This window comes from Telopea speciosissima, chromosome 7 (assembly GCF_018873765.1).
Source record: "Telopea speciosissima isolate NSW1024214 ecotype Mountain lineage chromosome 7, Tspe_v1, whole genome shotgun sequence".
Classification (NCBI taxonomy): domain Eukaryota; kingdom Viridiplantae; phylum Streptophyta; class Magnoliopsida; order Proteales; family Proteaceae; genus Telopea; species Telopea speciosissima.
Genome location: NC_057922.1, coordinates 66,566,325 through 66,621,858, shown reverse-complemented (window position 1 = coordinate 66,621,858; position 55,534 = coordinate 66,566,325). Strand labels below are relative to the sequence as shown.

The following is a 55,534-nucleotide window of genomic DNA, read 5'->3' as shown; positions in this document are numbered from 1 at the left end:
ACACATGACTAATCTAGATCATGTTTTCTCTATTCAACGATTGAAATCAATACCTCATCCATCCATATTGTAGAATACATTCCTTGTGACCATTCATTTTGATTTGAAACCAATGGACTCTTTATCCAATTCCGAGTTTTTGAACATCAGACGTGGTTGGGGTTTATATTTTGGGGTTGGACCTAACTAAGGTCTATGTAGACGAATTGGTGGGCAGCCCGCCCGAGGTGGGGGATGTGCATCAAGAATGCCTATCAGTACCAAAATATCATTTAGAGGACTCGATCAAGTGACCAGAACTCATAACACACTTTGACAAGATATGGTTTTTTTGTTTTTTGGGTAAAGACAAGATATGTCTAAATCAATTAAACAACTCAATTGTAAGCATCACGGTTTTAGTAATCAATATCAGGATCAGTCTCAGTTGATACCAATCTAGATCGGTCCGTATTGATCAGGTCAAAAATGGACGGATCATTTTAATTCGACCATTTCTTAGGCCGAACTTTTTTTAGTCTAATTGTTTTTTGGGGTCAGACTTTACTGGCCTTGCTCATTGATCGAAAATGGGGTGTAAATTAATTACTATTATTGCATAAGCAAACAAATTATTGGGTGGGGTGGTGGTGGTGGTGGTAAGCATTTACTTCATAAAATTTGGAGGACCCAACCATGATGCAAACGATCTCTTGACCTTTCTTAAGTATCATCCCATATTGGAGCAAGGTTATACTAAAAACTAATCCCTAGATCCAATGTTGTTAAATCCTCTCATAAAAAAAAAAAATGTTGTTAAATCCTTAAAAACCAAAATCTTAAAGGATTAAGTTTCCCTTCACCCATAGAGGATGGTTCACCCACCATCCTAGGGTTTTAGCATGTTTCAAAATACCCACCATATACCCTTTCCCACTCTCTCTCACCCAGCGCGGAATAGGATCTCATTCACCTTGGGTGGAGGGAAACTCGATACAACCTTAAACATTAAAGTCTTTAATTCTAAATACTAAGTAAACCTTGAATGGAATGGTACACTGAATTAGCAAGAAGATATTGGTTGTACGTTAACTGTTTCTGAATCTAGGTGTGTCATTAATTAGGACTACCATGCTTTAAATTTTTTTCAGGACAAGAGAATCCTAACCGGTCATGTAATCTGTCACCAACTAGTAAAAATGATAAAATGTACACCTAAATAAATCAATTCAATAGAGCTTTAACCCAACTAAATGGGACCTATATGGATAGTATTTCGGCATTTAATTTCATTCAAAACCAAATTTATTGTTAACCCTAGTTCATTATACTTTTCTCACCACTTCTCCCTAGTCACCTTGAGGTACTCTTCCATTTTTTCGTTAAAAACCATAGAAGAAAGTGCTTGAAGAGGATGGATGGTAATAAATCTCCCTCTATTATATTAAATCCAACATTGCCTTCTGGTAGAAAGTTTTCTTCTCCCTCAAGGTGAAATCCTCGCCCACGGATCTACTGTTGTGATTACATATCCCTCTCTTATTTGAAGGTCTAAAATGCCTTTTTATTGTTGAAAGAAAAATAGCGTTCTCTGATTGTGTGGCCATTGTGCTAGACAAATGAGTGTGCAAAATCCTACCCCAATCTCAATGAAATAAAATATCTCACCCATGTTAGTGTCCGCACGTATGTTCTAATTGGCCCTCACTTAGGTGTAGGAACTACATGATTTGGCAACAATCTCTTGATGTGTTGCGCCCTCGTGCTACGGAATAAGTATCACCTCCAATCTGCGGGCACTTCCAATTCCTCTAATAGGACGGAGTTGATCTCACCTTGGCAGTGTTTTCGAGCAGAGGGTAGGATGGTTATTTTCATTTCCATATGAGAAATTAAAAGAATTGAAAAGGACAGCGATTTGATGGGACAACGATTCCGTGCTATGAGGCTATGATGACTAATGGCTCAGGGGAATTTTTTTTTTTCGATCCTTGCCCTTCAAATCCCGTCCAACTGCAATAAAGACAGAATTATTGTGGCAAGATACACTCGTACAAAACCTTTAAAAGCTTTGACCATTGAAGGGAGCGGGATCTAGGATGATAGTCTAGGGAGGAATTTGCAAAGCAAACAAGTGATTGTCCTAAAAAATTGTATTCACATGGGACCCATATATTTAGAGTAAGAGAAAAAATAATAATAATTCCCGTGATAGAAAAAATGTACTATGATATCTCAAGAAAAAGATTTTTTTTTTTTTTTTGGGCAGAAGATATCTCAAGAAAAAGATAGATAATAAAAAATGGAGCATACGATTCAATTAATGCCTTGAATCTTCCCATCGGGTAATGGTCTCTCAGCCTAAGGCGCACATCGGCTTTGTTCATATTTATTATAATATTAATTGTTTGGGAGAAAGAACGTTAATTGGTGTTGTGCTTTGGTGTGTACTTGTGCTCAAACACAACATAATGTAAAAAGATCGGTACATCCCTAGTCCTATCCGCCTTTTCAAGAGGGTGTATCGGTCATTTTGTATTGAGCTGTGTTTGAGTGCAAGTATATGTCCCGCTAACCAGTGAGCTATGTTTGGGTGCAAGTACATGTCCCGCCAAGTAACCGGTTAGCGTTCCTATTCCCTAATTATGTTTAATGAAAGAGAAAAAAAGATTGTAAAAAAACTAATGTGATAGGGTTTAGTTTAGAATGCTTGCTTAGAGAACCCTCTCTACCTTATGCCCGACCAAGCCCATTCGATTAAAGATCAGATCCGGATCGACGACATGTTTAAGCCCAACACGTTTATAATTGGTCGTTTCTGGTATGGAGTTCTAGCCCGTCGAGCGCCTGACTGGACTTATCGATTATGAACCTAACCTATTCCGCCCGGTTAAAGTTGACTTATTTGCTATTTTGAAACATTATGAACTGAATATTTATATATACTGAAATAAATTAAAAAAGAGTAATGTCTCATCACTGTTAAAAAAGAGTAGTGCTAACACTTGTTGTGTTTTATCTCCTTCATTAACTTCTTGTACACCCCTTGAGGTTTGTTCTGTTGACTTGTACACCCTCTTCTTTTTTAAACCTTACTTTCAAACCCCTGGGACTTACGGTGTTAGTTTTACAATGTAAAAGACCAAAATAGCCTTTATACATCTTCTTCCAAAATAGCCAAAACTGAAATGACCATTGTACCCTTATTCCATCTCCAACCTTGAAATAACAATTTAGGGCTTAAAATTAGAAAGGAACGTTGGAAAGAAGAACATTGCAACTCAGGGGCGATGAAGCTCTTGCACCTCAGTGGCGATTGAAACTCCAACTTCTCTGGCATTAGTAAAGGGAAGGCATCTTCCTTTTCATCTAACCAAGAACCATCTACTTCTGTCATGTCCCCAAGTCTGCATTTCAGCTTCTCCTAAGAAATCTTCTTTTGTTCTTCGTTTCCCTTCTCGGAAACCCTTCCCAACCCTGCAATCTTTTTTAGATACGCTCTTCCATGGACAAAGGATCGTCCTTCAAGCTTCTTCTGAGTAGGTTTGTTAATCTCCTTCCATCTCTGCCCCTTTCTTTTCTGAAATCGATCTTTAATATCCTATACTAATTGGTAATTTTGGCTACATTGCAGACGAGTCGTTCCATTGGGATATCTCAAAAATGGTGGAAGAAAGGGATCCAACCATCGTGGATTCCTTATTAAACGCTGGAGATAAACTCGTTATTGTGGATTTTTTTTCTCCCCAGATTGTGGGGATGTAGAGCTATCCATCCCAAGATGCTGCTGTGGATTATTTTGGGTCTCTCCTCTTTTGTGTAAGATTAGGAAAGAAATCCCTAACTATTTTGTGTTCTTGATATGTTTGATCTTTTTATAGATATGTCAATTTGCGAAGATGAATCCAGATGTTCAATTCCTTCAAGTGAACAATGAGGAGCAAAATTCCATATGTTATAGCCTGAACATCCATGTCCTACCTTTCTTTAGGTTTTACAGGGGAGGCCACGGTCCTCTATTTAGCTATAGTTGCTAGATTATCCACTGCTGTTGTGGCGATTTACAGACCCTAGAGAAGAACATGGCAAATTGTAGACACTGGAGATGTTCCATATTTTTTAACACCTCATCTACAACCATCGTTCCAGACATCATAAACGTTCCACCGCTACCTTCACCACCAAGAATGCGCCCCATCGCCGTTGGCGTCAAGAACGTTTAGATTGAAGGCGTCGCTGCTCTCTTTTCCGGCGTCTCTACAACCATCCTCCACCAAACACTCTCAAACTCGATTTTTTCCTCCAATAGATTTTAATTTATCCAAAAGGGGATTATGGTAAACTCCTATCGCCATAAGGGTATTTTGACCTTTTACAAAATTATGGCCTGCTGACATCATCACTTAACAGGTTCACCCTAACAGAATGGGTATTCTGTTGGTCCTAAGGGATCTGTAAGTAAGGTTTTAAATACAAGGGGATGTACAAGCCTCAAAGGGTGTACAAGAAGTTTACTCTTTTTTCTTTTATGGATGTTAGCCCCTGATGAACCAAATTACTATCGACCAGTGAAAGGATGACATGTGTAAAACATCAGATTTGAGGCCGACCCGAGCTGATCATCCATCCAGCTCATCATACCTGTCTAATGTTGGGCCGACCCGATTTGACCTAAGTTGACCATCTAATCATCCACCCAAGTCATCATACCAGCCAAATGCCGGGCAGACCCGATTTGACCTGAGCCGATCTTCAAATCATCCATCTAGCTCATTACAACTATCAGATTCTAGGCCGACCCGATGCCAAACCGACCCGAGCCGACAATCAAGCTAAGGACAGAATCACTTCACCCACATCATGCATCTTTCATGACCCAAGGTCATGCCTTTCATATGATTCTTTGTGACAGGTGTCCGCACTAGAAGACCTCCACCTATACAAATGGAAGACCAAAACAACGGTCTAGCACCGATGAAAGGCCTACACCGATCTATCATCCAAACTCTATAAATAGCAACTCCAAGCCCAGGTAAGGGGGGACTTGACTTCTCATTTTCTCTACTTGAGATTATCTGTTGCAAGAGGTCTGACTTAGGCATCAGAGCTATTCCGTCGGCCCAGTCCGGCACTCCTTAACCTCTTATGTTCTTCTGTGCAGGTCAGCTCGGCCACATGAGAGTTTGGGTCAAATCTTGCCGCAACAGATTGGCACCGTCTGTGGGAAACCGTATCAGAAAAGCTATGGAGATGATCCGTCATGTCAGTAGTATAGCAATCAGAAACTTTTAGAAGAATCGACCCGGCCTACGGGTCGGCAAGGAAGACCTCAACTCTGAGGTGAGAAGAATCGACCTACGGGTCAGCAAGGAAGACCTCATCCGTGAGGTGTGAAGACCCGACCTTTGGGTTGGTAAAGGAAGACCTCATCTCTGAGGTGAGAAGAACCAACCCGACCTTCGGGTTGGTAAAGGAAGACCTCAACTCTGAGGTGAGAAGAACCGACCCGACCTACGATCGACAAGGACGACCTCATTCGTGAGGTGTGAAGACACGACCTCCGGGTTGGTAAAGGAAGACCTCATCCGTGAGGTGTGAAGACCCGACCTCCGGGTTGGTAAAGGAAGACCTCATCTCTGAGGTGAGACGAATCAACCCAACCTCCAAGTTGGTAAAGGAAGACCTCAACTCTAAGGTGAGAAGAACCGACCCGACCTACGGGTCGACAAGGAAGACCTCATCTCTGAGGTGAGAAGAACCAACTCGACCTCCGGGTTGGTAATGGAAAACCTCAACTCTGAGGTGAGAAGAACCAACCCGACCTACGGGTCGGCAAGGAAGACCTCATCTCTGAGGTGAGAAGAACCGACCCAACCTACGGGTCGGCAAGGAAGACCTCATCTCTGAGGTGAGAAGAACCGACCCAACCTACGGGTCGGCAAGGAAGACCTCAACTCTGAGGTGAGAAGAACCAACCTACGGGTCGGCAAGGAAGACCTCATTCGTGAGGTGTGAAGACACGACCTTCGGGTTGGTAAAGGAAGACCTCATCCGTGAGGTGTGAAAACCCGACCTCCGGGTTGGTAAAGGAAGACCTCAACTTTGAGGTGAGAAGAACCGACCCGACCTACGGGTCGGCAAGGAAGACCTCATCTCTGAGGTGAGAAGAACCAACTCGACCTCCGGGTTGGTAAAGGAAGACCTTAACTCTGAGGTGAGAAAAACCGACCCGACCTACAGGTCGGCAAGGAAGACCTCATCTCTGAGGTGAGAAGAATAGACTCAACCTACGGGTTGGCAAGGAAGACCTCATCCGTGAGGTGTGAAGACACGACCTCCGGTTTGGTAAAGGAAGACCTTATCCGTGAGGTGTGAAGACCCGACCTCCGGGTTGGTAAAGGAAGACCTCATCTCTGGGTTGGTAAAGGAAGACCTTAACTCTGAGGTGAGAAGAACCGATCCGACCTACGGGTCGGCAAGGAAGACCTCATCTCTGAGGTGAGAAGAATCGACCTATGGGTCGGCAAGGAAGACCTCATCCGTGAGGTGTGAAGACCCGACCTCCGGGTTGGTAAAGGAAGACCTCATCTCTGAGGTGAGAAGAACCAACCCGACCTCCGGGTTGGTAAAGGAAAACCTGAACTCCGAGGTGAGAAGAACCGACCCGACCTACGAGCCAACTTCTGGGATGGTAAAGACCTCATCTGTGAGGAGACGAAGCCAACCTCCGGGTTGACAACAGACGAAGCCGACCTCTAGGTTGGGAACAAACGAGGCCGACCTCCGGGTTGGCAACAGACGAAGCCGACCTCCGGGTTGGGAACAGATGAGGCCGACCTCTGGGTTGGCAACAGACGAAGTTGACCTCCGGGTTAGGAACAGATGAGGCCAATCTACGGGTTGGTAAAAACCTCACCCTTGAGGGATAAAAAGTCCTCAACCATGAGGCATAAAAAGTCCTCACCCGTGAGGTATAAAAGTCCTCACATGTGAGGCATGAAAGCCCTTACCTGTAAGGCATAAAATGCCCTCACCCGTGAGGCATAAAAGAGTCCTCATCCATGAGGCATAAAAATTCCTCACGTACCGACCTCAGAGTCGGAAAGGTTCTCATCTAAAGGAGGACAATACCAACTTTTGGGGTCGGGCAAAGAAGATATCAAGATCTAAATATCTACGATAAATCAGGTCAATCCAAAAACAACACACATTCGAAAGAAAGAGAGAAGTATGAGGAATATCCACAAGGCAAGCAAAGCGAAGAGAAAGTTCATAGATCATATACTTTAGAGGTCGACATCGGTAAAGTCTGACCGAGCCGTGGACTTGTGACTACTCACTCAGGGCGATCTCACCCTGAATGAGTGGGGGGCTTATGATGAACCAAATTACTATTGACCAGTGAAAGGATGACATGTGGAAAACATCAGATTTGAGGCCGACCCGAGCTGATCATCCATCCAGCTCATCATACCTGTCAAATGTTGGGCCGACCCGATTTGACCTAAGTTGACCTTCTAATCATCCATCCAAGTCAACTAGTCAAATGCCGGGCCGACCCGATCTGACTTGAGCCGACCTTCAGATCATCCATCTAGCTCATTACAACTATCAGATTCTAGACCGATCCGATGCCATGCCGACCCGATGCCAGACCTACCTGAGCCGACAATCAAGCTAAGGACAGAATCACTTCACCCACATCATGCATCTTGCATGACCCAAGGTCATGCCTTTCATATGACTCTCTGTGACAGGTGTCCGCACCAGAAGACCTCCACCTATACAAATGGGAGACCAAAACAACGGTCTAGCACCGATGAAAGGCCTACACCGATCTATCATCCAAACTCTATAAATAGCAACTCCAAGCCCAGGTAAGGGGGGACTTGACTTCTCATTTTCTCTACTTGAGATTATCTGTTGCAAGACGTCTGACTTAGGCATCGGAGCTATTCCGCCAGCCCAGGCCGGCACTCCTTGGCCTCTTATGTTCTTCTGTGCAGGTCAACTCGGCCACATGAGAGTTCGGGTCAAATCTTGCCGCAACAGCCCCCTTCGTTTATATAGTATTGTTAAGAGAGTTACACGATACAGTGTTTCAGAACATATTAGAAATCAGATTTCTAAATGGAAATCCAGTTTGCGACCAGGACACGAGAAGCCCCTTTTTTTTTAATGATAAAATCAAACTAAATATTACTGAGGAACGGATCGAGAAATATACAAACCTTTTAATCTGGGTATATGGGGCCATATTGACAGCTAAGGCTATACAAAAAGGGTTTCCTTTTTGGGCAATTTAAAACCCATAAGTGCTGCGAAATAGGAATTTATGGGCAATCATTTTTTATTTTTACCTCCAACTCACTTTGGAGATCAATTTTAGGGTTGCACAATTTAGATCCCGTTTAAAGACTATCGAGTTAAACAAGATCACAACCCGATTAAGGCCCGATTCTAGTACCTGATTATAGCCTGACACCAACTAAGCCAGTCCGAGCCCGACCCGATTAGCTAAACTAGTTAAGTCCACTCAGGCCCGACTGAGTCAAATCGGTTGACACCTCTAGTTATATGGGAAGGAGATCCTTTTCAGGTTGTGTAGTCCTGCACCAGCGCGGGGCCAATGAGAGAGCGCTAGGGCATCCAATTGGGTAGGATTTTTCATTTCATGGGGAGGGGGTCGGGTGGCCATTTCACCCATCCTGTGTCTGGGCATAGGTACCACGTAGCTTGATAGTCTTCATTTTCCCTATAATTATATATTGGGAAAAGGTTACTTCAACCTACAACATTTTCTACAAATTCACACGAGATGATTTTTTTATTCACTTTTGTAAGAGAAAAAAAATAATAAAAAAAGTCATATATGAAAATGAAGAAAAATCAGATGCGGGATGACAAGGAAACACCTAATTTTTTTACGTAGAAGCCCCACGGAGGGGGAAACGGTTTATTCTTCCTTAACAGGGGAAAAATTGGTTACAATAGATGCGAGAGACTCAGGATATGAGTTCTCCCACCAACCAAACTCAGGAAAACAAACAGCTCATTTAGCAATATTACGGGCACAAAAATTACACTTTCTTGGAATAAAGAAAAACTCACAACTATGGAAGCCTTGTTGAAGATGCCTGATATCTTGGACAACAGACGAGATCGACAAGTTTGGCAGTCGATCAGAATGAATAATATCCTCAATTAATACCTGGCAGTATAAGAACAATGCGACCAAGGAAACGCCTTAGGCTCATAGAATCTTTTTATTTATATATTTTATGGGAACTCATACGGTAAACTACTTTTAAAAAAAAAAAAAAAAAGGGTAGGGTAAACTAGCACTTATTTATCTCTCTCCCCTTATATGAAAATGACCTTTGTTAACTGAAATGCTATTATTGAAATTATAGTATCTCTATTTACCACAAAAAAAAAAGAGATTATAGTATCTCTCTCACTTTCAGTCTTGTTCTTCGAGTTACTAGTGTGTTCTCTGTGGGATTTCATTTGTTCCCAAGGAATTGTGATGTGGAATTCTCCGTGGAGAAGCCTTTCAAGATATCTAGAGATTGTAAAAAATCGTTCGAGTTTGTAAAGCTTGTAATAAAATCCGTACTAGAGCCTCTTCCGCTATGTTCACATCTATGTTCAGGTAACACCCTAACGGGTGGTGTTTTTTTACAACCTTGATGACTTTTCATGTATGATACCATTTTGCCGAACCTCATTGATGAGTTACTCTATCCCGAATGCTTAGATAACCCTCTCCCATATTTTATAAGTTTAAATAAGAAACCATAATGAATTGGATTATCACTTATTATCTGATCGATGTTATGAATTGTATTTGCAAAAGGCCTCTACTTCATCAACCTCTTCTTCAAGAAGCATTCTTGATTTGGTTTGGCAAATTATTTGGTACAGCAAGACTCTTCCCAAAATACAGTAGTTCTTATGGCGATCGTGTGCTTCAAGTCTTGCTATGAGTGACACATTGCAACATCGCCATATTGCTATCGATCCTCTTTGTGGCCATTGTGGATCTACAAAGACTATATCTCATATTTTGCTTGGTTGTAGTTTTGCTAAGGTTGTCTGCTTTGACAATGGCATGGGATATGTGGTTCCATCTCAAGATGATTTTCAAATTTCATCTTTCATTCTTGAATGGAAGTCGTTCTCGGCTTATGGTAAGGAGGAATACAAGCGGCTGATCTCTCTTGCATCTTTTATCTTATGGTATATTTGGCTTTCAAGATGCGATTTTAATTCTAGGCGGAAACATTGGAGTCCTCAAGAAGTTATACTATCTTCTGCCAATGCTTATTGATGAGTACAAAAGATCAGTGCTCGATGTTGATGGTGTAAGTCGTATGATGACAACCACACAACATTTGGACCGTTCTGTGCAATGGGAGCCTCCACAAAAGAATTGGGTGAAAGTGAATTGTGATGTTAGTCTAAAACATAATTCAAATTATGGTGGTTTGGGGTTGATCTACATGAATCATCATGGTGATATTTTGCTTCTTGTGTCTATGCTTTGTAACTTTCATATAACTATTGAAGGTGAGGCATTGGCTATATGATCAACGTTATTGGAAGGAATTTCTGAAGGATATTGTTGTTTGATGGTGGAATCGGACCAATAGGCTATTGTGAATTATCTGCTTCTCCTCCTTTTAACTCTCAAACCTATTTTGAATGATATTCATCATTTATCATCTTTTTTTATTGATTGTAATTTCTCTTTTATTTCAAAGGAGTAAAATAGCTTGGCTGACTCCCAGGCAAAGAAGACACTATTGGTTACGTATACGACAATATGACTTGTTTCCGATCCATGGTTAATGGAGATAGTTTCTTCTCCATCCATGTGTAATACACATTAGTATCAATAAATTTGCCTATTACTATAAAAAATAATAATAATAATAATGAGAAACCATCATGAACATGCACAGCTCTTGTGAAATCCAAATTGCCTACACCACCATAGTTACAAACATTGGCATCGGATTGGGCATACCGGCTGAACTATACTGGTAACAGCCATGATCGATCCTAAATCGGTTGGTTGATATGCATCGACATGGATACGAATCCCGATACCGATATTTGTATCCATGTTTCCCACCGCCCATATTTCCCTCAAATAATCTCCAATCATCCACTTCATTAGGTGTTCTCCGACATCAATTTCTGTGATGGGCGCGCTGCTACAGCTTAATTGTTAAATGTTAATGCTTTAATGAATGAATGGGGCTATTCTTGGTTTAACTAATAGCAATAGCAACAGTGGTACAATTGTCATGTAGCACTGTAGCAGTAGCAGTAGCAGTAGCAGTAGTACTAAACTGCTACTACTTACTCACCAGTAGATAATGGAGACCACACAACTCTTGTCTCTTTCCCATCTTTCTCTTTCTCTTTCTCTTTTTATAGATGACAGATTGTTTCGGCACTCTGTTGGTGTTGGAGAGCAGCGCTCAGCTACTACCTCTCTCACTCTTTTACTCTAATGGCACACTCTCTAGCTGTCACCCCTCCCTACTCACTTCTTCTTTCTATGACTCTTACCTTCTTCTTCTTCTTCTTCTTCACTTCCGTCTGTTTCTCTGTTTCAGATGCAGTGAAACCCAAAACCTTCATTGTTCGCGTCCAACACGACGCCAAACCCTCGGTTTTCTCCACTCACAAGCACTGGTACGAGTCTTCCCTCAAATCCATCTCTTCTCAAATCTCCCCTGACGACACCACCACCTCTGTTGCTTCTGATGTGGGAAGCCGTATCATCCACACCTATCAAACCGTCTTCCACGGTTTTTCTGCAAAGCTCTCTCCTTCCGAGGCTCAGAGGCTCCAAGACGTCACCGGAGTACTCGCCGTCATTCCTGAACAGGTCCGCCATCTCCAAACCACGCGATCCCCTCAGTTCCTGGGCTTGAAAACCGGGGACAGCTCTGGTTTGCTCAAGGAGTCCGACTTCGGCTCAGATCTTGTGATTGGAGTCATCGACACTGGAATCTGGCCCGAAAGGAAGAGCTTCAACGATCGGGACCTGGGCCCCGTTCCCAATAAATGGAAAGGAGAGTGCGTCGTCTCCAAGGACTTCACCGCCACCTCGTGCAACCGGAAATTGATAGGGGCTAGGTTTTTCTGCAGCGGCTATGAGGCGACCAACGGTAAGATGAACGAGACTACGGAGTACCGTTCTCCCAGAGACTCCGACGGTCACGGTACCCACACCGCCTCCATCGCCGCTGGCAGGTACGTCTTCCCTGCCTCCACTTTGGGTTACGCGAGTGGCATCGCTGCTGGGATGGCTCCTAAGGCTCGCCTCGCCGCTTACAAGGTCTGCTGGACTGCTGGTTGTTACGACTCCGACATTCTTGCTGCATTCGACGCCGCCGTGTCTGACGGGGTCGACGTCGTATCACTCAGTGTCGGTGGAGTCGTGGTGCCCTACTACCTTGACTCTATCGCTATCGGTGCATTTGGCGCTGCCGACCACGGTGTGTTCGTCTCTGCTTCCGCTGGAAACGGCGGTCCAGGTGGGCTCACAGTCACCAATGTCGCACCCTGGGTCACAACAGTGGGCGCCGGCTCTATCGACAGAGACTTTCCCGCCGATGTGAAGCTCGGCGACGGCAGGGTAGTCTCCGGCGTCAGTGTCTACAGCGGCCCGGGTTTGGCTACGGACACGCTCTATCCGCTAATCTACGCAGGAACCGAAGGCGGGGACGGTTACTCCGCCTCACTCTGCTTGGAAGGTTCATTGGATCCGAACGTGGTGAGAGGGAAGATCGTGTTGTGCGACAGAGGAATCAACTCCAGAGCTGCCAAAGGGGAGGTGGTGAAGAAGGCTGGTGGGGTCGGGATGATATTGGCCAACGGCGTCTTCGATGGGGAAGGTTTGGTGGCCGACTGCCACGTATTGCCGGCTACTGCAGTCGGGGCCTCTGGAGGAGATGAGATACGGAAGTACATCAGCGCGGCCAACAGTGGAAATAAAAATGGACGGGCTACGTCGACGGCGACGGCGACGATAACCTTTAGGGGAACCCGTCTGGGGACCAGCCCAGCCCCAGTGGTGGCATCGTTCTCTGCCAGAGGACCAAACCCGGAGTCCCCGGAGATACTAAAACCAGACGTCATAGCGCCGGGATTGAACATACTGGCGGCCTGGCCGGAGGGGATAGGGCCGTCGGGTCTACCGTCGGACAAACGAAATACGGAGTTCAATATACTGTCGGGGACGTCCATGGCGTGCCCACATGTGTCTGGGCTGGCGGCGCTGCTGAAAGCAGCTCACCCGGAGTGGAGCCCAGCGGCCATCCGATCGGCTCTGATGACCACGGCGTATGTGATTGACAGTCGAGGTGGAACGATGCTGGATGAATCCTCGGGGAATTCCTCAACGGTGATGGATTACGGAGCAGGGCATGTGGATCCACAGAAGGCCATGGATCCGGGTCTGGTCTATGACATCTCCACCTACGACTACGTGGATTTTCTCTGCAACTCCAACTACTCGGAGAAGAACATCCAAGCTGTTACCAGGAAGAACGCCGATTGCAGGGGAGCCCGACAGGCGGGACACGTGGGCAATCTGAACTACCCATCATTGACGGCAGTTTTCCAGGAGGAGCAAGGGCGGAGGAAGATGTCGACACACTTCATCAGGACGGTGACCAACGTGGGAGAACCCAAATCGGTATATCAAGTGACGGTGAAGCCTCCGAGTGGGACCACGGTAACGGTGCAGCCAGAGAAACTGGTTTTCAGGAGAGTAGGTCAGAAGTTGAGTTTTCTGGTGAGGGTGAAGGCCATAGCCGTCAAGCTTTCCCCTGGGAGCTCTACCATGACCAGTGGCTCGCTGGCATGGTCTGATGGGAAGCGTGTTGTTACCAACCCTATTGTGATTACAATGCAGCAGCCTTTATGAGATTAGAGTAATAGGTTCCATATCCCATCATCTTTTGAGCTGAAAAGACGAACGAACGAACGTTCTCACAACGTCACAACTTCTATGATATATTATGGACCACTGGAGAAGGAGAAAGACAGTGAGAGGAACTGAATGAGCTGAAGGGGGTTGTTCGTGTTTAAGGCTTTTAAGCCATTTCCCTCAATCCCTCCCTCCCCTTGTCAATTTTTTCTCCCCTTTTTTGATCCTTAAAATTATTCACGGATCAGTCTCTACTCTTTAGCGTTCAACTTGTAATAGGTGTATTGTAGTATACGTTTTCCTGCTTTTTATTTATAATTTTTGAATGAAAACGTTTTCCTGCTAATAATCGCTGAACAGAGGGGGGTGGGGGTTGGTGCTGGTGTCCACAGAAAGATGAGAAGGTGATTATCTTTAAATCTTTTATTTTTAAATCAGTCGTTGTTGGTAAGAATGTGTACACCACAGAAAGCCTGTTTATGTGAATGGGTTAGAGTTTTCACAGAGAACACTGAAAAGAGCAAATAAAACAAACAAGAAAGGAGGAGGAGGAGGAGGAGGAGCTCCCCTTACTCGAGGCGAATCTCACGCTTCATTTCCTCTTTTGTTCTATTCTATCAGGAATCTGGAGACTAGTATTTGACACAGATGGTGTGATTATTTTTTTTTGTTTGGGGGGGTTGGGGGGGTTTTGTTTGGAATGATTGAGAATCGGTATAACTTGGTCTTGGTGGGATCGATTTGAATTCGTTATATTCTGCAAATTCCAAATTGATTTTTTTAAAACCCTGTCAAAGTTGGGCTCAAAAAAGACACGTAGTGCTTTGCTGGGTCTGGGTTTGGGTTTGTGTCGGCCAAGCGTGGGGTTTGGATCTTTGTTGCAGTGTGGCACTTTTATGGATTACAACTATATTTTATGTGTAGTTTACTTTACATTACATTACTACAATGGGATTGCTTGATTGACGGAGGCATGTAAAAAGGTTTGCTGTGCGACCCGTGAGTGCAAAGATAGAAGGGAGGTTCTTGACCCACGTGTTGGAGAGTCCAGTTTGTAGTGTACGAGAATGGCTCCCAGCAGTTGTTTAGATGGAATCCATTTTGTGGGACCCACCACCACATGGATGGATTTCATCTGAACAGCTGGAAGCCGTTCACGTACCCAATTCCAAGTGTTGAGCAGGGACAAAAGTGGGCTTAATTTAGTGATCTGATGGTGTGGTGTCCATCAAAATGGACGGATAAAAATCCAAGAGTTCACATCGACACAAGAGAAGGTTTGGCAGTTGGCACCTTGATTCCAGCTCTTCACCACTTAGGGATGTAGAAGTAAAGATAAACCACAACTTAATTACTTAGGAAGAAGTGACCATGGAAATTAAAAACAGTAGAAATTTTTGGAAGCAAGTGGGGGTAAAATAGGACACACTGAATACGCAAGCCAGCCATCTTGGCCTTGAGGAATAACAACATATTAACATTCACCAGAAATTTTTTTTTTTTTGAGGAACTTGACAGATGTCAGTCAAATACATGCCATGGCATCCCGAGGGGTGTGCTAAAAAAATCCACAAGCCTAGAGCTAGTAGTATCTCTAAATTTTCATCCATCCTGGTTCACTATTTCTACATAATACATGCATCTCCTTTTTAAGTAGAAATACATTGGTCCAACTATATCCAACAGTATCATTATAATGAAGGAAATTTTACAAGTATAAACACATTTTCTAGAGAATAAAAGAGAATGCACATGGGGATCTATGATGTAAAGCATTTGTTCTGCTTGTAACGAAAGTATAAATGGATTGACAAGCTGATCTCGACCACGATACAATAATGGTTAAAATTAATACGTACAAATCTGAACTGAACTTTCTCCACTCCCTTTCTATTATCAATCCAATCACAATGAAATAACATTACTCTCAGATATTTTGCATATTCCAAATCAATTACTTTCTTCAGACTATCACTCACAATATGTGTTATTTTCTTTAATATAGTATATGTCTTTTCAACTGGGGTAGCTTTCTATCACTGTTGTAACAAGGACACCTTTGTTTTGAGTTTTCCTATTATTCTCATTTGGCTTAAACTTGATGTCATTAATAATGTATTCATTATAACTTCTCGCACCACCATCTGATTTAATGAGGCACCTCGGCCTGTTCTGGGGTAGATTCAAAATAGGATGATACAAAGTTAAGCTACATACAATAGAGAAATTCCCATTAAAAACATTTAATAATTATCTAGTTCACAACCTAACTCCCTTTACATGCTCAATGAACTATTTTGGAAACTCTGTTACCATGCGTTATTGAAATTAGATGTGGACGAGATTTAGGATCCATCTACTTGTTCATCTGTTTTTTGTGGAGCCTAAAAATTGCTTGAAGAATCTTATAAATTTGATCAACTATAAATATTTTGCAAAAAACCACCATTGATATATGTAAAACTTACTCTAGGTATTCATTTAATCTATTACAATTCTTCAGCATGTACCGAGATGTGTCTAGTCCCTTTCTTTAATGTCTCGTTTTATGATCTCGCACTTCTCTACAGGCCTACCCAGTCTTGAAATATGGAGATTGAATGTTCTTTGTTCTGTTGACCCTACCTCTTCTTGTATCTTCTACTTTCTCTGGGAGGATATACTCCTCTTCAAACTTTGGTGAGACTGGGAAACCAAAAAAAGGTGGGCCTTTTTTTTTTTAACCCCCTTCCAAGGAAACCAAAAAAAGATCATATGGGCCTTCTTCTTGGGCCTACTTGTAAAGAAAGGTTGTTGAAAGAGAGATCTCAATCTCAGACTCGCACAATGCTGAAAGATTTCTTCCCTTCAAAGCTAAGAGGGAAGATCACTTAAACTTAATAAACCTTGCTGGGAGAGTTTCGTTTGGAGTTTTTTACTTTGTTTGGTTACTTCTTGTTTGGGTTAAAAGTGTTTGCTATTTGGTAAATTGGTGCCATGCTAAATCACACCGTAGATAGTACCAAGATTATTTAAACCCACAAAACCTGCCCAAGCCCACATTAATTGGGTTCTTAGGCTTAGCCGTTGGCTTATAGATTTACAAGAAGGATTGGACTGGGCTGGCCTTCCTGCCACACCCCCCCCCCTCTCCCCAAAAAAAATGCACCCAAAATTATGGCTCTATCATCCAGTTCCTTAGGGTTTTCTAATGAATGTTCCGTATGGGAAGAACCCTCATCCTCTAATCCCTCTTGATTTTTACTCTTTGACCATCTCTACCAATATTTATATCATAGTTGTCACGGCATCTAAGCGCTTAAGGAGTTAAAAGGGACCTTGGACACAAGGCGACACCAATAAGTCGACCAAGAGGACGGTTTACCCACCATCTTAAGGTTCACAAACCCTACTAGGGTTTAAGCATGTTCCAAAATACCCTTCTAATACCCATTCCTGCCCTCTCCCGCCCCTCGATGAATAGGATCCCATTTACCATGGGTGGAGGGAAACTCAGTCCTATATTGAAACATGTTTAAACATTAAGAGGCCATTTGATAACACTCCAAGAAACGCGGTTTTTTTGTTTTTCTATTCTAAGAAGTAGAAAAACACCCCAAATAGTGTTTGATAAATTTGTTTCGTTTCTACTAGTTCTGAAACATAAATCAAAATTTATGGGCCATTGAACGGGTTTGAAGAAACAAGTATGACTTAGGCACCGTTTGACAACGTTACTAATGTTTCTGTGCCGTTTCTGACTAAAAACGTATTTTGGTGTTACTGTTACCAGAATAACGTTACTGGCTTCCTGAAAGGTGTTTGATAAACCTGTTCTAGAAACGTATTCAGAACACTATTAATACTGAAAGGAGTTTGATAAAACCTATTTCTGTAACAGTTTTGTATTGATTAATATAAATTACAAAATTACCATTTTTACTAAAATACATATAAAATCATGGATGGTAGGACATTAAAATTTATTAAAAATCTAAATAAAGTGTATATTAAAAAAAAAACCAGAGACACTAATAGGTTACTATAAATTACAAAAATGCCATTAACACTATAAATTACAAAAGTTTATGGATCGATTAGACATACAATAGTTTTAAAGAATACAAATAGGAAATGTCTCGTTCGTTGTTGCATCTTCAAAACTAGATAAACAACAAAATTCATTCAAACTATCAAAAAAAAAAAAAAAACACAAAGAAGCAAACATTGTATGATGCCCATGATTGTCTTCTATGAATAGTTGAATAAAAAGGGTCATGGTGGATTCAAACCACTATCCCCTTGGAACATGCTTGACACATCTTCATGTTCCAAGTGCTCTACCAATTTGAGCTAAAGACCCAACAAGTAAAATTTGAAATTTACAAGTAAACATGAGACTATGCCACAAACCGTGCTTCAATGATAATACCCAATTGAGACCTTGCCACAACCCTTCCTAATGTTCTCACATGTATTGGTTAAAAAGAACTCTAAGCAAAGGAAAAAGTAAGGATTTATTACCTCCTGATTAGACCCAGCAGCCTTCATAAATCCAACAAGGAAGATATGAGGTGTTGGAAATGTCAATCTCTGTTCAAACCTGCCCAATATTGCCTTCTCCATCTCCAATATCTGTTCTCTAGTGTATGCCTTCTCTAAACTGATAATAAAGTCATTGACCTGCAAAAAATCACAAGTAACCAACATGCACCTCCCTTTCATAAGGCTGGAGGTTCCCACCCTCCTGAGTCCCAAATCCATTTTTTGCGGTTTGCCCAATTCAAGACATTTGAATAATCACCAAAGTGGTGGTTACTCTTGAAAATGATAATTTATTCAATTTGATGCATAGTATAAGGCAGCACTAGAGTTAAAGAAATGTTGAGTTCTTTAAAATAATTTCTCTTCTTCTTTGACTGATTGACAGCACTAGAGTTAAAGAGACAGAGATAGAGATGGGTTTGGTTTTGTGATGATAGTTGAGACTTGAGACTGAGACTATGTGGTGAGTGTAACACTGTAACTAATCCATTTTGGATTAATAATCTGAAATTAATAAACAATAGCAGAGACAAGTGCAGAAGAACTAAACTAGAACCTGAAACCATCAGAGAGACAAAAGAGAAAACAAAAATCTCTCTCTCTCTCTCACATACACACAGAGTCATTCAATGAATCGTGTCACAATACAGGAGAGGGCTTGAAATATCTTCCCAAGTTGAAGCAAATGTTGCTCCAAAGATTCCAAGTGATTCAATTTTCAGATATGATATCCAGTTGTGTGTTATAGCTTGTCCATTAATATTTTACTAATTAAATGTGTATCTATCAGTCTAACCATCCATCATTCTCAAAGCTTGCAGCTTTTCTTCATGAGATCTGATATGATAAGATCTATCCATGATAGCTACTGATCCTACCAAAGTATCTCAGTTTGCTCATCATATTTTGTTCGATAAGTCAAGATTGTCTGTCATCAAGCAAATATTAATTATTAGGATAAGTTTAGAGTATGTCATCAAGCAATATTATTAAGACACATGCATTCCTTTGAGTGTAAATAAACACATTAGAATTGTCCTCATCTAGTTTTGATTAGCCAGCTCCATTAATGGATCCAATAACCCAACCCAAATTGGATAAGGCAGTTTTTAATTTGCATATATCTGTCAACTGTTGGACTATATCTCTTTCTCTTTCTTTCCAGGTTTAATTCTCTGTAGAAAATGTTTGGGTCATTTAAGGTGTGCTATTATTGGGCCTTTATTGAGACCCATTTTAATAGTCTTTAAGATAAACATACACATAACTGGATCAAATCTTTAATGGGTCCAAACCTAATATTATTACAAATGGCTTCTACTGTTAGGTCCAATCCATCAGATTTATGGGAGCTATGGTATCGAAACATAACAGGTAGCCCACCTACCATTTGTTCATTGATCATGTAATGTGGAGCATTTACCTGTGCTATATTATCATATCCCAAGAGCCAACTCTTCTTTTAGTCTTCTATAGGTGATAAATGTAAGGGTATTTATGTAATATCTTTTCATATATTCTAATATAATCCTATTTGTATTAATACTTAGACTATGAGGGACAATCTAGTAATTAGTTCATCTGACCTAAACCCTAATTTTCCTATAACTAATAGCTGGAGGCAGCAGTCTGGGTATTCCAAACTAGATACTCAAGGTGTAATGTTTTAAGCAACCTTGTGCTTAAACCCTAACCCTAACAATTTTAAAGCATTAGGTTTTTCGTTTCCCTGCGATCAAGATCTGTTTTGGATTTTGGATTAACGTTCGGCTTCAGTGATTTTCTCCAATCGATTTCGGTGTGATTGATCGTTTTTCTTTTGAGGGATCAACATTCGTACATATCACTTCTGGTTTGTTGATCGATTTGTATGATCGGCTTCGGTTTCATCTTTTAGAAAATAAAATCGTGTTTCTACGCTGTGGATCAAGGAATTGATTACCTATCCAAGGCTGTGGATCAAGGAATTGATTACCTCATCGGTTTTAGCATTTGGCTTCACTCTTGGTTTTGGCAATCGGCATCTACCACCTGCAAAATCCATTGTACAAAGAGGAAGTAATTGATTGCTTTGATTGAAAAAAAGAAGTAAACGTTGGCAGCTTCTCAAAAGCATTGATTACCTTTTTTTATTTGAAAAGGGTTTTGTCCTTTCTCATAAACCTTTGATTTGAAAGGTCTCTGATTTGATTAAAAAAAAAAATGCAAATCAAAAGCAGCTTTTGGCAGAGTACGTTGGTAGAGACTTCTCTACAAAGTTTTAATTACCTGATTGTTTAATTAAAAAAAAATAAAAAAAAGGAGCAGTCGCAAGTGATCGTACCAGCAGCCAGTGCCAGTGACCTGCGCCAACAAGCACCACGAGTGTCGACGCCACTGTATCACCGCTATCTTTTCCTCCGTCGTCTAAATCCAGGGTTCTCCATATCATGTGTGATTGTTCCTTGGACCATTTATTTTTATTTGAATTTTTCCTTGGACATATAAACAAATCACATAATAATGGAGAAACATGTTGTTCCAATTGAGATGATCAAATTGGAAAGCTTTAGTGGCTCTGAGTTCAATTCTTGAAAAAAGAAGACTCAGTCTGGACTGAAGTTCCTTAATATTTTCTCCACTGTGGTAAATACATTTTCTGATTGTACGGACCTAACTAAAGTCCAATGGATAAGTGATGAGGACTTTTGCAAAGACTATCTATTGAACTGCCTGTCAGATAGGCTGGCAGAGACCTATAGTAAATATGAGACTGCAAAAGAGATTTGGGAAAACCTTGATGCCCAATTCAAAAAGGAGGAGGAACTATTAAAGACCCACTTAGTTGATAAGTTCATGGATTTCAAGTTTCAAGAAGACAAGGAAATCACTCCTCAAATTACAGACTTTGAGAACTTAAGACAAAACTGAACCAAGAAAATATCCCTGTTGTTGATGCATTCTTAGTAGGTGCAATTATTTTTAAGTTACCATCTACCTGACATTCCTTTAAAACTGAGATGCATAGAAAAAAAACACAAGTGGGACTGGATGATCTCAAACGGTTCATTAGAATCCAAAATGAGAACAGAACTAGGAATAATTTGAAGATGGTGAAACAACAACAGGCATCTGTCAATTTGGTTTCACAACCCAAGAAATATCCTAGGCAGTCCAAGCCACCTAAGAAAGAACCCCAACAGTTGGAGGCCAAAAAAACTAATTTTAAAAAGAGGGGCAAGTACCGCAACTGTGGAAAGTGGGGTCACTATGCATCTGAGTGTAGGAGTCCTAAGAAAGGGAACACTAACACACCACAGAAAGAAGTTCACATGGTGGTGGACAAGACTGAGCCTATTAACTTTGTTACCATGGTTGGCAAGGGTAAAGGGTTGGCCAGTACATCTTCAGATTGGTGGTTAGACTCTGGGGTGACTTGTCATGTTTGCAATAACAAGGACCTGCTAACTGATATTGTCCAAGTAGCAGAGATTGTCACTGTTGCAAATGGAGACGTCGTGAAAGTGATACAACAAGGGACAACAAACTTGGTTCTTTCATCAGGTAAAATACTTACTTTGAAAAATGTTAAAATTTTTCCTGGTTTTGAAAAGAATTTAATTTGAATTTGAATTTTGCTTGATGCTCGCATGTCTATTACTTTTAGTAGTAGTAGAGTAACATTGTCTGTTAACTTTTTTTATTTTGGATGTGCTTATAATTTGAATGGTATGTTTAGGTTGAGTTTAGCTAATGAGACAATAAACCAGGTCAACCATAATTCACTTGATCCCAAAATACTACATTATAGGTTAGGACATGTGAACTATAGGAAAATGCTCAAACTAGCTAAAACTCATAATTTACCATTAAAAACTTCAATTAGATTTAACAGATGTGAAGTGTGTGTTCAAACCAAAATAACTAGAAAACCTTTTAGACCGATTTCTAGGAGCACTCAACTTCTTGAACTTATATATTTTGACATTTGTGACTTTAAAAGCTACATAAGTAGAGGAGGTCGGAAGTATTTGATAACATTTATAGACGATTTTTCTAAATATTGTCATTTATATCTGTTAAAATCTAAAGATGAAGTATTTTAAAATTTTAAAATTTTCAAGAATAGGGTAAAAAATCAGTTGAACTTGAAAATTAAAAGATTTAGAAGTGATAGGGAAGGAGAATACAAATTGACAGAGTTCAAGGATTACTGCTCCTTACTCACCTCAATCAAATGGCATAGCTGAAAGAAAGAACATGACGTTAACAGAGATGTTAAACTCCATGTTATTGATAGCTGGCATGTCCTCTTGCTATTGGGGAGAAGTAATGTTGACTGCAAATCACATTCTAAATAGACTACCACATGCAAAACTGACTTCTACATCTTATGAACTATGGCATAATCATCCATGTAGTTATGACACTCTTAAGGTTTGGGGTTTTATAGCTTCTGTTAAGATACAAGACCCTAGGAGACCTAAGGTGGGAACTAGAACAAACATTTGTGTATATCTAGGTTGTGCAGAAGACAGTGTTGCAGACCAGTTTTTGGATCTATCAACCAATGTGGTGATAGAATCTAGGGATGCTATATTCTTTGAGGATAAATTTCTTAGAGATAAAGGCCTGACTGAAGTGGTTACAGAATCACCTTTGAAATCTGAACCAATTGTTTTTGACACTACTCCCACAATGCTCCTTGAATCAGAATCTAGAAGAGTATCTACTAGAGATCGAGTACTCAAGAATTTTGATGAGGATTTTGTGACCTACCATTTAGAGGTTGATCCATCCACCTATAAGAAAGCGATGAGATCTAGGGACTCACTATTATGGAAAGAAGCCATTGATGAAGAAATGAGCTCTTTAATGCAGAATGAGACCTGACACCTTGTTGATTTGCCTAAAGGGGCCAAGACAATAGGGTGTAAGTGGGTACTGAAGAAGAAACTTAATCCAGATGGGTCTATAGCCAGGTATAAAGCATGGTTAGTAGCTAAGGGCTATAAACAGGTGAGAGGGATAGATTATTTTGACATCTACTCCCCGATCTGCCATTTGGCAACGATAAGGATTCTTCTTGCCATAGTATCTATTGAGCACTATATTGTGCATCAAATGGATGTAAAAACGGTTTTCCTTAATGGAGATCTAACAGAAGAAATCTACATGAACCAACCTGAAGGATTTGTCATGGAAGGTTCTGAAAAAAGAGTTTGTAAATTAAACAAATCTCTCTATGGTCTTAAACAAGTATCTAAATTGTGGCATGAGAAGTTTGACAAGACAGTAAAGAGCCTTAATTTTCAAACCAGCAACTCGGATAAGTGCCTTTATTTTTTGTCTGAGTTAAACAAAGTCGCGATGATTTGCTTGTATGTAGACGACATATTGATTCTAGGTTCTAATCTCTCTGTAGTGAGTGACATTAAAGAAACTTTGTCCAAAGAATTCGACATGAAAGATCTTGGTTTGGTAGACACCATTCTTGGGATGAGAGTAAGCTTCAGTGAGCAAGGGATCACCCATAGTCAGATTCATTACATTGAGAAGCTACTTTCTAGTTGGGGATACAGTGATAGTAAATCGATTGAGACACCCTATAACTATAACAAACGGTTGAAACCTAACACAGGTGACACCGTGAATCAGTTAGATTATTCTAAATTGATTGGTAGTCTCATGTATGTAATGAGTTGCACTAGGCCAGACATAGCCTTTACGGCAGACATGCTAAGTCGTTTCACTAGTAATCCTGAAAAAGAGCATTGGGATGCCCTATCGAGGCTGATGAGATACCTTAAGGATACTCAAGGTTATGCTCTATGTTATACTGGACATCCTCCAACTTTGGAAGGATATTCTGATGCAGCCTGGTGCTCAGATTTGGGAGACAGCAGATCCACTAGTGGTTATGTATTTACACTAGGAGAAGGAGCTATAGCATGAAAATCCAAGAGACAGACTAGTATTGCTATGTCATCTATGGAATCAGAATTTTATGCTCTAGCTTCTGCAGGAGATGAAGTAGAGTGGATAAAGGATCTGATCATGGATATTCCATTGAGGAGTTTTAAGTTAAACTCTATATCTATATTCTGTGATAATCAAGCAACAAAGACGATTGTGAATAACTCACTCTTTAATGGTAAGAGAAAACACATCAGGCTGAAACAGGCCATGCTGAATTATAGAACAGAACAAGGGATTATCACTTTGATTGATGTGAGATCGAAGGATAATACGACAGATGCCCTTACAAAGGGATTGAACAAAGATTGAACATTCAAAACTACGGGGGAGATGGGGTTAAAGACCATTTAGTCAGGTCTTAACCTAACCCAGTATTATTTTGAATTATTCGAATCTCATCTAGCCTTGGTAAGCATTCGAAACAGTTTACATGTTTCAGATAACTTAGTTAGGTTACTAAGTATGGGGATTTGTAAAACCATTCCAAACTTGATGGTATAGCAAATTTTCATATGAAGTCTCCTTATTTTGTTATTCCACAAAGGAATATGAAAAATGTCTGATATGTTTCAATGATATTGTGCTAATCTTTATGTCATTCCAAATTTGATGACATGTCTTTCATAGTATGGTGTACCATTTTAAATTTGATGATACAACATAAATCTATGACTGATATGACGAACACAGTATTCCAAATGGAAACATGATATGGTCCTTATGATAGAGACTATATAGGATTGAGTTCTTGTAAAGAAACTTGATCATGTTGCTTATTATTTTTTGATTTACCTTCAGCCATATATGAAATGTACTAAGTTCTTATTGTTGAACTAGATACTATTGTGCAAATGATTGAATTCATATTATCTTATGAAATTCATATTTGACAAATTACAAAGAATGACGAAGATGGAGGAGAACGGTTGAATCTGGATCTCGATGAGGATGACTTACTTGATGAGTAAAGTCACATGGATTGCAAGGACTTTTCTTTTTGATTATTTCTTTTGGTTTAGCCACTTGCATGTGGAACTTCGAATTTTTTCTTGGGTTTAGTTTTTTATCTAAAATCCTAGTTTTATTTCTTGAAGTTTACTTATTAATTATTTAATTTATTGGATTATTAATATTCAATTTATATTGATTCAATTACTGATTGAACAATGGTTCCTATACATGTGTAATGGATATATGTAGAATATAGGAGGAGATTGTAAGGGTATTTATGTAATATCCCTTCATATGTTCTAATATAATCCTACTTGTATTAATACTCAGGCTGTGAGGGGCAATCTAATAATTAGTCCATCTGACCTAAACCCTAGTTTTCCTATAAATACTAGCTGGAGGCAACAGTCTGGGTATTCCAAACTAGATACTCAGGATGTAATGCTTTAAGCAACCTTGTGCTTATACCCTAACCCTAACAATAAAGACTACATTACAGGTACTTAAATTAACAGAAATATTAAAGTATCGGTGGGAAACTTTAGAAAATACAGAAATCATGAAATCATTGAAGTCAATTTTAGAAAATGAGGAAAGAATATTTTGGAGTGGAATTAATGTTCCCAAAAATGTAAGGACCTCCAACCCCCAAACCATATCTGTTAATTCCTACTCAAACCCATTCTGCCATCCATCAATAAGAACCATAAAAACATCATCATCTTCAAGCAAGCAAGCAAACAAACAACTTGCAAACACAGTATCCCTTCCCCATCCCATCCCATCCCAAAGCATCCTATACCCCTCCCGCATCCCTTCCCCCCTACTCAAAAGCAAAGACAACCCCTATCTCTTTTAGGCTGTCCTAAACCATTCATCCATCACAGAAAAATTAAGTATTAAATTCTTACAAATTTACCATATTAATCCTAACATTTATGGGTTATCATTCGCTCTACATTGACTATCAACTCTAAAAACTATTTTAACCCAATTAAAGGAAGAACAATAGTGGAAAAACTAACACAGACTTTTGTAATTTAACTACAATTCCATAAACTTTGGCCAGTCAACACAGGCAGAGAGAGAGTAATCCTAATAATAACACATTTCACACTGTCACAGAAATCATCAGCGCATCAGAGTATGCTTCAAACATAACCAGATCTTGAATTGAAGTCATGATGGACTCCTCCTCACTTCAGTGCCTAATCTCTCTCTCTCTCTCTTTTTGAAGCTCAGCCTCAGCGAACTCATATTAGTTTGCAAATATCAAAAATTTTGTCCTTATTATGTACCCAAAATGCCTAAAAACTACAGCATTTAACTGAGTCTGAGGACATCAATTTACAGACAGCCCAAGACTAACATTTTTTAAGACAGTAGGTATATAGAGAGAGGAGAGGGTGGAACAGGTTGGAGCTAGTAGTAATTGCTTGCTTAGCTTGTGGATGCAGAGGGAGAGGAAACCGTGTAGGAGAAGATGAGTTTGAATTCGAGTTCTCACTGGTGCCAATAATGTTCCCAGCATACAAAATCTACTCCAATGGAAGAGACAGGATTGAAGAGAGAAACCGTAGAGTTGAGTTTGAAGAGGGTAGAACAGTGATCGAGGATATCGTTGATGCCCGTGGCACCAAAGTTGCAGAAATCACAAAGGAATTCCTTTTAAGTTGGATTTGGGCTCAAGGGAGAGGCAATGTCGGCAGCAGGTTGAATTTATTTTTTCAGATCTAGGGTTACATAGCAGCAGGTTTCGTTGTACAGAAAACCAGTTTCATAGCAGAGAGAGAGAGAGAGAGAGAGAGAGAGAGTTACCTGGACAGTGGAGGTACAACAGCAGAGATCCTCGAGCTTGAGGTGAGGACGAAGCTTCAAGTCATAACTCGAGCAGATGTTACAATGATACCTTTAGGTCCCAACTCGAGCAGAGATCAGCGAGAGAGAGAGTTGCAGGTTTTGCGTTTTTTAGCGTTTGGAACTTTTGAAGCAAGAGAGAGTTGAGCGAGAGATGAACGACTTCGCGTATTGCAAGCGTTTTATCGGGTAACAGTTTTTGTTAAAAGCCACAAAACAGTAAAAACAACAAATAGTTGTTATGTCAAAACGTTTTTTTAGGAAGAAATTGTTATAAATTTTGATTTTTGTAATAAAAAACACTTGAAACAAAACGGATTTATCAAACGGTTTTTCTGTTCCATTTGTGTGTTGGGAACATTATTGGCACAGAAACAAAGGCACCGCTTGATAACCTTATTTGGTGTTTCTGTTCTGGAAATGTGTTGGGAAACACCAAAACATTTTTTTGTTTCTCAGCACACTTTTTTTTATTTTCTTTGCTGAGAAACCGTTTTTTACCCGCTTGGTAAACCTATTCTGAAAACGTTTTCAGAAGACAATTGAACACCATGGGTGCTTGATAAAATCTGTTTCTGTTCTGAAAATGTGACCAATTTTAATAATATTTATCTTGAATAATGTACTTTAAATAATAAACATTGCCATTAAAAAATATCTTCCCTGTTTAATATTAATTACGATAATGCCATTTCTTTATCAATTATACCAATAAAAGACTTGTAAAATCCTTTTCTCTTTCCAACCTTAGCATAAAATTAAAATATCTCATTAACATAACCAAAGTAAGTATAAAAAGATGTCAAATTTCAAAGATGCCATTAAAATTGGGTTCTTAAGTGGATTAGTGGCATAACTAACTATGCTATGAACAGTTGATTAAAAAGGGCCTTGATGGACTCGATCCACCATCCTCTTGGAACATGCTCATGTTCCAAGTGCTCTACCAATTTGAGCTAAAGGCCCATCAAGTTGTCAATGAATTAACACAATAGATTAAAGATGGTTAGGAAGGTTCAGGTTCCATTACCTTGATGGCAGAATCAACTCACTTACAAAAGAATAAGAAACGTGATAGAAGCAAGATTGAAGAATCCTAAAACCATTGAAAGAAGAAATCCATGGATGCAAACAATGTGGATACATGAACCTCACCCAAAACGCTTGCTCATGATCTGAAGGTCATCTCTCACCAACAATGTTGTTTCATATCCGAGAACCCTAAATAAAAGTTATCAAGGAAATGATAACAGATTATCTCCATGCCCCTTTAACTCTATTCTATCATTTGACAAACTCTATTTAGGTTGCAATTTTACATGTGAGCACAGAGAATTTGGGGTCTACCTGTCCATAAATTTGGACCCCATTCAGAATTGCCATATGGCAAAATTTGGGGGTATCAACACAGGCCACTCTCGTATCAACCCTATATTCTAAAAGAATCAAACCCACATCAATATCCTTTTTTTTGTGGGGAGGAACATAACAAGACATGAGCAAGGTCTGCAAATTTCTTCCTGATCATCAACAAGATGATGATGAGAAGAGAGAGAGAGAGATAGGGAGCACCGGATAAGAGTCACTTCAGGATATGGATGGTTGAGGAGACAAGATATAAATATTAGAACTTAGAAAAATATTCCTCAATGCATTCAGTTATAATAATGCACTTAATTGTGGGTTTCTTGCCCAATTATCTATATTGGGTTAAAAAGTTATGTACAAAAATGTAATGAATGATTCCTGCGAAGCCACATTTGAGCTCCAAACATACCAATTAAATGTTTGAAACAATATCAAAATTATAATTAAAAAACTATGATCATGAACTAATGCATTATACTTTTATGTTGACTAATTGTGAGTAATGATATGCAAGAAAAGAAGGAAAAAAAAGAAATCAAAGTAACCATCTCAAATAGGAGTTGTCACTCAGTACAATGATATGAAACTCTACTTATTGTTTACCACAAAAAAAAGACTACTTATTGGGGTTATCTCCAATTTTTTCCAGTTAGATCTGTGGAGTGAAGCTTGATGTGAATGCATAGGGATAGGGATCTGAGTTAGTACAAGTAGAATGATAGAGATGACCTACTTAAATGGCACTAAGAGGAGATGCAGATCTTTTTCTATTCAAGTTTCTAGTATTGGCAGAATTGAAAACAAAGCTTAGAACTACAATTAAATTAGCCTGAACGGATTACAGAGAGAGAAATCACATTTAAATTAAAAAAATATATCTATTAATCACAAGAAACAGTTGAGAAGGCTTACAGAGAATCAACTAACTCCGAAAACCAAACAGGGATAAAAACCAAGATCCAAGACTAGAGTCTATCAAACCAAAAATTAATCATTCATAAGCAATACAACTGTTCAAATCCAACCAAACAAATCCGATATGGAGGAATAATGAAAAAACACAACACTAAAAAGTTTTCTAATATCAAAAGTCACAAATTAGCAAATCTTTATCACAAAACACTACAAATCTCATAAGTTTCTTCAATTAAAATATGAAAAAGAAAAGAAATTGAGAAGAAAAGAAAAGTCCTGAGATCTTGAACAGGGGAGGTAGAGGAAGAGGAAGAGGCCCAGCGATGTAGCTCTACTGAGATCTTGAGATCTTGGGTGGGTTACTCTTTCTTACATGGATTCTCTTTCTTCGTTTCAGGGATTCAAAATGGTTTTCTCCTTGTACTGTGGGTTTAGAACAGAGAGAGCGACAGAGAGGGAGAGAGAGAGTGAGCAAGAGAGAACGAGTTGAGAAGAGAGAGAGAGAGAGAGAGAGACTAAGTGCGCCAGAGAGAGATGAGCAAGAGAGAAGTTGCACATTGACACAGAGAGAGTGACCGAGAGAAAGCCTAGTTGTGACAAAGAGTGAGAGATAGCAAGAGATAGATGAGTTACCTTGAGAGTTGCAGGTTGCCATCGAAATCCCTTTCAGATCGTCTGTAGGAGAGCCCCCAGAGAGTGAGAGAGCGAGAGAGCGAGAGAGCGAGAGAGTGAAACCTGGGAGCTCGACCGTGAAGAAGGTCTTTTTGTGAGAGTTTGTGAGAGTGAAAGAGTGTTTAGGTTTTGGGGGATTTGGGTAATCGATTTTATCGGGCACACTTTTGGTCCAAATGTGCTGAGCAACGCAGAACATGTTGGACATGTTCTGTAAAAAGTCTTCTGGGGAATAAAAATTATGATTTATCCACCAGAGAACAATTTCTATAGAACAGTGTTTATCAAGCACTTTTTAGATGTTTTTGTGTTTCTCAGAATAAAAAAACACCAGAAACTGATTTTGGGAAGGTTATCAAGCGGTGCCAAAATGTTGTCAAACGGTCCCTTATTATTCTATTGCTTGAAACAAAAAAAAAAAAAAAATTGAAACTATGCCCGATGAAATAAGGAAGAGGGGTGATCGTTTGCGATAAGAAGAAACTCAGCACCATCGTCATCCTCAAGCTCTAGTGCCTGCAACTCGCCATCGCCATATAGGGTAAGAAGAAACTCAGCACCATCATCATCCTCAACCTCCAACGCCTACAACTCGCCTATTGCTTTCTTCTTCTGTATCGCTGTTGCCTCCGTTCTCTTTCGTCATCCACCACCACCACAAGAATCCAAAAGGGCCCCTTTTGATTTGGGATTTTTGTTCTTCGGTTATACATCTTTACAATTTCTTATTTCTATGTTTTTTTTTTTTTTCTTTTCAGGATTCAATTTTTATAACTGTATTATACTGATTCTTGAGAATTAACTTCAATAATGCATTCTCATGTGATGTTTTGTTGAATTGTTGAATCTGTTTTCCATGGGGGCAGACGGTACTATGTCTAGGCACAAAAGCCACTTCGCTGCAAGTGAGGAAGAAGAAGATGAAAAAGCATAAACGAAAAAGTTGTTTCTGTTATTTCTCAGCACAGAAACAACAGAAAGGTTATCAAATGGTGCCAAATACCCGGCTAGTAGGACATGCTTATGATCACTAATAATGCACGAACCAAGTTAGCTAGTTTTCTATCCAAAAAAAAAAAACAAAAAACAAATAACCAAGATGACTGGTTGACGGTGATGATTTCTTATAGCAATCTACTACCTTTCGCAATATGCCATGGTAGGCTGACATGCTAAACCTGTAATCATGGGTCAAGGTATCGGTATCACCCGTATCACTGGTACATGATATTGATACGGATTGAGAACATCAGTCAGAAAGTGAATTATTTTTAAATTTATGATCCGTATCGAATCTGTATCAATATGTATAGCCCTAACTGTAACTTAAAGTTTCAATGACAAAATATAACCTTGATCACCTACATGTAAGGATGTAAACGGATCGAATTCGGTCGGATAATGACATTATCATATTCGTATCCGATTATATTCGGACGGATTCGGATAAATATTCTATCGATTTTCGGACGGATTCGAATAATTTCCGGATAGTGATTTTTTGAATATGGATTCTCCTAAATGGATATGAACGCAGATCGAATACGAATTTTCCACTATCCATTGACTTTTTCTTTTTTTTTTTTTCTTTTTTTTTTGAGATTTAAGGTTGAGATTTGAGAGTTCAGCAACTACCCTTTCTTCTACTCTTCTTAGTCTTTGATTTTCTTTTTTTTTTTTTACTTTTGATTTATCTTTTATTTATTTTAATAGATATGTGATTCCATGTATCACATTGCATAAAACAATATATATATACCAATAGAAAATCTAGAAAAAAAAATCACATTATCTTACCTTATAAAATTCTAAAAATAAGACAACAAAATCCAATAAGATAACTATAGACGGACACAAATATGTATTTCAAACATTTTATTATCATTTGATTGCTAAACGAATCGGATAATAATCAATTGGATAGGGCCATTATCATATTTGTATCCGATTAGTTTTCAAACAGATTCGGATTCTCTAAACGGATACGAATGTGGATTGAATACAGATTTTCAAATATCCGTTCACATCCTTACCTGCATGTACACATAGAGTTCAAGGAGCGATACTCATGGAAGCACTTGCAATATGCACATAGGTGCAGGTTATCCGACCTTGACCCAATAATCTATATAAATCATAAATTTGAAAAGTGCATTGATCTTGCATGGTATAATTATGGTTGGTAACATTGAGCATGTAACTATTCTGGTAACAGAAAAATTTTGCTGTTACACTCGACTTGTAGGAACTTTCCTGCTACCTGAGATTGCAGCCAAAGAAATAAAATCTAAAAGTGTATTTTGAAAAATACTAAAATCTAGGAGGGTGTTTGTGAAACCTAAGGGGATCTGAATTATTCTATTTCTTTGGTTGCAAGCCCAGATAGCAGGAAAGTTCTTGCAACCCGGGTAGCAGCAAATTTTTTTCCTTAGAATCTCCCTAGTTGCCCTTCTTGTGGTTTTTAAACATAATTGTTAATGAAAAAAGTTGATGTATTGTATAATAATATTAGGAAAACAGTTTCATTGCGAGGCAGGGTTAAGGCTGTGTAAATTATACCCCTCCCCAGACCTGAGTGAGCATTGGAGACATACTTTGATTGTATAAAAATATTACATTTATAATCATACAATTGTCTTTACCAAAAAAAAAATAATCATACAATTGTATATGATACAAAAAATGTTGGCTTTTATTCTATAATGAGAATATCTAAAGTGCATTAGCACACTAAATATAGATAATGGGAGTCTTTTTCCTATATTCTTTGGTTGGAAAATCCTTTAACAATAACCTCCAGCTCAATTATCTTTTTTAATTCTTTGGTTAAACAACTTATCTAATTGGGTTCTCCATGTTCTTTGAACTAAACGATACCATTCCCCTTTCCATCATCTTTTTGAATAATTTTTTCTTCAACTTGAGCTTAATTATATGGATTATAAAAATATAGTCCTCGTAAAGCTCCATCCATGTATCTCACTACAACAAAAAGGACTTTTGCGACGGAAATTTTTTTGTAAGAACAACTCTGTTACTCTCCTTCTCCCATGAAATCATTATTCTCTCGTACTTCATTGATGTACTTTTCTATGCCGCTTGTTAAGAAAACCTTCCCATGCATGTTGTCAACAAGCAAATTAAGAAAGGGTTACCACTTGCCCACTTGGCTTTTGTGGCAATGATTTGTGATAGGTACAACGAAGGGAGAGTTATCCACAATCTAGTATTTTATTTATGAGAAAATGATATTTTAACACATATGGTCCATATTAATTTATAACAAATCTACACATACATTGTCTATATAATATATATAGGTTCTCTTTGTACATGAGTCATGAGGCATTCAATTCCCTTATATGATCCATTGACTTGGTGTAGAAGATGTCAACACATGCCGATGACATATAATTCTCCCCTTTATTTATTTTTATGCTACGATATATTCTTTGATTACCATTTAGAGTGTGTCCACCACGAGTCCACTTCCTCTTCCTCATTCATCACACATACCACTCATGCTTGGGGGTTCTGCTAAAAATGTGTCCATCAAACCCGAATCATATTAAAATTTTAAATTAATTATTTATTAAATGTGCTACAAAATGAGCTTTGGTCGTACTTATGTTTTAACCTAAAATTGTTCACCATTATTAAGGATGGTACTCGATACTTCATTCATATGATCATCAAACTGTGCATTCCTTGGAATGGTGATTGCAAGACACAAGAGTGAGTGTACATATTGTTGTACATTGATCTAGATGATACGAGAATTTTTCATGTGATATTACCAATTGATTTGGAACGAACTTCTCGTCAATAGTATACGTTTAGTCCCTTGACCCGAGGTGTCCTTATTGATGTGGTCACGCATTGTGAATTTGACGCACCAACAGTTGATGTTACCCTAATTATATATCGGTCTACTGGTTTTACAATGTTTGATCATAGTCAAAAGAGATACCTAATTAAAATGAAACCCAATGTCATATAGGAGCTAGAATATCGAAGAGAGAGAATGTCTGGAGTAGATTGGACAAAAAATGGATCGATTGCCATTTTTGTAAATTGCTTAGAAAGTTTTTTAAAATTAATATTATTTATTAATAGTTATTTTATCAAATATTTTTGAAAATGTTTTATTGATCCAAGCATAATTACAGAATCTCCGGATAAGAATTTTCAATAGATTGGAGTCTGACAATGGTTAAATACATTTTGAATCGGGGACTGTATTTAATCGGGGACAAATGTTAAATACATGACCTATACTCTATTATACAATATTGTACTATGGAGGGACTAGTTTGTAATTAATAGTTACTTTGAGAGCTATTTGTTACGATTATCTAATGGGATTAAACCTGTCTACATTATGACCCTCCCCGAACCTCACAGTAACGGGAGCATTATGTATTGGATACGACCTTTTACTATATAATAATATTACATTCATAATCATACAATCATATATGATACAAAGAAAAGGTTACCACTTGCCCACTTGGCTTTTGTCGCAGTGATTTGTGATAGGTGCAACGAAGGGAGAGTTATCCACCATCCAGCATTTTATTTATGAGAAAATGATATTGTAACACATATGGTCCATTAATTTATAATAAATCTGCACCTTGTCCATTTAATATATATTCTTTTGACACTCTCTTTCCTCCAGGATACTTTCTCCACATGTTTTTTGACATTCTCTTTTCTTCGTGATACTCTCAGTGACTATCTCTCGTTTTCCTTGTACATGAATCGTGAGGTATTTTTTTATATGCATCTTTTGACTTGGCGTAAAAGATGTCAATACATACAGATGCTATGTAAAAAATAAAAGAATCAATCTGAAATTGCCATAAACACTTAAAATTGATTGATTTTTTGAATCAAAAATTGGATCCAGCTAGTCGATTGCAGCGACAAGAAGACCAACCTTTAGCCGAAATCAACCTATACCCTAAGTATCAATTGATTTTTTGAAATTAAGAATTTGAATAAAACCAAGAATCGATTCCAATGGATTATGATCCGTTCAAGCCGACTTAGGCAATCTATTTTTTTTTTTTTAGGTAACAATCTAATTTTGATTCTTAGAACCATAGTAAAGAATCAACATTGCCAGACCCTTCATTTCAATATTTTCCAACTCATTCACTTGGCAAAAAAAATTAGGGTAAAGTTGTAAAAATCTATAAAAATACACAAGTTGTTTATAGACAATATTAACATAAGGAGCAAATAAATCTTTCCCATCAATAAAATATGGTTGGGTAAAAAATCAACATTGAGAGACAACTCATTTGAAAATGAGTTGCCAACTTGTTCACTTGGCAAATTAAATATAGTAAAGATGGGAAAAACCATAATAATACACAAGATGTACGTATAGGAGGATTAACCTAGGAAGCAAATGAATTCCCCCCCCCCCACCCACCTCTTCAATAAAATAAACATTGACCTGCCTCTAAGTCCAAATGAGTCTTCAACTTGTTCACTTGTCAAATTAAATTTGATAAAGATGGAAAATGTTTTTTTTTTTTATGAAAAAATGGGAAAGGTTTTGCAGATTAAGGGCAGAGGAAGACGAATGCGAGAGAGGATCAAAGAGAAGAAATCATAGAAGAAGGATAGAGAGAACGAGAGCGAGCGAGAGAACCATTGCAATGGATGATGACTGACAATAATCTTTGAACTTTCTCTTTCAAGTTCCAATTGGAATTGGTGTGTTCATCAAACCTAATATTTACAATGAACGCGTTTGGTTGTTCTTAAATTTATATATTGAAATATTTATAACTAGGGATAAAATTGAACATTCTATTTATATGATTGTCACATTGTATATATGCTTCCAGAAACAGATATCTTCTCAGTTCAAATATAAATATAAGTATATACATGAATGGTTATGAATCGTTCACGTAGAGTCATGTACGTGAACATTCACCCCTTAATCTTCCAACAAATTTGTCAGTCCGCAGCAAACAAAATGTGAGACAAAAATTAAAAAAAAATAAAATAAAACACGTCAACGATTTGGTTTTTTGGAAAGTATTCAAAGGTTCTCTCTCTCCCCCTCCCCGTCCGTCCTGGTTTCTGAATCTCTGCGCGGTGTCCAGTCTCCGACTGTGAGAGAGAGAGAGAGAGAGTCATGTTTGGGTCCCATAGCCTTTGTCCATTGCCAATCTCTCTCTCTATCTCTCTCTCTCTCCTCATTAACGGTGGCAGATTTCATGCATGCACCAAAGCAGCTAAGCCTCCTGTTACAGCGTACTAGCGTAGGGCACACATCATATTTTCTTACTTATCTGCTATGAGTCAGCCATATACTGGTACTTGGGTGGGATCATCATCATCATCAAATCAAGACGCGAGATTGATCCTACTTTCCCGTTATGACCTCATCATGTTCAATGTTTTACCTTTTTGCCATCCAAGAGATCCAATGCAGAATGTAGAGCACAATTTTTATTATTTGGGAAATAGTTTTCTATACGGGAGTCTGGGCTACACCAGAAGTTCTCTCTTGAGTAAGTGTACGGTCCACACCCCCATGAAAGACAGAAATCTCATCCACAAAGATGTCAACGTGTGTGCTCTCATTGGCTTTTGTACCATGCTCCCCACATAAAACGTGGACCATTATTAATTATTTTTGGAAAAAAAAAGTTCTTTGAGTTGTTGGGATAGGGTACTTAGCATTTTCGTGTATATCACTTTTCTTCTCATATAATAGGTAGAATACCGTTTTGTCACACTTTATTGGTGAGATGCTCTATGCCTCTTGCTCAAAGAACCTTCTCCTTTTTGTTTTTCTTATTTTGAAGTAAAAAGAACGTTGCATGGTCGCATGGCTCTTAAGCCTAGACATAAGAGCATGCATAATTAACACCCAGCCACTCTTAAAAAAAAAAATCGCATCCATGTTGATGCCCCCTGCGTATGCTCTCATTGGTCTCCACACTCGTTAGAGGCCAAATGACCAACTAGCAATCTCTTGCCTTTTTTTTTAAAAAAAAAATTTATTGGGTAGATATCATACATTGTGTAGGAGGGGTATTTAACTAAGGTGATGAGGATAGTTGCCAAGCTGCATGCACATGGTTTGAGGTCCTCCGGTATGTATTAAATCAAGTTTTATGAATCGTGACACAACCATGGTTGAAGGGCGGGCTTTGGTGCAACAGTAAGGTTGCTCTATTGCGATCAAGTGGTCACAGGTTTGAGTCTAGAAACAGTCTCTCTGTGAAAGCAAAAGTAAGGTTGCGTACATTATGACCTTCTCTAGATCACGAGAGCCTTGTGCACTCAGTATGTCCACACAGTCATGGTTTATTATTATTTTTTTTGGGGATAATAGGGGGCGATAATTTCATACCTATCAAGCTGTCAGTATCCAAAGCGAACGATGCCGGTACAGATACCGTCAACTAAAACAAAAACATCTGGTGTACATTAGGGGTGTCAATTGGTCCGGTTCTGGGCTATCAGTCCAGTTCTCTAGCGGTTCCAGCTATAAGGTGTTAATATCAGATCCGGACCAATAAGGTCACCGGTTCCAAATCTGAGATCTAGGATCATTAACTAATGAGTGGTCCGATTTCGGTTCCGATTCCTAATCGGGTCCAAAAATGCCCTTATTGAGTAGCTAAATGTAAAGCATTTTTTCCATTGGAACTAGAAATCTCAAACAAGCTAGAATATTTCGAAAGCAATTCATTAACTATTGGTGTGTGTTCTCTATGTGCAACAGAAATGAGAAGGGTAGAATATTAGAATTTGAGGGGCCAAGTGTCTTGCTTAGTCTTAGGTCATGTTCTAATAGCAACTGGACAACAATTGTATAATAAAAATCACTTTAACTGTATGTTAAAATAGCAAAAATCATCTTTAACATTTTAATACAGAAAAAATGGTGCAAGACAAGTTCAAATGTATGCATTTCCTTCAGTTCCTTAACGATTATAAAGATCAAACCAAATCCGGATCAATAAGCTATTGAATGGATCGATGGACGATTTTGATCCGATTACCGATTCCGATCCAAAAGTGACAACCCTAGTGTACAGGGGGCCCTAGCGTCAAATGTAGTCGGCCCCCAACAAGTCCAACCTAAAACCATAGAGCACTCCATTATTCTAGGACACAGGAGGTAACGTATTCGATGTACCTATGACAAGGGTAGTACCGTAATTAGATCTCCCACCTTAAAGATTTACCGAAAATGAAATCTTGGGTAGGTCCATCAGAATCAGATTTTATCTCTTCATAATTACAACCATTTAAACTATACCGCGTTGCCTCCTCTCTCCTCCTGCAAATAAAAGAAATCAGAGATTTCCATTTCCATTTCCATTTCCCTCCCTGACGGACGGACACGTATATTTATTTGTTGTCGCTAGTCGCTACTCGCTACTCGCTACTCGCTACCGCCTCGCTCGTTCTGTCTCTCTCTCTGTTTCTCTGCGATTCCTTCAATATAAAAAACACCCCCACCTTTTCGTTACTTTCCTCTTTCTCTACAAGAAGTGTGCTCTGGAGCTCACAAAGCTTATTATACTTTGATTCTTCCTGCGTTACAGTTTCAGGTGTGAAAACAAAAGCCAAAGGAAAAAGCGAACTACCGTTTCGTTTCTCGTTTTGTTCTCTCTGGAGTCTGCGTTTGTATACATTTCTATATCTTTCTCTCTTAGCCATATTTAATCGATCTCTTACGGTCGAGTTAACTTGGATTTGATCCGACGATCTTCTGAACCAAGATGTGTGGTGGAGCTATAATCTCCGATTTCATTCCGACGAGTCGTTCCAAGCGACTCACCGCTGCTGATTTAGTGTGGGACATTAAGAACAACTCTGGCAGTTACTTTTCCAAGCCCTTGCGATCGGAAATCACCAACGTCGACGACGATTTCGAGGCTGACTTTCAGGAGTTCAAAGACCAGTCCGATGAGGAGGTACAAAATGTCAAAACATTTTCCTTCGCTCCCACATCTCGGCCTTCACGAGGTATTCCTGATCTTCATCTCTTATCAATTTACGGTTTTCATCTTGGCTGGTTTCCTACTTCCGCTTCAGGTTTGGTATTATTTATTTTTCCCCAATAATATTAGGATATTTTACTGTTTCTAAAATGGGATTTTTTTTTTTTCTGTTTTATGCTGGAAGTAGGTATATTTCTCCCAGATTTTTTTTATTATTTGGAATTTTCACTCTTTAACGATTTCTCTACTCTCTCGGATTTGGGATGTTTGAGTTTTCCCTTTGATCATTTCTGTCATTTCAAGTGTAACTTTGCACTTGCAGATTTTTGCTTCCTCCCTGAAAATTTGACCTCCCAACAATCCTGTAATTATATTCTTACAAATGGCTTTTGGCGCTCATATTTTTCTTGAATTTGTTTTCTTTGAAGCTCTTGATTATTCTACTTTTCCCGTTTAAAAAAAAAAGTTCCTTTTGGTGGTTTATTTCCTTTTAGCGGCCTTCCCCTGAAATGAAATGGCCTTTTTTCCTGTATATACTTCTTTCTTGATCGACTTCGAATATTTTGGGAGCGAACTCGTTTGTATTAGAAATTTTTTTACCACTGGATTTCATTTACCTTCTTAAGGCATTTTCATATATCGAGCTAGAAAATTAGAAATTGGTTAAACTTGCGGTTTGATTCAGTCTCTATTTTGTTCCCAGCAAATTCACGTTTTATTTTCTGCCTTTATTCGTTATTTTGTTTGTTTCTTTCTGCAACCTGAGATTAGGCCATCTATTTAGACAGTAGGAAAATAAATAAGAGGAAGGATATATGAGAAGATCTTGTACTTTCCCAATTAATTGCTGTGGAAAATTACGTTTTAGAAATCAAGGAAAATTAATTTTAGGAATCATAAATATATAGTCTTCTCTGTTAAATTATTATCCATTAGAGACATTCTCAGGGCTACTACTGTGGTGCTTTTCTTTGTTGAACCACAGGAGGTTCGACTGCTGTGAAACCCAGGGGATTCAATGGGCTTGCTGAAAAATCTGCCAAGAGAAAAAGGAAGAACCAGTACAGAGGAATCCGGCAGCGGCCTTGGGGGAAATGGGCTGCCGAGATCAGAGACCCTAGAAAGGGGGTTCGGGTCTGGCTAGGAACCTTCAATACTGCTGAAGAAGCTGCTAGAGCTTATGATGCTGAAGCTCGAAGGATCCGAGGCAATAAAGCTAAGGTGAATTTCCCAGAAGAAACATCCTCCCCTGCTCAGAAACGCACTGCCAAGTCAAACCCTCTGAAGCCAGTTCCAAAAGCTAGCATGACATCTGAAAAGCAGAATCTCGACCAAAATTTCAGTTTCATGAGCAACCCAGCTTCTGATTTCTATGACAATTTGGCCTACATGGAAGAGAAAGTCTCAGTGAATGGATCAAATGGATCTGGATGCATGGGTTCATTCCCTGCCACCATTATTGGAGAGCCAAATGGATTCAAATCCTTTTCACCTTCTGATGGTGACACAGTTTGTTTCAACTCCGATCAGGGGAGCAATTCCTATGACTGTTCTGATTTTGGGTGGGGAGACCGAGAATCCAAGACTCCAGAGATATCATCAGTTCTCTCAAATGCAATTGGGAGTGGTGAGGTGTCTGAACTTTTGGAGGATTCTCGTTTAAATAAAAAAATGAGGACCATACCCGAGGATGATGTGATCCAGATTGAGGAAAATACTGCAAAGAAACTTCCTGAAGAAGTGTCCACATTTGAATCCCAGACGAAGTTCTTTCAAATACCATATCTTGACGGCAGCTGGGAGACGGAGACGGAGACGGAGACATCAATGGAAAGCCTCCTCAATAGTTCGATGGACCTATGGAGCTTTGATGACTTCTCTCCGATGGTGGGAGGTGTCTTTTGAAAGGTCTTGGTCTTCATGCTGGTTTATGTAATTAAGACAACATGTTAGTAATAATATTCACAATTTGTAGCTCCTTTTTTATCAGTTATCTGTTCTATATAAATTTAATTTTCTTTGTGAATTTGTTTTTTTGTACTACTTTTTATTAAAAAAGATATCATCCTTAGTAGTATTACTTTGTTTCAGGAATAGCTGCTGATGGTAGAGATGGAGAACAAAAAGGTGCATATGGTTCCAAGTGTGGAGAGTTCTCAGGCAGCTTTTGGGTTATATGGGGAAATATATTTAGGTATCATCTTTAGATTATTGTTTTCAAATTTGTAACTTGACCTGCTTCTGGGTATTTGCGTTTGGGTTTAAACTGCATGCCTTTGCCTTTGCCTTTGCCTTTGCCTTTGCCTTTGACTTTGTTGTTAACTGTTGATGACTGGTGTTATGTGATGAAAAATACTGATCTGTATCAGTTTGAACTCCCATCCATATTTGAGTTTTTCCTGCATTCCCCTTGTTTTTAATTTTTTTTGGTATTCCTTTATCTTGCTTGCTTGGGTTTATCCGCCTCGTTATCTTTTAGGCATTTTTTGCCTGGGGATGATTTTAATTTTCTGCTCATTGTATCTATCTGTATATCAGGAAAAAGAAGTAATGGGGCAATTACTATCACTACCCTATATTTACTAAAGTTACTTTATCTTAAATTTCTTTTCTGAAACTACCTTGCTTTTAAACTTTTACATCTCCTTCTAGCCTCATGTTTTTAAATACTTAGATTTTATTTCCTTTTCACCTAGTAATCTGCTAATCTATTTAACTTACAATTTTTTTTTTATTTTTTTACTATTTTTATCATTAAATAGTAAAAAAATGAAAGCAACCACCCGCTTCGTCTCTCTCTCATTTTTTATTCCATTTTAATTTTTTTTTTCAATCTTTCTATTTAATTTTTTATTCAATATTTCATCCTCATCGTTCTTCTTCAAACAGATCATAGTTCTAAGTATCGGTTGATATATATTGGTTTTGCTAGTCATCGATATTGTGTTGATATCGTAGCAATAGCATGATACGGATAAGGGGTAAAATGGTTAGAAAATTCATTTTTTAAGGAGATTTAGTGGTAATTTTGTCTAATACAACCAATTTAGGCTGATATCGTATTGGTTTTATAGGTTATCGATACCCGTTTCGATACCGTGCATTAAAACCATGGAACACATCCGACTCTTTGCAAAGCATTCCACTTCTCTCTCTTCCTCTTTTAATTTAATTTATTTTTTTGTTTTTTTTATTTTTATTAACCTACAGCGCGATTTTTGAGTCGTGACTTTTCTTCTCCCTCTTCATATTCGTAGACGTAGAAGGTAAACCTATAATGGAGACGAAGGAGAAGAATTGGATCATGATAAGGATCAAATCAATCTGTTTGAAGAAGAACGATGAGGATGAAATGTTGAGTAAAAAATTAATTAAATAAAAAAATTATAGAAAAAATAAAAAAAAAAACTGAATGGAGTAAAAAATGGGAGAGAAGAAGTGGGTGGGTGTTTTTATAATAGTAAAAAAAATAGAAGAATGGTGAGTTAAATAGTTTAGCAGATGAAAAAGAAGAATGGATAATCTAGGTATGTAAAAATTTAACGGCAGATAGTTTCAGGAAAAAAAGTTTATTAATACATATAGGCTTAAGTGTAGGGTAGTGATAGTAATTGCCCCCGACCATTAATTATTGTTTTTACTTTCGAAATAGTATGATATGGGGTCGGTCCACCGCAGGGCGCAGGCAATCGCTACGTCTTTGTCTTGGTTTTTCTTACCTAACAAAACAATCTTTATAGTCGGGGAAAGAAATAGGAGAAGAATCAAAATCCAGAAAATACGCATTCCAAAGCCGAAAGTCCAAAAGCCTTGGAAGTTGGGACGTGAGTCATCAGACACGTGATCGCAAATTATTGATTGGGGGAGGAGGTGGGGGTTTCAGGTCCGCCAGGCGAAGTTTACTTATGTGGGATTGAATTCTCTTTTTATGTAAAATTTGGGTCCGGTTGGCCACGGCCCTTTGATCTGGTAAAAGTATTTGTCACGGACTCACGGGGGTGTGTCTTTGTTTTTTCTTTGGTTTCCTTCCTTTGGTTTGGGTGGTTACGCCAAAAAGGTCTACTGTCCTTGTCTCAATTTTGTTTTTCTTTCCCTTAGGGTAACTAAGAATCCTTGTCCACCTACAGTGCACTGATGTGGTCAATCTACCCACCTTAAAACCTTACATGCAAAGGAGGTTTCAGAGATCTTTCTACTTAGCAAGGATTTAAAAAAATTGGAATCGGAGCTCAAATCCGTCTCTCGATTCCAATCTGGAAACCCATAGATACAGTGATCAAAATATTGGAACTTTCGTTAAACACTCAAAAAACGTATATTTTTTTTTAGAAAATTTTCGCTCATTCTATAGAAGGGATTTCCACTTGAATATATGGTTATTAATCCTCTTCCTAATTGAATGCATATTTGGAAAATTGGTTTCGAGTCAAAATTTTGAAAAACCTGATCAAGAGTTATGTAAACTAGGTCAAGATAAAAAATGGCGAGACTGGATCATATATTATTCGGGTCAAATAAGATACGGTATTTTTACTTGATTTATGACAAACTCGACGCGTATACTCATTTTTTTAAAAATCATAAAGCTAATTCACTTAGAAACTGAATTGAGTAAAATAGTAAATCCATATTCTAAAATAATAAGAAACACTCAGCCCCTCAACTCCCTTCTCTTGTTCAATGGTATCAACTCAAAATGCAATGATCTGTGATTCCTCGTTTTTTTTTTTTCTTGGTTTTTACACATTTTTATTTTATTTTTTATTAATTTATACATATTTATTGCATTAAAATTTTTAAAAACATAACTCGATTTTTATTGGATTGAAAAAATTGAGTCAGCAGGTTTTTCTAAAAAGCGAGTCAAATCAAAAAACCTGATTTTCCAACATTTGAATGTGTGACATATCAAATATCCCATAATTCATTACAATAATTATCGTTGCCCCCATTAATGCCAACGGTGAGGGGTGATTTGAGGAAAACTTGATCATATATTTGTCTTTCATAATTTTATCTTATCTTTCCTCGATTAATATTATCAGTAAAGGGAATTTTTCCAGCGGGACTTGAGAAAAACTCAATCATATATTTGTCTTTCATAATTTTATGGGAAAAGGAACGCTAATCGGTGTTGTTTGTGGGTATGTACTTGCACCCAGACATAGCCCAGTGCAAAAAGACTGCCACAACCCTGGACTTTTCCACCTTTCTAGGGGGTATGTTGTTGTCTTTTCGCGTTGGGCTATGTCTGGGCGCAGGTACACGCCCACACGCAGCACTGGTTAGCGGTCTTTCTCCCTAATTTTATATAGGGATTAAATGAGAGTAGAAAAAAACATAATAGTGGAAGAAAAAGGTCAATCTTTGTATACCGACAATCCATCGTGGCAGTAAAAATATTTGAAGTGACTACTAATTGTGGGTGCCACACCCGTGCTACATAGTTCCCTCTTCCTCTCTCGAAATTGTTATGGTTGTTTTGTCACACTCAATTATCACGAATTTTTATGCTCTCGAGTGTGGTGCACTGTAAAGTGCATCGGACTTGTGCACCTTTAAAAATCCAATGTACAAGTGAGGTGTATCATCTGATGCCAGCACTTGAGAGGATGAAAATTCCAGCTATCACACAATGAACACCCATTCAGTTCAGGCATTGTTATACGTGCGAGGGAAAGGAGGTTACAAATTAAATACCTATAACCACTACCCACAACTAAGGGTGTCAATTTCGGACCAGAATCGAAAATCGCACCCCAACCCACTAGGAGCCGGAATCGACTCACTCAATAGCTTATTGGTATGGTTTTGGATCTACCAATTAGGAACAGTAGGAACCAGTAAAACCGGAACAAATTCACATCCTAATTTTATATAATATATAAATCTTAAGACTCAAGTTCATGAGAGCTAAGGTCAAATCCTTTATTTTTTTACTCTTTCAATTTTGATTGGTACCACTTGTCTCATATATTATTTTACCAAAGATTTGGCTGTAAATTTAAAAGTCCATTTGGGAATGCTAACTTAAGAACATACTTTAAAATAATCATAATTTATGAGGGTTGTGGTGTTCCTACTTACTAACTAATACAAAAGAAAAGGTAATATAAAGTACTACTGCGATTTAAGAAAAAAAATGAAGCATATCTCTGTAATTGAAATTAGTGTCTTATTATAATATTATTAAATATATATAGCACGTGTTCGGGAATTTTTTTAAAAAAATTTGGACTGCTTGGAATCATTCAGGAACTAGAACTGATCCACCCATTATTTAATGGTCCTGGATCTCAAGTTTGGAATTGATAAGCTTATTGGTTTAGTTCTGGTCCTGACTTCTTAGGTCTGGAACCATTAAGGAACCGAACCAATTGACACCCCTACACAACTTTCCATGAAAAACCTTAAAACATGTGCCTCAAACGTTGATGGAACATTTACCAACTTACCATTTTTTTTTCTTTTTTTTTTGGAGAAAACGAAATTATTTATTAAAACGTGTCTAACGCAAGGTATCTGAAGACTAGACAACCAAAGGAGTGAAATGTGGCCAGTTTATCTCACACGCACAAGACATTGCCTTTTGGGCCAGGGAGTCAATTACGCTGTTAATCTCCTTGGAGATGTAGGTAAATAAGCAATCCCTGAATCAACTACTCAAGAGTTTGATATCTTGTACCAAGACTGATCAAATCAATTGAATGGTGAGGCTGATTAGAATTGACAATGGTGATCAATTCTTTGCAATCTGATTCAGCAACCAAGCAATCGATGCCTTATTCAACACTTTGGAGGCCAGCTCTTAAAGCAATCGCCTCTCCTTGAAGCACAGAGGAGAAGGCAACAGGATTGGAGATAGCTTTGACTGGATTCCATGACTGTTACGAATAATAAAGCCCATTCCTCCCTTCCCATCTTTTAAGGAAGCATCAGAGTTCAATTTAAAGGCAGGGGAATTGGGATGAGATCAATACTGAAGAGTAAGGGGCGAAGGTTCTATGGATCTAGAAGCTCGACCGCAACTCTCATTGGCAGCTTTGAATTCTCGAAAGAGAGCTTCTGCTTCCTTGATTATCTCTAGTGGGGTGCTATGCTTGCCATTGAAAATAGCTGAGTTCCTACTTTTCAATAGAGTCCAACAAAATGAAAGCCGCAAGACCAGAAGCTTCCTACTCCGCTTCTTCCCTTGTGGGCATAAGGTAACCCATTTATGGATGAATTGAAATAGTTGGGGATTCAAAGGGGGAGTAAAGGATAAGCTGTAGCCAAACCAAACCGCACGAGCTAAAGAGCAATCCAATAAGATATGGTTCACAGATTCAGGGGAGGTACCACACTTGGCGTAAGCAGGGTCGATGAGAGTTTTCCGCTTCATTAAGGCCTCCCCAGAGGCTATGTGAATACCAGATCGAACTGAGAGGGGGGTGAATTAGTTTCCTTGATTCTGACGAATTCTGCAAACCACACAGTCACTTACAGTCTCACCTCGCACCACTAGAATATGGTCAGGTTTATCAAGATTGTAAACCCACGTTTACCAAGACTGTAAACCCACTCTGCAAAACAGGGATTAGTCTCCAACAAATAACAGTAGACAAAGAGACACGATATACGTGGTTCACCTCACAGTATGTGAAGGCTACCTCCTCGGAGTAATACCCCTTGAGGTTTCGTATATGCCCAATACTCAACTCCAATACAATTAGCCGCCCTTACGATCAGGATACCCCTTACCCTGCTTCAACCACTCACCTCAGTGAGGGCAAAGACCTCAATCCCCAATACAAAATGGGCTCAGCTTTACAATCAATCAACCCAATTAACAGATTTCAATCACAAATCCAACTCACAATAGATTACACTCTAGGTTCTACCCAATACATTCAAGAATAGAGAAATAAACCTAGATTACAGGAGCAACGGTTTGTGAACACGTTTACCTTCTCAAAGGCAAACTCCCAACTCCAAACGAATACACTGAAATCTTCAATAGAGAGTATCAAGCACTCGAATCCATCACCAACAACCAAACCGATGTTCTCTATCGATTTCCTTTGCGCCTATGCTTTCGAATCATGCCGGAATGATAAAAGTTGACTTCTCCTCATTTTTCATTATTCTCTGGGACTCCAAATGCATTTTTAGTCGTCCCAAGAGAATATATATATATTATCCCAATAGATTCCCTTTGGACCAACAAGAAAGAAGCAAAACACATGCCCAAAAAAAATATACATCCTAATACTGTCTCCACAACCATATGCTGATGACCTCTACTACCAAATCCTTGTTGCCAACCATAACAACACTGCATTGTTGCCACTACAAGCGCCACGAACACTAACATAATTCTTTAGCACATGACCTCCAGAGGAACGTACAAATCTTGGGGGATGTAATGCAGGACCAGATGTTCTTTCAAGCGATCTCAGGAATGTGACGTTGAGACGAATGAGAAGAGGAAGAGGCTGCTGCTTGATTCTGTTGATCTCTCTGGTTACAGAAGAAATGATACGCTGATTGATCTGAGAAAATACAATTCTTGGAGCCTCCCCAAACCTGAATATCTTCATGAGAGAACAAACATAACTTGAGCTTACCAATCTCAACTAGAGGAGATTTGGAGAAATCTGTCATGGCCAATTCTAGAGAAATTATTGAGAAATGCAATGTTGATTGGCATTCCACTCGATGTTTAAAAACCCAGATAAGAATCGATAGCAATAGCTTCAAAAAAAATTCAAACCCTAGTTTCCTAACAGAATCAACCAGATTTGGATCGTCTGGAATCGGGATCGGCCTCAGCCAATTCCGACCAATCTAATTTGATACAATTTTAAAATTCTGATTCCGATTCATTCTGACCTCCAACGTCCCCTATGTTCAGCATCAGTAATTGAAGGAGAACAGTTCTTATCGCTAAAGCCCCCATTTGTTGAGCTGATCCCATTGAGGAGAGCACCACCACATGCAACAATGACTATTGCCTTTGGACCCATTGTTGCTCCATATTTTAATTGGAGCTACAACACAGTTTCATGTGTACATTTGACACACTATTACAACCATTGCTAAAAGAACCTCTGTTACTTCTTTGGTGATCTGGTTAGTTTTTACACTACATCTTAATAACCGAAGAACTCGTTATGTGTAATTGCCAAATTGAGTTCCACAACTATGGATTTGAACAGGTTTTGTTATTTGAGATGCCAAACTATGATTGCTCATCATCCGTTAACACGGTGGCACTCCCCTATTAGCGTGAGATTGGAAGGCAAGAAGCTTGCTTGGGTTATGAGTCACGAGTGGAGGAGATAATAAGCAATTGATTTTGTGGACAAGCACCCGTTCCTTGCTGCTATGCAAATCCAACTATCCTCATGCATAATTTGTAGTTAGCGTCATCCTTGTAGAGAGAATTTCCTAAATATTTATCTTCTCCCCTTGAATTTAAGATCCCCAATCTTCAACATCAACCCCCCCCCCCCCTTCTTTCTCAACCATATTAGCACTGGAAATAGTAAGACATGGAGAAGGGCTTCTCTTTGCTATCATTTCTTATTTTTCCTTCTGTTCTTTTGGGTCTCAAACAACTGAACAAGTTGGTTTGCGCTGAATCCAAACGGATGCATTTTAAAAGTGATGAATCGGTGGAGAGGAATAACCCAAGGGAAGTTCGGAATTTTAAAGTACTCAGTGAGAATAGAAATGATTGGCAAAAAAAGATCCATGTAGCCAAGCCCACTTAAACGCTGAGTTGAGTTGAATTGAGTTGAGAAACGATAAAGGGTGGAGAGGTGGCCTTATTAGAAGACACAAAAGAAATTTCATGGGGAAGTTTTGGAAATTATAGGCTAGTGTAGTGATAGAAATTAGCCCTAAAATTTCACTTAAATGCCCAGAAAGGAACAATCAGATATTCGTGAGGATATTACTTAAATTTTCATCAGGATGAAAAGATTATCATTTAAATTAATGAAATTCAAACTAACTGCATCAAAATCCTCAAAAATAATAAGGAAATACATATGGAACTTTGGTCAATACAATCCAAAATGAACAAACTCCAAAATATTCTACCTAAAAATTTCTCAATTAGCCAGGTCCATGACTCAAGTGCTTACACTCTGAATCCACGACTGTTTCTACGCCCTCTAGCTTTCTCAAACTTCCGGCCCTTGGAGCGAACATATGGCTTTGTGTGACTGTGGGGCACACCAGGTGCTTTGCCAAAGTGCTTCACTGCCTCTCTTGAGTTCTTGGGCCCCCTCAAAAGAACCTATAACCGGAATGAACAGTACTACTACATGAGTGGAAACATATTTACATCGAGAATGAAATTTAAGAAGGCAATATAGAGCCCTAGGGAAAGTTCAAACACTCGTTTCAACAACGTTAAAAACCAAACACTGACAAAACTCAGTCAAGGTTTACAGCTCCAGGGGTTTTAAAAATATATACATATATATATATATATATGAAGTTAATGCATAACAAGTTAATAACAGTTCAACACTGAAGCAATTCTTTAAAAATACATATATACTACTGAGGCAATTCAAAAGGCTCCCAAATAGTTTTGCCACACATGACATAAGCACAAGTATTTTCAAACTGCACACAGATGTAAGGAAATCCTTTGTCACTGATGGTAAGAACTGAGCCTGGCTGACAACTTAGTTCAGTTATAACAATAGATACAATGAAATTTGGTTTCCCACATGGATGGACATTTTTAATAAAACCTGTTCTTAGGTGTCAGGTTGTTTTCCCATGTACAACTCTCAGATTGCCAAGTTTCTCCCCGTTTCCATTTCACACACCTGATTTTGTTTCAGGTAAGTAAATCCATAGCCGAGTCAATAATGGTAAAACATATCAACTGAAAAAGAAGAAAAAGAAAAACTAACAAAAGAAATGATCCTAATTCTGTTTTATTCCAAGAAGCCAACAGAAACAAAAGACATATTCTGTCACAAGAAAGGCTGATGTTAAGGATCAAAAACATCGATCTCGAAGGGGATCCTAAGCTTTATCTACTCCAAAGTGCCTATACCACAACATCAGCATGGCTGCACCATATTGTACTCTTGTGGGGGAACAATAGCCCAATTGAATTCATCAAACTTTCAACGATAAGATGAAAAGTAATTCAAATAGCATCTATTATCTCATGGCTATGTTGCAGAACTAATACTTTCCATGTGTATGAGAAAAATGTGGCCGTATTTAGGCTTCCAATGGATAAACTCAAATTATTTAATATATCAAATGAAGTTTTAAAAAAATGACCAAATTCAAGAGCAAGTTATACAACAGAAAGCATTGACATGCTAGAATTATAATTCTAACTAACCGTGTTCTGTCCCAGAGGTGCCCTCAGAGCAAGTTGATCAAAAGTCAAACATTCACCACCAGCCTGGAGAATCCTAGCTCTAGCTGTCTCTGTGAACCTCAGGGCTGTCACCTTTAAAGCAGGAACTTCATAAACTCGTGTATCATCAGTAACACACCCAGCAACCACTGCAATCTTATCTTCCTGAGTATCAGCAATCAGCACCAATGTTTTTAGAGTCCAGTATTCCAGTATGGAATAGCAATGAGAAAACTATCTCAAAATTTGGGTTTCCAATGAATGCTATCTCAAGAACCATTCCCCCACCCCAAGGTAAAAAAAAAGGAGGGCAGTCCTTCATTCTTTTTTAATAACAGCAGCATTAAATGTTGATATAGAAGATAACTTTGCCATTATCACTGTAGCTTCAAACTAAAGCAACTCTTCATTGAACATCCTTCAAAAAAATGTAAATTTCAATGGCGCTTTAGTTTTTTTTTTTTATAAAGGAGACTTATAAAAGTAATAATTGCAAATAATGCCCATAAATGAGATGATTAAGATCAATAGATCAAACTGGTTTCTTAGCCAGGAGATCATTACCATAGCCCAGTTGATCTACTGGTCTAGCACAATACCTCCTTTGGGTGTGAACAATATTTATAGCTAAAACACCATGATATGAAGATAAAAAATTCAATTGAACTTCAACCTATCTATCTACTCTTTAATGTACTGATATGCCTTCTTGACGTAAAAGAGAGGATGAAAATACTGAACAAGTTTAATGAGCAGAAAATTCATTTTAGTTTCCACTGCAGGAATGAAGGATTATGCAAGCCCATGCACAGATAGTGAATAAATGTTATCTCTGGTTGCCCACAAGTATTACTCCTCTATAAAAATGAAATGGACAATTATATTTGTCAATACTATTAAGAAACTGACAAGTAGCGGAATATACTAATTCAAGAAAATTAACATCTTTACCTTCCCTTTCATGAACTCAATCAACCTTGAGAGAGACAGGGGTGGCTTGTTGACCTTGCTCATGAACAATCTCTTCAGAATGACAGCATTGAATTTGCTATCAGTTCTCCTAACCAAAAACCTGTAGAGCTGGGACCCAAAAAATAAAAAATAAAAAATTTGATCCATCCACACCAACCAGAAAATTGCGGAAAGAGGGTGGGATAAATAGTGATATCCACAGAATTCCACATTCCTCCAAAAGGAGAAACAAGAATATACACAATGTGTAAGGATTCAAGGCTATTTTATGGCCACAATTCATCACGGGTTCAGAATTCCACGACTACTAAAAGTTTCGTCTTCCCCAAGTGAATAAAAGAAACAAAAGCAAAAGTAAAGTTCCAATACTAGGAAACATGTGAAGACAAATCCCATAGTAAACCACTATAAAACCATTCGGAATAATGCAAAAATCACCACGGAAGCAGCAGAAATCGCCCAAGTCGTCATAAAAACCAAGCTTCCTAATTCTTTAGTCATCAAATAAAAATCCCAATTATGCCAAAAGCGAAAGAACCAGAATGACTTGTTTGCAGCCAAAGTACCTAAGAAAACTACATGACCTTAGACACACACAGAAATGAGAGGGGAGCGGGGGGCGGGAAAGCGAGGAAAAAGAAGAATAAATTTCTGTGACACAGCGCCCTAACCTTAACGAGAAGCTTGAGATAGATATCTTCAGATTTTGGTGCCGTTCGCTTAGTTTTCTTGCTCTTGCCTCCCGCAACCAGATCTATACCCTGACAAAAGGAAAACTCCAAATTATCAGATCTTCAAAAGTAAAAAACCTCAAAATATAGGCTCACATTCAAAACCGAAAAGAGAAAAACGGTTTTGAGGATGCTTTGGGGAGGGATGGGAAAAGAAGAAGGCTTTTCATGTTTTGTTCCATCATGGATTAAAGAAAGTGCAGATGAATCAGTTACGCGTACCATTGTCGCCCCGCGAGAGAATTAGGGTTTAAACTGAAGCAGACGAAGAAGAGAAACTCTTTCTTTCCCACAAATTCTCAGATATAAGCAAGTCAAACTGGCAAAAGAGCAATCAGCTGCAAGGATTTGGTTTTAGGGTTTAGGGCTAAGGTATGTCTGTTGGTCCGGTTCTTTTAATGGTTTTAACCTTAAGAGGTCAGGACCACAATCGGACCAATCGGTTCAAACTTCGAAATCACATTCCATGATGATTGACTAATGGGTACCAAGGTCACTGTTTTAGGGTTTACCGGCGAGATCCGATTCGCACAAGAATCAAAACCTCATGTCAGGGTTGAATTGTCCTCCGTGGTTCTTACACCTCTTCCCCGCCTCTCTTTCTCCCCCACTCCCAGTAACACCCCCTTTAACCATCACCTGCACCCATGCCTTGCTTCACCCTTCTCCCGTCTCCGTCCGCCCCCTCTACGATGAGTCACCATATCTCTGTCTCTTGTCCCCTCCCCCTGCCATGGTGCCCGATTTCCCTCCTTGTTTGTTTCGAAGGTTGCAGTCTAGAGGACAATTAATCTGGGTGAATCTGAAAAGGATCAAATGATAAGTAGATCTTTCATTTGCAGCATGTAAACCGAGGCTTTGATCCGATCGATCTTGAACTTCTCCAAATTGGATTCCAGGATCACAATGATCCAAACCAGATAAAGGGCCAACGACGATCGATTCCTATGCTTCAAAAACCAACTTGGCATGGATAAGGCGAGTTACCACCTACATTCATTTGTGCGTAAATTTTCAAAACGACATACCCCTGGTTCGTACCAACACCCACGGTTCATTTGTGTTTGAAATTTCTAAAAAACTCCAGTGTGGTAAGTCGAAGCAGTTGTTTTTTCATAGAGAAATGAAATATTATAGTGATGATGGAATAAGTAGACAGTTGTTTTTTCAGAATGGGATTTGATGATCGAGTTCGTTGATGTTTCTGTTGAAGGTTTTAGTGCAGAGTTAATCGAAGTGGAAGGAGTAGAAAGAGAAAGAGAAAGAGAAAGGGAGGGATTTGCTACAATGGATTTATTTAAAGTGAAATAACAAGACTACCCTTTCACTCTAACTCAACAAAATATAACTTGTAAGGGCAAATTTAAAATAGTGAAGTGAATTGCGTCACTCTTCATAGTGACGAATAAAAGGAATATAAAGCTTTATTGTATGATCTTTGTTAATTATAAAAAAAAATGGGGATTCATACGACCTGGCTGCATGCACCCATGACCGCAATGTTCCCTGGCTGCATGCACTCGGGCAGCAAGGCCCCAACCCCATTATGGCCTTTGGCCGTGTGCACTCGGGGCAGCAAGCAACCAGCCCCTTTTGGCTCTGCCATGCCGCGTGAGGCAGCAGCCATCGCCCATGCGGGCCTCTGCCTACATGCGCATGTGTAGGCTGCATGATGCCCTGCGGCCACGGCCTTTGTGCGACGGCTGGTTCCCTTCTTCCCGTGGGTAATGTACATGCACTAGGGAAAAAAAGGGTTTTATTAGTATGACTAAGAAGCCGTAAATGGGAGGAAGAAGATGGGTGGAAAAAGTATCTCTTCACGCACTCTTGAGAGATTTAATAAAATTAATATGTTTAATTCCAATTTGAATATCAATTTTTATGGGCTGGAATTTTTCATCTACAAGGTGTTTGAGTGATCCATATTTTGGGTGCATAAGATGTACACCATAATGCATATAAGATGTGTATTTTGATTACAATCATGGGGTCCCTATGTCTTCATATATGTTGTGGTTATGGGAATGGATTTAAACTTTTAAACCTGTGTGTATAGTTATTATTCATATTATGAATGGAATGTTAAATGATCGACAAACCTGACCCATGCTTGGAGGGCGTGCGTGGGTTTTTAGGTTGGGTCCTTCTATGGGTCACTATACCAATAAAGTATAATGTTTCACTATTTGTCACTTATTAGTCCATGTCATAGAAGACCCACATACATCTCAATATAATTTTTTTTGGGGGGTAATAAGAGATTTTATTGTAAAGAAGGGCAAGAGGAGCACAAGGCATCATGATTACAAAGCTCAATAAGCCAAGTGGGGGAGAGAGGCCATATGTTACACCCGCACCTGAAATATACCCTAATACCCCAAGGCAATTTAGACCTTACCCAAAGGGTAATGCCACGGTGGCAATGGTCAACACCTATGACCGTGAACTTAAAATATTATTATAAGTGTCCCCTCGAAGTCCTGGAAGCACGGGTCAAAGTTCCACAGTTTCCCTTGAAGTTTGGGCCCTAACAGCAGCACCGGAGTCACGAACAGACTCACTCGAACTGAATCCGCTCGAGGATCCGCCCGTACTGTTACCTACCCTTTTGGTTTACTTTCCTGTGGGACCCACATTCCCGTGTCTCGGACACTATAATCAGACCCTTGGACCAGATGGACCCCACCCTTACCTTCTTTTGCATTTTTTAACCTTGTTTGTGGGCCCACAAAGCCCAAATATGATTTTAATGAGTTTTAGTGTTAAAGGCCTAAACCAAACAAGACTTAAGACCTTAGCACTTGAGATTTTAATGAGAAACCAAACGGACCTTAAGGCCCATGTTTTATTCTAAAACTATCATTAGATGTGTTTCTTGTTAAATGAACTTTTAAGCTACCCTACATAAACAGGCCTTAAGTTACAACTAAGAGACCCTAGCCAAACAAGCCCTAAACTAAAATACATTTTTGGGCCTTAAGTTAAGCCAAACATACCCTAACTAATTGGACTTAATAACCTTAGCCAAACTGGCCCTAAGGCCTATTTCGTTTTATAGCCAATAGATTCTTTTTAGGTTTGAGAAGTTAGGTTGGTTCAAGGACCATGGGTTCAATCTTAGCCCAATAGTTGGACCATGGCTTGTTGTAGGGAAAAGGGAATAAAGGTAAGGGTAGTTTAGGGAGTTTACATTTTGTTGTTTATTTTAGCCTTAAGAGGGTAAATAGAGGAGGAAGCTCTTAAGCTTTTCCTCATTTCTCCAAAGAGCAAAAACGTGGGAAGG

General features: G+C 38.9%; 3 protein-coding genes across 6 annotated transcripts; 2 read left to right on the top strand and 1 right to left on the bottom strand.

Annotated features, from left to right (window-relative positions):
- Window positions 1-11,488: 11,488 nt before the first annotated feature.
- LOC122668023 (subtilisin-like protease SBT1.5) lies at window positions 11,489-30,120 on the top strand. Of its 4 annotated transcripts, none has more exons than XM_043864545.1 (3): window positions 11,489-13,944; window positions 21,565-21,579; window positions 30,111-30,120. In XM_043864545.1, exon 1 carries the CDS (start codon window positions 11,504-11,506, stop codon window positions 13,928-13,930), a length of 2,427 nt encoding a protein of 808 aa, XP_043720480.1. In that variant the 5' UTR covers window positions 11,489-11,503; the 3' UTR covers window positions 13,931-13,944; window positions 21,565-21,579; window positions 30,111-30,120. The 4 variants fall into 4 exon arrangements, with proteins under 4 accessions (XP_043720480.1, XP_043720478.1, XP_043720479.1 ...); XM_043864543.1 differs by lacking the exon at window positions 30,111-30,120 and adding an exon at window positions 29,963-29,974; XM_043864544.1 differs by lacking the exon at window positions 30,111-30,120 and adding an exon at window positions 27,153-27,164.
- Window positions 30,121-38,847: 8,727 nt separating this feature from the next.
- On the top strand, window positions 38,848-41,439 carry LOC122669079 (ethylene-responsive transcription factor RAP2-12-like). Its single transcript, XM_043865727.1, has 3 exons — window positions 38,848-39,193; window positions 40,154-41,116; window positions 41,260-41,439. The coding sequence occupies exons 1-2, from the start codon at window positions 38,947-38,949 to the stop codon at window positions 41,071-41,073; spliced, it is 1,167 nt and encodes a 388-aa protein (XP_043721662.1). The 5' UTR covers window positions 38,848-38,946; the 3' UTR covers window positions 41,074-41,116; window positions 41,260-41,439.
- Window positions 41,440-49,108: 7,669 nt separating this feature from the next.
- LOC122670044 (60S ribosomal protein L18-2) lies at window positions 49,109-52,520 on the bottom strand. The gene is made up of 5 exons (XM_043866990.1): window positions 52,474-52,520; window positions 52,192-52,281; window positions 51,500-51,628; window positions 50,531-50,713; window positions 49,109-49,453 (listed from the first exon to the last, which is right to left on the bottom strand). Exons 1-5 carry the CDS (start codon window positions 52,474-52,476, stop codon window positions 49,295-49,297), a joined length of 564 nt encoding a protein of 187 aa, XP_043722925.1. The 5' UTR covers window positions 52,477-52,520; the 3' UTR covers window positions 49,109-49,294.
- Between the last annotated feature and the right edge of the window lie 3,014 nt (window positions 52,521-55,534).

Excerpts from the sequence above, each read along its gene's own strand:
- LOC122668023 (XM_043864545.1), top strand. The coding sequence starts at position 11,504 with ATGGCACACTCTCTAGCTGTCACCCCTCCCTACTCACTTCTTCTTTCT.
- LOC122669079 (XM_043865727.1), top strand. The coding sequence starts at position 38,947 with ATGTGTGGTGGAGCTATAATCTCCGATTTCATTCCGACGAGTCGTTCC. Across the intron at positions 39,194-40,153 it reads CACATCTCGGCCTTCACGAG|GAGGTTCGACTGCTGTGAAA; the intron begins GTATTCCTGATC and ends GTTGAACCACAG.
- LOC122670044 (XM_043866990.1), bottom strand. Across the intron at positions 50,714-51,499 it reads TTGAGTTCATGAAAGGGAAG|GAAGATAAGATTGCAGTGGT; the intron begins GTAAAGATGTTA and ends GCTGATACTCAG. Across the intron at positions 49,454-50,530 it reads CACCTCTGGGACAGAACACG|GTTCTTTTGAGGGGGCCCAA; the intron begins GTTAGTTAGAAT and ends TTCCGGTTATAG.